Genomic DNA, 72089 nt, shown 5'->3' on the forward strand with positions numbered 1-72089 from the left:
AGACCAATGGACATAGAAGCACCACATGATTAATTGATTCCACCTCTGCCCTGCAAAACACACATAGAGAGCTAACATTGGCTGTTAGAGCTCCAATTATGCGCATAAAATCTGTAGTCTTTATTCTCCCTCTCCAAACTAACCAATTGAAAAACTTAGCCTTTGGAAAAGCAGAGTTTCTCCACAGAAACTTTGAAATGCTAAGCATGGGCTCATTAACTAACTCTAACCTTTTCCATACTAAAGCTATAGAGAACACACCAGAATTATTAGCCATCCATGTACAGGTATCTGTAGACACCCCATTTTTGACCGACCTTAAGACTCAGACGTCACCGATTGAGCGCTTGGTGATGTTGCATATTGTGCTCGTTCAGAAGTTTCAGAGTCTCGGCTGCGAGCCCTGTCTCCGGACTTCCGGACTCTTTCGTGCTTTGCCTCGGTTTGCGAACTAGGCTCTGTTTTCTCTATTTTCTCTTCCCGAAGGGAGGAAGAGGTCTCGTAGATCATCTCTCAGTGGCCGTAGGCTACGTTTCGTGGTCGTAGGCCATTTTGCCCGTTTGGAGTTTGGTTTTCGGTTTTTCAGAGCCGTTGGCCGTGTGCCTCGGTTCGGGACCGCTTAACCACCTCCGTTTGCTCCAGTTTTTGGCATGCATCTTATTTGCTCCATTTTGAGGGACACTGTGGCCTGAGAGACCAACTTCGTGGTCGAACACCACTTCCGGTGCCTAACAGTCAGTTTTTGGGGGCCCGGGCTGCGCGTTTCAGCCCTCGAACCTTCATTTTGCATCGGTTTGGGTTCATTTTTGGCAGGAACCTCTGTTTCATTGTTAGGAAGGTCATAGAAGGGTGGGAGGCCATTAATTGTTCTAGTAACCAATTTTATTCCTCCATCGCCCTCCGTCGCCCGTTTTTCCCACTTGAAAGCCAATGTTGACCACCCTAAGGCCACTTTTTCTTGCTCCAAACCACATATTTGTGTTGTACACACCTGAGAGGCCACCAATATCACATAGCCGGCCAATAATTGTGTTTGACCCTTTTGAACCCCTCTTAAAAGTGGCTTTTTCTCTCTCCTGGTTCACTTTCTCCAGTTTTTGACCACATGGTTGTGTTGTGCACACATGAGAGGCTCTCTTTTTGGCATGGCCGGCCATTAATCCTCATTGACCCTTTTGACCCTTGGCCGGCCAGCCATGGGGAGAGCCGGCCGGCCACCTAAACCCTAGATAACCAGCCGGCCTTGATCCTCTCTCCAGGCACTTTACAGATATGCATTCTGTTTCCCCCCAGATTTTGTATCCGGGGGGCTACACTTTTGGGGGGAAACTTGAATTCTTTCCCCCCCCATTTTTCCCTCATTTTCTCCCATTCTTTTTCCTATATAACAGCAGCTCCAGCTCCCATCTGAGGGTTACAAAAATTTGCCCTAAGCCTCTTGCATTGATCCTCCCTCTTCTCCTCTTCCAAGCACTAAAACCTCTCAAGTCCTACACCATTTACCCTACACCCCTTAGCACAAGGCCTCCACCCTCCATTCCAGCAGCTTCAAGGTGATTTTCAGAGCTTAGGAGCACCCAAACTTGGTCCAAAAGGCTGTCAAAGATTAGTCTTCAAGGGTAAGTCTCTTTCTTCTCTTCTTGGCTCTATTTTTGCATACAATCTAAGCTATACTTGCTTGCATATTTGGGCTCTGACCCTAACTGAAAATAGCATTATTTTAAGCTCCTTTTCATGTTTGTTTAAGGGCCTCTCCCTGCTTGAGGTCTCTAGCTACCACTTTCTTCTTTACCTCTCTTGTATGCCTCTTTCTTGCATAGTATTTTTGACCTATTTGTAAACTGTTTTGAGTTTGGTTATAAACTGTGAAGTGGCTTATTTTGAGCCCTTATTCAACATTGTTGAAGGGATCTTCACTGTTTGAGGCTTTCTTTTGGCACTTACCTCTTTATCCCTCTTTTGGCTTCATTTTTGCATGTTTTGTTAGCCCCTTGTGCTTATATTTTTGGGCTCTGGTTCGAACTGTAAATGGCCTCATTTTGACCCCCTATTCATGTTTTATCAAGGGACCTTTGCTGTTTGAGGGTTCTCTTTTTGCTCTTTGTGTTTAAGCCTCATTTTAGGCCTTATTTTGCATAGTACTTAAGCTTGCATGTGCACTATTTTGAGTTTGGTCACTAACTGTAAAATACCATGTTTTGGGTCCCTTTTCAACTTTGTTGAAGGGCCCTCCTTTGTTTGAGGCCAGAAACCATCACTTGCTTCTTTGTCTCCCTTTTGGCCCATTTCTTGCACAATAGTTTAGCCATACTTGTGTTTATTTTCGTGGCTTATTGTAAACTGTAAAGTGCTTCATTTTGAGCCCTTCTTAAAATTTTTTGAAGGGCTCTTGGCCATTTGGGGCCAGCATCTGCTACTTGCTTCATTATCCCTATTTTGGGGCCATTTTTGCATGCTAGCTTAGTCCTATTTGTGTCCATTGTTTGGCCTTGATTAAAACTGTAAACATGCTTGTTTTGGGACTGTATTGATTCTGTCTTCACACTTCATGTTCAAATAATTCATGCTTTGCATAGCCATAGGTCATTCCATGTACCTAAATTCATGTTTCGGGTCTCATTCCATGCATCGGGTGCCATATTGCCATGTTTCGGGGCTGTTTTGCATCATATTTTGCCACTGAAATTTGCATGCTAGTATGCCATATTCCATGCCTTGCCATGTCTTGTTAGAGTGGCATTTGGTGCCTTAGGGTCGGTCCTCGGTTTGCGTGCATGTGTGCACGCATTTCGAGTGTCTCATTTTCATCTCATGGCCTTTTATGTGAGTGTGGCTGAGGTCCACTCATGTTGGTGTAAGTCCATTGTGCATTGTGTATGCCATTTCATTTCATAGCATTGTGTATGCTAGGTTGTATGTTAGCGCATTGTGTATGCCATGTTACCTCGTGCATTGTGTATGCCATCTCATAGCATTGTGCATGCTAGGTTGTATATTAGTTGCATTCATGCATGTCATGCATATTGCATTGTGCTTGGGATAGGAGTTAGCCCGAGCATGGGAAACGAGGGACATTTCGTACTTCGAGTGACGGAACGTGTCTCAATTCCCAGTCACCGACACTCCGGATTATCCATGATGGAGTTTAGGTTTTGTTGTGTTTGTATGTGCATTCATTTCATATTGAGTCGTGCAATTCGACTCCTCGGCCATCATGCATCGATATGCGTGATTGGTGGCACGAGGATCAAGGACTACACTCCCTGAAAGGTAGTCATGCATACATTTGTGAAAATACATTGCCATGCCCTTTTCCTGCTCTCTGTTGCAGCAAATCAAGAATCAGTAGCCTTTCAAAGGCCTTGCACAGCATTCCGGCAGCAATCGCAAGCAGAGGCTAATTGGGGCATCGCAGTGGATTTCCGTGCCAAACAACCCAGACATGCATCATTCATCATCCGAAGCAGAGTCGAGGCAGTCCCTGGCTTGCATGCCAATTTAATGCTTTCCTAGTTAAATTTTTTATTTAATTTGGATCCTGTACATATTTGGACTGTATTATTTATTTGGACTGTACTATTTATTTGGGACTGTATATTATTTATCCAGACCCTCTGCGCGAGGGCAATATTGTAATAAGTGTGCGTGTGTGTGATGTATGTCTTCCAACCCCACGTCTTTCTCCCTTTTATTTACCAGCTTATGATGGTTAGATTAGGGCATGTTTCAATTAGCATACAGTATGATAACATGTTTGCATTCATTCATCTGTATTGCATGCACCGGGCTCGGCGCATCATACTAACTGCATTGTATTTTCAATTCCAAGTTGAATACATGTTAGCTGTAGCATTTCATATGCCATGTTTAGAATAGCCGAGCCTATCTTAATTGCATTTTTGCATGTGTTGCATTAGGCATTTCTGTATAATTAGGATCATGCATGGATTTCTAATTAGCTTCTGTTTTGGCTTGGAGTACTCGGTAAGTTTTATGCTTTAGCATCCTTGCATGTGTGTGAGTGACTGCCATGATAGCATGCTTACCATGAGGCTATATGCTTATGTGATATAATTGCCTGAATGCCTGTGGGTGAAGGTTGGGTTATTTGAGTTGGAGCAATTCGTTAAAATGTATGTTTTAAGCCCATTAGATAGTGGCAAAATCATGTTTTCTAAGCCCACCCAAGGGTGGCAAATCCACGTCTTAGCCTACTTGCGGGTAGCACCATCAAACCGTTTTCAAATAAACAAACATGAAATGTTTTGCTCCAATTCAGGCGACCCAGTCTATACTTGTATGCTGTGCGCATCACATAGTAAATCTAGGTTAATAACCGGAATAAGAACGCATAATGTTTTTAAAACTAGATATCATGGTTAGTAGAGGCCGATCTTTTATCGGGCGAGTGGGGGTGCTCACGAAGTGACCTTCCCCAATCGTACCCAAGTTCCCGAGCCGAGGCAACTTTGGTGATGACGGACACGTGGCCTTAGGCAAACGAGTTAGGGTTTCCTAAATTTCCCCAAAATAAAATATTTAGGTGGCGACTCTGTATCTGGCAAAGTAGTCCATGTTTGGCACTTCTTTCAAAATCTGTTTTCTCAAAACGATTTGCCAGATTTGGACTCTTTGGTTCAGATTTAGAACCGTGACAAATTGAGAGTCCGAACTGTAGTGAGCCCAATATCGAACGGAACGGGTTGGACTCGTTCCTCCCGGGGGCGTTCGGGGACGTCTACAGTATCCTCAGTCATTTGATTAAGATTATGTACTTCTGACAATAATACATTTAGCCTTTTAACCTCCTCCTCCTCCCAAGCTAAGAGTGATTTTCTAAATACCAGGTGCCAATCATTGTCCTGACCTTTATTTTGATAGAAAATCTGCAATAAGCCTTCTTTCTCAGTTGACAAACTGAACAATCTAGGGAATTCATTCCTAAGACTGATATTATTGAACCACCTATCCGTTCAAAATTGAATCCTCTCCCCATTCCCCATGATAATCTTGAAATTTTGAAAGAAGAACTCAACCATACTAATATTTCATGAGGTCAATGATACAATATCCTTCCACACCTTAGATACCCTGTCATCTTCCACTGGTGTTGGGATCCACCTTCCTCTAGAACTACTATATTTACTACAGATCACTTGTTTCCATAATGACTTATGCTCTCTTCTATATCTTCATCACCATTTTAACATCAGACAAACATTAACAGCACTAAGACTTCTCACTCCCAACCCCCCTTAATCTTTACTTTTACACTCCTTCTTTCATTTAACTAGATGAATTTTTCTTTTGATTTCAAACCCTCCTCACAAGAAGTTAGATTGAATCCTATCAATTACTCTAGCAACACCAGCAGGCATTTTTAGGATGGATAGAAAATACACTGGTAGACTTGACGAGACAGATTAAATTAGGATCAATCTACCTGCAAAGGACAAGAGCCTCATCTTCCAAGATATTAATTTCTTCTTAACCTTCTCCACCACTGGTTTCCATGTACTTCTTCTCCCTGGGTTTGCCCCTAAAGGTAAGCCAAGATATGTAAGAGGTAATTTTTGACTGAGACAATTGAGTTTTTTAGCAAACTCCTTGACTAACCCCCATTTCACACCAATTCCACAAACAATACTTTTATGAAAATTAATCTTTAGACCTGACATAACTTTGAAACATCTCAAAATTCTTTTAATCATAATGATTTCATCCTAATTGGCTTCACAAAAAATAATGGTGTCATCTGCAAATTGTAAATGAGACACTTTTAACTCTTTATGACCGACTAAAGCTCCTATGATCAGCCCCTTTTCTTTTTCTCTCTCCAATAGAATATTTAAACCTTTAGCCACTATATTAAACAGCAAAAGAGAGAGTGGATCACCTTTCCTGGGCCTCTTTTAAGGAGAAAATTCTGTTGTAGGTGATCCATTTACAAGTACTGATATCCTTGATATAGAAATGCACGACTTAATCCACCCCACCCATTTTGCACCAAACCCAAAGTTTTCCATCATTGACATCAAAAACTCCCAATTAATAAAGTCATATGCCTTCTCAAAATCCAATTTAAGGATGATTCCTTTTCTCTTTACCTTCTTCCATCAATCCACCACCTCATTTGCAATTAAAACCCCATCTAGAATACATCGACTACCAAGGAAAGCAGTTTGAACTTCTCCTATGAGTGTAAGTACGTAACGCCCTCAAAATAATACATCAACCAATCATTCATGATAACCATAGACATAGGAGAAATAAACATATATTCATTTATCAGAGTGTTCATTACAAAAAAGTATTACATGTTGACAACAAAAGTAAATGCCCCACTGGCTTACAACTTTCTAAGTCAACACTTGGTTACAACAAATGAGAGTTATAACTCTCAACATATTGAGCTCTTGGCTTGAATTACATGTAATACAAAAGATAACTACAAAAATAAGCCTTCAGATTCTAAACCACCCAAACTACATCCTTGGAGGTGGCATATCACCTGTACCTGAAAATAATGTCCCATATAGGGTGAGCCAAAGCCCAGTAGAGATATGCTAAACATAATATGAGAAATAACTAAAACATTAGCATCTGATAACTGTTCAACGCATGTGCATCGATACACACCATTTAGTTTATAATCCATCAACCTAGATATTCGTCCTTCAACATACTTTCATTTATATTTCCAATTCACTTTATTGGCATGGTTCATTTATCCAAGTAATTCAAATGAGACTACAACTCATGAAAACAATACTTCACTTCATCAACGATTTAAAATGAGACTACAACTCATATTATCAACACTTCAATTCATCAACATTATTCAAACGTACATAAGATTTCGGGTCTTTTACCCTGGACACTTCGGCCAACTTAATTATCAATGGAGTCTATCCCCTATCTCCTCCTAAACAGTGGAGTACATCCCCTATCTCCTCCCAAATAGTGGAGTACATCCCCTATCTCCTCCCACACATTGGAGTACATCCCTTATCTCTTCCCACACAAATATACATGTGCAATGTATTTAAACACTTCATCATATACAATGATCAATTCAAACACATATTCAATGTGTTAATCCAACCGTCATATTCAATGACATAACTCAGTTGATTAGTTTCAATTTACCTAATCATCATGCAGTTCTACAACAATCATGACTATCCTCCATCGATAACCCAAACAATTATTTCTAAACAGATAATTAAATTTATCAAACAGATAAATTAATACACTTTCCATAGGTAAGCGATTTTCAATCCAACTGTACCAATAATCACATTTGTTTCCCAATTTCATCATGTCCTCTCAATTATGCATTCCCCTAATTAATTTCATTATTTCGACAAGTAATTCATTTAATCCTAATTAGGACATTTTTCATTCTTTCTCAAATATTGCTCTCAAAGCCAAATCCACCAATTTATCATATACAATGAATACATTAACAAGGTCTCAAAGGCACATGGAGTCCCATAGATATAAAACCCCTTTTTTATAGTTTCAAACCAGACCCTAACTTTCCAAAATTTCCATAATTACACCATTTAATCAATATGACTAAAATTTATGTTAAAGCTCATAAAGATGAGTAGTTTATCCCTACCTCAAAAGAAAAGACTCATAGGAGAAAATGAAGAAAACTCAAGATGCTCCAAATCCAAGAATTTTCGGATCAAAATGTAGCCCACGCAAAACTCCAACTTTTATACAAAGGGACTAGGGTAGAAACCCTATAGATCAAGAGTATTTGTAGAGAGAAGGTGTATGTAGAGAGAGAATGTGCCAGATCTAGGGTTTGGAAGTAAAAAGAGATCAAAAAGTGAAGGAGAAAACTACTATATGCGAAGCTCGCTCGAGTGAAGAAGTGGTCGCTTGAGCGACCAGACACAACAAATACCTCGCTCGAGCGCAAGATACCTTGCTCGAGCGCACAATTCAAAGCTTCAGGTTTGCAACCCAGATGCACGCTCGAGCGCAAGAGTTCTCGCTTGAGCGAAGGAACACTCGCTCGAGCGACAAAAGCCTCGCTCGAGCGAAGAATACCAACCTTCAGGTTTTTCCAAGACGCAGACGCACGCTTGAGCACAAGAATGCTCGCTCAAGTGAAGAGACACACCACTCAAATCTCGCTCGAGCGAAGGAACTAAAACCTAAAGCTCGCTTGAGCTACAAAAGCCTCGCTCGAGCAAAGAAACCAAAATCTGGACAGCAACCATTTGTTTCAAATCACACCCAACCTGTGTCAAACCTGCCCAACATATCCTAAAACTCAAATGCAAGGAATTTAAGGATGGAAATAGAATATAAACAACAATAACCAACCATGGAACCCGAGTTCGGAATACAACACATGAAGGAGAAAAACTGGGATTGCTATAAGGTTGTACTTGTCTTAGCCTTCTAGATAGCACTTTAGCCAACACTTTGTAAATTGAGGTAACCAAGCTAATAGGTCTGAACTCATGCAAGTCTGTGGGGTACTCCTTTTTAGGAATCAAAATGATGAAAAAGCTATTTACCCCTTTAGCCAACTTTCCTTTTATGTGAAACTCTTCGAACAGCTTGATGAACTCACATTTCATTATAGGCTAGCACTTTTGTATGCAAGACAAATTGAAACTATCTGGCCCAGGGGCCTTGTTTCCATCATAATCTTTAATGGCTGCCCAAATTTCAACTTTACTAAAGTTTGACTCTAACACATCTTTGGAATCCGCAAGGCTGATATATGAAAAAGGACCTGATAATTTAGGCCTACTCTTCCAACTTTCAGCATACAGTCTTTTAAAGTGATTCTCCACTACTTGTCTGACCATACTAGGTTCTTCAACCATAGCACCATTTGTCTTCATAGAGTCCAATAAATTCTTCCTCTGCCTGTTACTTGTCATCAAATGAAACAGTATAGTATTCTTATCACCATTTTGTGCCTAAGACATTCTAGACTTCTGCAGCCACATCCTCTCCTTGCTTCCACTGACATTCCAAACTTCACTTCTGACCTCTCTTTGTCATTGCACTTCTAATTCCACCAAGGATCTAGATTCAACTTTTAAGTCCCACTCATGTAACTCAGCTTCAGCTTTGTTAAGTTGATCATCAATATTACCAAATACTTTCAGGTTCCACCTTCGCAGATATGCCCTCAAGCTTCTCAATTTATGCATGATTCTATAACTAGCCCATCCTAGAATCTGGGATTGGGGGTGAAATGTCCATGCATTAGTAAACGTAAAAGGTTTTGGTCCCCAATCCCTTACATCCTCCATCAACAGAACTGAGCAATGATTAGAAAGACCTCTGGACAATCCCCACTGTTTAAGCTTATACCTCTCTAACCAAGCAGGGTCCAGTAAAAACCTGTCAATCCTACTTCACCTCTCCCCATTCATTGCATTACACCATGTGAATAATCTTCCTTGCATAGGTAAATCAGTTAACTCCAAAATATCAATAAAATTATTAAAATCTCTTATCCCCCCTCCCTCTTTGAACAACCCTTCGTTTCACTCATAAATCTAATCCCATTAAAATCACCTCCCAAACACTAAGGATTAGGATATGACAATTTAATATTTATAAGACTCCCCCATAATTGGCTCCTCTTCAATACATCATTCGGAGCATATATATTGCAAATAACATAGTTAAAAGCTTTAGAAGAGATACCTAAAAACAGTATAAAATTCCTTGCACTGCAGCAATCAATCAACTCAAAAATTTGTGTATTCCAAATGCACAGAAGGCCACCATCACTTCCCCCTGCATTAACCTCCAGCGAACCCATTTCCTCCAATGGCCATAACGATTTCATGAACTTTACATCAACACTGTCTCTCTTCATCTCTTGAAGCAACAACACATCTATTTTTCTTTCCCTTACCAACACCTTAAATTTACTCTTTTTTTCAGGTCTTCTAAGACCCCTAACATTCCATGACATGATCTTCATCAAAAACCAATAGCACAACTCCTAACCTCTTTTTTCTTGCCGACAGTTTAAGCTAGCACACCCCTTCCTGCAACTCTATCCAAATCTTTCTCCTCCAACTCAACTATTCTTTTTCACCACTTCATCTTCCTTTCCTTCACAGTTTATCCCTAATACTTTCCCCACCTCAACTGTAGCTTGAGCTTCCTTAGCAGATTTCTTCTTCTATTTGAATTGGTACTTTGAGACCCTAATAAGGATATAGCTGCTGCTGCCGCTCTAAGAATCGCCCCATTTTTTAAATAATTACTGAATAACAACCCCTTCTGGTTTGACCATGCACCCTTCCTTCCTCTGTTCAGCTCCTTTCATCTTTAAATCATCATTTCTTTTTGTTCTAGAAGTAACCCTCTGCGATGGGCTAGCCCTCTGGTGTTGATTCTTATGGGCTAGGCTCCCCACTACAAATAAAACCTGGGATTGGGCTCTACAACCACTCAAATTTGAATTAAGTACCCATCTTGGCCCATTATTCATAGCCTCAATTTGGGCTCCATTTAACACAACTTCTAAATTAATATTTGGCCTATCGCACTCCAGCCCATTCAGATTATTCATAAATCCAGATGTGCAAACATGACCATCTACCCCTTGAACTTTCCCGTTCTTCACTATTCTTGAGCAGTCCATCTGCCCCACTCTTTTTGCATTATTACAGCCCCCACCGTTTGAATTCCGTAGAGCACACTCAGTTTCTTGGACAACTGAAGCAGTCAAACAATTATTGCCTTCCTCTACGTCATCTAACATACCTCTTACTATGTGAGTTCTATTAATTAACACGTTATCCCTTTTTGCCACTTCATCATCCTCTTCCTCTTCTGCATATTTACCACCTTCAGCTTCAACCCCACCGTCATCTCCAGTATCATCTGCCACCTTCTGTGCATCATCCTCTTGTTTCCTGATTTTGGACAATTGGTCAACCTCGTATTGCAAATTGGATTGCATGACTTCATTTTTCTAACAGCTGTAATCGTCATTACATTGATAGATGTTTACTACTGGCTCTTCATACACTCACACTTGATGATTCCTCACATTACCTACTAGATTAATCACCGTATTGATAGACTCCATAATTTTTGTGATAATCCTTACTTTGCCAAACATCAAGTGCTTACACGCAATTGTATCTTCATCATACTAGACTACTTTGCCCTATACATTACCAATATCTTTGAAGGTTTTAAGACTCCAAAGATTTGGAGGGACACCCACATAAGTAAGCCAGACACATCTCTCTTGGTCTATAAATTTCATTTCTTCTCATTTAGATACTTGATCACTCTATTCATAGATCTATTCCTCCATTCTATCTCTTTCTTCCTTCATTTGTTAGTTTGATTTGAATAATAAAATTGCTAGCTTTCCTCCTCTTTGCCTAACCACCACATCCTTTACATTCCTCTTTTGTATCTTCTTTCCAAATTCATGAAAAGAGAAAAATGCTTTGAGCTTCACCAACAAACTATCATATAACCAACCATTACTAGCCTCAAAAGCTCTTACAGATACTGTCTTTTTCATAATGCCCTCTATTTTTTCCTCCATTTTGAACTACTTCCACATGTGACTTGTTTTTGTTTCCTATCATAGGTTGTATGGGATCCCACTGCTTCTTCTGCACCATAGCTCTCACCTTTCTATTTGTTAGCAATTGCCTACTTTGATCAGATTTATCATACTCCGCCATTTTAACTTTTAAGGCCCTATTATCACACCATAAGCCATCATCTTTTTGCATTGCCACCTTTGCTGCCACCTTGCAGTCGTATCTCACAAATCCAAACATTGTTCTTGTTGTTTTCCTCATTTTCATTGGTATGAATACATCCTTAACAACACCAAACTTGCTGAATAGATTAAACAGATCTTTAGGGGTCATGGACTCTAGTACTTCATCCACAAAAAGAGTGACCAACTTCTTCTCCCTTTATCGACCAGCTTGATTACCCATCCTTCTTCTTCTCAGGATTGGATTCCATCATCCTCTCTTCATCCCTGTATAGTTGATGAGAAAGACAAATGATATGACACCAATTCGCCGCTTACCTTAAACAACCATGGATTTGGGGTCAAAATGATACTTATCAATAGTTTAAAGGGGAATGCATTTGTACATTTTTTATAATTTTAGAAATCAAAATGATGCTACTCAATAATTTAAAGCATTCATGTAAATAACCCTAAGATATATGCACAAAATCTATATATAAAAATATATTAAGAAAAATAAGGCACGGTTTAAATTCAACTTTAAAAGGTACATGTTAAATAAATTTTGATTGTGTAATTAATTATGTGTAGGTAATATTGTTCTAAAAGATTCATTTTTGGAGTAATTATTATGCATTTTGAGTATTTTATATTGGCAGTGTGTTCAACAAATAATAGATAAGAGTGGTGCTGCATCTCTTAATTTTACCCTCCAATTTCACTTCCAATCATTACAAGAATTAACACTTTTGGCAACAAAAAAATTGGTCGCTAAAAGTCAATTTTTGGTCGGCAAAAGTTATCCGCGACCAATTTTTTTTGTTGCTACTTTGGTTGCCAATTGAGGGTCGGCAAAAGTAATTCGCGACCAAAATTTTGGTTGGTCGGCAAAAGTTGGATTTGTCGACTAAATTTTTGGTCGCTAAATATTTAATTACCGCGACTAATTCATTTTGTCGCTAAAACACTTTGGTCGCGAAAAGTGATATTTTCCCGACCAAATATCTTAGTCGCCAATTGACACATTTCGCGACCAAAAAGTTTGGTCGCCAATTATCACATTCAACGACCAAAAAGTTTGGTCGCCAATTGTGACATTCCACGACCAAAAAATTTGGTTGCCATTTGTTACTTTTCGCGACCAAAACTTTTGGTCGGCAAAAGTGAGTTTTCACAACCAAGAGGTGTTTTGGTCGGCAATAGATGTATTTTTTGCGACCAAAACTCTTGGTCGGCAATTGTCATTTTTTGTGAAAAAAAAATTATTTATTTGTCGCAACTAATAAATTGGTTGCCAAAGCAGGAAAACAATACACCTGTAATTCCTAATAATTCATTCAATCCATAATAAACCTATAATTTTAAAGCATCATTCAAATTAACTGAATCATTAACATTCGACACAATACATAATTCATTAACATCCGACACAATACAACTATTTTAAGTTTTCATTCACAAGTCACATCCATCTAGCATAACAAATTGAAACAATACATAATTCAGATTTACAGCATCAGGAAAATTGCTTAATCCACTAAGTTGCCTTGATAGCCAATCAAAAAGATCCTTGCGCCCTTCCGTGCCAAGCTTTGCATCCATCAAAGCAGTAGTGATGTAAGGCACCTAATAACACTTTCAGAATTGGAAAATTTATCAGAGAAGCATGATAAATATATAAAATTAATTAATACATAAACGAAATAGAGAAATTGGAACCCAACCATTTTGTCGAGATGAACAGCAGCAAGCCAAGCATCTAAAGTAGTCAGAGTGCTTTCTCTCATATGTTTTTTATTGTCACCAAGGCATTTCAAAACATCTGACAGTATACACTTATTGGTTTTTCCTGTATCCCCTCCACCTGACAGGTTGATTTCCTATATCCCCTCCACCTGCTCTTTAAGTGAGACAATGGTTGCAACAACAATAGTCGGTGGACAATGCTCTTTACGTATGTGAATGTATTATAAATTTCTCACCTTTATTGGTTTTTCAAAACAATAGTCGAGGCAGGTTTTTTGGTACAGTACAGAACTCTCTGTGTCCATTTGGACTACCAGATAAGGTTCTACTGGTTCTGATCGATTCCCCTCTCCACCTTGATCAACAAAAGAGAGATAATACCGGGCGTTGTTTGGTCTCACACAACCTTTTTTAACTTCTCTGCAGCATAAAGACTTCCACGGGTGGACAATACCGCTGACCAAGAACCTGTTTAAAATGAATGTGAGGAAACTCCAATCAAATTACATAAACCAAAGCAGATAACCAAGCTTAAATTCAAAAATATTATGATTGACTCATGAACACTATTAAATGATCTCAGGTATCACACGTCAATTCAAGCTATCCCACTTGAAATTAATAAGAAAATGGCAAAAGCACAAAAGTTGTGCCACTTTCAGTATAATGCATTCTCCAAGTTAATTTTTACAATATAGAAAACCATCAATAAAGAGCTGAAAACCCAAGCCATGGTTAACTCTCAATAAAAAATTAGAAAATCTGGAGAATCAAGATTTTTTTTATAAGCATTACCAGTAGCATTTTAACATATATACATACATATATAAACAACAAACCCAAGGAACATGGTGAAGTCTTTATGTTGACCATCTTCATTGAGTTATTTTTGGGATTTCCAGACAACACGAATCAGACTTCATTGGCAACTTCAATTAAATTCCAAGTGCTAAAGACCTGTAGGGAAAAGCTGGTTAGAAGGATCACTGCCATTTGAGTACAAACAAGTCACCTAATTGCATGCACTAAGAAAATGGTAAATCAGTGATGATCATCCTTGTGCCAACTGTCTCTGCATGTGGGTCAGCAAGTTGGGACAGAAACATACAATTGTGTAAAATCTATTTTTCAACATGTCATTTGGGAATATTCACACCCCTCAACAAAATCATAAAAGCTCTCGAGTATGACTTGGTATGATATTTCATCTAGCCCCACCATTTCCCAGATCAACCCTACTCAAATCAATGGGAATTCAAGGCCAAAAATATGAGAAACATAAGAAAGCAAAAATAAATTGGATAAGAATAGTTCCTTTGTTAACTATTGCTTCTAATTTACAAAGGCAAAAGAAAAAAAATAATAACAAAAAGAAAAGAACTAATCCATGCTGCTATAACCAGCGTCCACAAAATAAAGTTCAAGCTAATGCGGAAGCCTAGAGTCATGGACATGTGTAGAAGCTACATTATGAACTGTGTTGATGCCACATTATGAAACATGGTTGGCACTACATTATGCAAATGTGCTGGCACAAGATCATGTAACATACTGTGAACGTATTCCTTACTATATGCATTGGATGAGTTTCAGTCTCGGCTCCAAGAACTGCAAAAGGAAAAGATAATTTATTTCATATTGTTCGATTAACATCAATTTGACTAACTTTCATACCCACTGAGTCAATGAATTTTGGTTGATTATTTGATCTGGTGGCAGAGTGAGAGGTTGCACAAGGTCCTTGAATTTGTATCAAATACCGGCTGTTTAAATATTGACTTGTTTTTTGTTGTCAAGGCTGAGGTGGAAGTTGAAAGGCTTGATCAACTAAAAGCTAGCAGGATGAAGGAAATTGCTTTAAAGAGGCAAACTGAGCTTGAGGAGATTTTTGCTCATGCTCATTGTGAGATTGATTTAGAGGCTGCTCAAGAAAAAATTATGGCTCTAATTGATTCTAGGAATGTCGATCCTTCCGAGTTACTTGCTGACATGGATAACCAGATAATAAAAGCAAAGGAAGAGACTCTCAGCAGGAAAGAAATATTGGATAAGGTTGAGAAATGGATGTTTTGAGGACATAAGATAGTCCATGGAAACCATATAAAAAAAGAAAGCAAAGCATAGTACTCGAATTGAAAACAATAACTACATGAATACATTGCAATTGAAACAAAAGCTTGTTGGCTGGTGAAGGGCAAAAAAGAAGCTAGCACAACACATGTTGAATGGAAGAGAAAAGACTTCCTAGGAGAATCTTCGTTTTAATATGCATTCACAATGGATAGTGGAAAAGTATTCAAATGGGCCATACATCTATATACACCAATTTGATAGTGTAAAGTAGTTCCATTTCTTTTATGAGATGCCATAGATATTGAGCCAACTTTGAATAGCATGTAAAATGTGTGACAGGATGACAACATGCACACTATCTAATACCTTTGATTCTCAATGGCATACATGTAAAATATGTGTGGTAGCAATGTAGGCCTAATTAACTGTTTGCAAAGGCAAGTAAATTAACTGTTTTTAATAAATCCTAGGGCATTCAAGAGCAGGCCTAATTTCCCATTGAAGTGCAATACATCCATAAGGATTATTTAAGCCACTGGAATAATGAAACATTTTCGGCTCATTTTTCAATGTTCATTACTAAAATGCAACATATTGCTAAATAGAATTTGAGTATCATCTAAACTTTCACAAACACTTTTAAATTAGATTCATAGACTCGACTCAACTCGACTCAATGAAGCATCAGACTTGACATAAGATTTAAGCAAATAAGAATGAAGAAGGCATACCAAGTTGTTTCAGAATGTCAGTGAACGTAGCCTGCAAAACATAGGAAGAAAAGAAGAAAACGCTGGTTATCCTTGGTACAATATGAAATGAAAAAAAAAAAATTCTAACTAACTAATTTTCTAACCACAACAAGAAACAGGAACAAGAAATAAACATGAAAATAGTTGCTATTCTTCATAAAGAAAATGCTCGTTTTGATTTGCTCTTTTATGCCTTCATGCTAAAAACAAGAAGTATAGCAAAAAGCTCAGCATGAGTTTAATTACAAGTAAATTCTAGTAGTGCAACTTGTCCCTCAGTAATTGCATAAGAACATTGGTATGGTATTGACAACATTTTTAGATTTCTTTAGAAAAGACTCCATGTCATAATTTTGCTATTATGCCATTTTTTATGGCAAAGAGGTTGCTGTATATGAGCTCACCATTAGGTGCAAGGGGGTATATCTAGAAGATATATTGTAGTTCAGCCATAAAAACAAACAACAAATGTGGAGGTAGCTTATTTGGTTGCTTTTAAGAAATTCTTTCACTACAATTAGAAAAAGATGAAATTCTTGCCGTGTTGAAGTCAACAATTATAAAGAGATCAAAGTATACTAATCCTTCCCTTCATTTTCTCTCTTTTTTATTCTGCACTCTCTTATTCAGCAATGGAATATTGTTAATATTATTTAAGGTTATCCCTTACTTCACTAGGAACACAGCTTCATATACAGCTTTGCCTTTTGCTAACAGTAATTGTAACAAAGACAAAGGTGGCTCATATCATGCAATAGCAGAATCAATGTTTGAATTGATTTTTCTAGACATAGTTCTTTGGAAAATAACTGAACACTTCAAGGAAATGTTTTTTTTGGGGGGGGGGGGCTTTTTAAATAGATTTCAAGTTAGTATGAATGTTTTCTTATTACTAATAAGAGAAACTGAAAGAAAGTACAACGAGATTGATGAAGTGGATGATTATTGGGCAAACCAAGAAAAAAGCCTAAACAATGACAATAGCAGGGGAATGGTCAGAGATACTAGAAGGCAGAAACATAGTAGTAGAGGCAGGGAAATGGTCAAGCTAAGATTCATTGACCAAGACTCTATCAATTTTTGTCGCTATGTAGTCACCACCATTCCTTTTGTTAGCCTAAGTAAACTGACAACCACCATAAGACAAGTCAACAAGATCAGAATCAAGGATATAAGAGTTAAATTCCTCTTTCTCACTATTCCAGTTCAAACACCCCCCAAATTTCTTGAAGCTATATCTGATGACAACCGCATAACATAGGCCAATCTCATTGAGGAGGCAATGTATTATCATAAAAACAATGACAATAAAAAGAGGCAACAATTTTCCAATCACATTATTAAGCCAACAAAACATTATAAACTGTGCATTAAATTCATTGACAACACTTTTCTCAAAAGAAAAAAAAAATAAAAAAATAAAAAACAAAACAGAACAAACAGAACAAAAATAAACAAAAAGGTAGGGACTATTACTTCATTGTGGCATTTTATCAAATATCTACCATACATAATGATTCCTTAAGCATGGGATTTTATTATGTAGTATCAACAACAATCCATTCACGTCACTAATTACATTGGTTAAAATATGAATATCGTAGATGATCAAATATGTGTGTGTGTGTGTGTGAATATCATAATCAGAATGCAAAACATGTTAAAATATCTATTTTAAAAATTATTTTCCCAAATCAAAATCATTCAAGATGTCCATGAAATCCTTCAAAGTAAAGAAGTTTTGGAGATCTTAACAATGAATTCCATGGACCCAAACTTGTCCAAAGATGCTTTATGTTTTTATGGGATTCTTCATCTTCATGATTGTTTCATGGTTATAGTGTTTGGGAAATGACAGTAGATAACTGACCTAAATCGAACAAAGCAAAGTGAAAGGGTTTTGCTAATTGGTATGGAAGGAGTAGAGAACATGAAGTGGGGTGTAATTTGAAACAGATGATGAGGGAGGAAGAAGACAGTGAGGGAGAAAGAAAAACAGAGACAGTAGAAAAAAGAGAAAGGGGTAGAGAGAGAAATTGAGAGACAAAAGAAAGATGGGGATAGAGAAAGAGAAATAGAGAGAGTAGACTAACCTTGAAATCACAGTAGTAGCTTGCCATCGTCAACACGCCGCGGTGGAGGATGAACGAAGGCTCTGGTACTTCGCAAAAGAAGTGTTAATAGACTAGGGCACATGTAATCAAGGAGAAGGAATAGAATGGTTTTGTTTTTTTTTTTTTTTTGGGACTGAAATTCTGATATGTTTAAAAGAAAAAAAAAGAAAAAAAATTGATTTCGCGTTTTCCTTGGCTTTTTGTAACGTTTGAGGTCAAACGTCACTATAAAAAAATATATGGCAGCGTTTTAGGGAAAAAATGCTGTTAAAAATTTTATTTTTAGTTGCAGTCAATAACCACTACAATAGCCCATCTATAGCAGCATTTTTCAGGCCGATACAATAAAAAACGCTGCTAAATCTTGATTTTCTTATAGTGTGTGGAATGCACTTACCTCTTGTAACTCTGAGACCACAAAGAAGACAGAGCCAGTGTTAACCGTGTCATAAAGTCGAATTCGAACCAATTCTCTGCTACATGGTTCAGGCGAGTTCACAGATGGAGGGCCATGATCAACTCCCCTAGGAATAGAAAGTGTATTCTTCCAGTACCCTACATTCAAGATATTGATCAAATACCACAATTTCACCTTCTACTTCTGACAATGGTGGAGAAAGGTAAGTAGCACTAAAGTGGAGAGGGGTAGGAAAACATTATAACTGAGAGTGGGAACTGGGGGTGCAGGGGGAGATATCTAGTAGCTCTGCCCCAGCTTCTGACCCCAACTAGAAATACTTAAAGCAGATCCAGCTCTTCTTGGTACTAGATTGACTTTAATAACTAACCTTTTCCAAAAAGATTGCATCAGAACCATTGCAAAATCTTTTAGAATTCCTTCACTAAATCTTGAACACATGAATAAACCTTTATTCCTTCACTAAATCCAATTTTATAATGTAACAAGGCTATAGACTTCAACTTTACGGCTTCTCAGTGAAACATATCATTAGGTAGTTTGTCTAATTTCTTTCTATAGACTTCAACTCATTTTATTCCAATCCTTTCTATGAAACAAACACAACCTAAGTGTTGTCTAATTTCTTAGGTTTGAATCGCATGATAAATCATGATGCATTAACTTATACAGAGATTGATAACCAAGATTGTGAGATACTCAAAAGTTTAGGTAGTTTTATAAGATTAAGCATTTAAAATTTTAAAAATAGGTTAGAGAGATGGGGTTTTGCATCCACACTAAGTCATTGATTATGCAAAGAAGGTAACCGTTATAAATTTAATCTCTCTCTCTCTCTCTCTCTCTCTCTCTCTCTCTTTCTCTCTTTTTTATTTTTCTTTTTTTTTTCTTTTGGTTTTGATCAGCAACAAATAGTAGTTAAAAGTAAACATGGTCACTTCTGTCTAAAAGTAGAAAGCATTTTTTTGTTTAAAAACCAATGCTTCACTCTCTGAACCTCATCAGACATTGTTTTATCTTCAAGATTCTTCATTGAAACTTCAACATCATAAGCCAACCTCAAGCATGCCAAAAGATTAAGTCAAAATAAAATCATAAAATCACATGTACCACAACTTACAAATAATTTTAAAATTCTGTATACTCCCAAGTCCTATATATTCTTCTTGATTATCTAAATCTAGGGTAACAAAATCCTTTCCATCTAATTCCATATGACTTTTCTAAGAGAATGATCCCATCAAATATTCTAATCCTAATGAGTGCGCCTTGTACACAAATGATTCATGGCACATGCTTTGATTTTAGCAGAAAAGAATATAAACTATCATGAAAGAATAAAACATATTTAGCACAAAAATCTTTAAAAACCAAATTATGAGAAAGCACCCCAAAAATCTTTGCAATTAAGCAAGTTTGTTAGAGCATGGGAACTGTAATGATATCCCTCTCCATGCAATTAATAAACTACACCCATTTGTCAGAATAGTAAGCCCATCTTCATGTAGGCCACATAACCAAATTGATCCATGGTCACCTATTTCAATTAATTACATGTTACCCATTATCCCATTAAGAATCATTGTTAAGTTCATCAACATATATCATAGAATAGAACTGATAGCCAAAGGTGAAAAGATAGTACCATCAACCTTCTATAAGGGCAAATCAAATTTAGTTGTCACATCTAGTTGCTAGGTCTCTATACACACAAAACTCTAGCTTCAATGATAGACAGAACAGAAGCATGTTAAAATATATTTATCAAAATAGACAAAAATGCAATGGATATGCTCAACAAATCAAAAGGAGTCCAACAAACATGAAGAATGAAACTTCGATGAGTAAATTACTAAATTCATTGATTCTTCAGAGTAAAACCGAAGAAATTTTAAAAATGTGAAACCCTAGGTTAATCAGAACAATAAACAAACAAGATTAAACGTATCACCGAAATTCAGAAAACATTCGATATTCTCACCAAAATGAAGCTAAGTCTGTTTGCTGAGACGCTTCCTGAGCTTCCACTACTTATGCTTGTTCATCTTCCTCTTTCTCTTCTTCTTCACGCTATCATCCCAGATCATCATCGGAGTGTCGCTAGCCACGAAAGGCACAAACCCAGTTGAAGAAATAGGGTTTAGAGAAAACCCAAATGGAAAGCTTGGAAAGATCGGGGTCGAAAGAGAAGAAACCGAAACCGAATCCGAATCGAGATTTACATTGTGGTTGTGGGGATGGAGTGGTTTGGGTTCGGTGAGATAGGGAAGAGTGAAGAGAGGAGGTATGAGATTTGGGGGATGTAGTTTATTAAAAGTAGGGATAATATATTTGACAGATTGCTTTGTGAGTAGTTTCTGGACAAGAGAAGCCATTGAAGACTCGGGAAGAACTGAACAACAAGTCCATATACAAATTTGTACAAGATTGAGAGAGAGAATACAGAGAGAGGGAGAGGGCGGATCAACATATAGAGAGACAGAGAGCGACCTGGAGACAGAGAGGAGAGACGGGCATTTTTTTATTTTATTTTTTCTGTTTTCCTGGTACAAAACGACGTCGTTTTATAAATGGCGACCAATTTTTTTTTTTGTCGCAAAAAATTTTCATTTCCCCCCTCCATGTTTCAAATTTCCCTCCCAAACTTTTGGCGACCAAAAGACAATATTAGTTGCAGAAAAGGTACCTTCGCCGACAAATTTTTTTGGTCGCCAAATCTCAATCAACGGTGACTAAAATATTAGTCGCTAAAAATATAATTTGGCGACTAATTTTTTTTGGTTGCTGAAAATAAGTTTTTGGTGACTAAATTTTTGGTCGCCAAAAAATATGTGACCTTCCGCGACCAAATTTGTAGTTGGTCGGCAAAAGCATACCACTTTCTGCAACCAACTCATTTTTTGGTCGCCAAAATATAACCTTCTGTGACCAATAATATTTGGTCGCCAAAATTAATGATCATTCGCGACTAATTAATATTTGGTCGCCAAATGTCATTTTTTTGCGACCAAAATTATTTTGGTCGGCAAAAGTGGTTGCAAAATGTGTAAATTCTTGTAGTTAATGACATGGCCCACCTCCACATGAAACGGTCTTACACTGCTCTCTCTCTCTCTCTCTCTCTCTCACACACACACATCTTTAGTTTTCTTGGGCTTGTTTTGGCAACTCGGTTAAAAGCAATTTTTGTTGACTTTTTGGTTTTTTGAGGTCACATCACATCTGTATTTTTTTACATATTTTTTTTAAAAGAATTCAAAAAATCAACTTTTAACCTGCTTCCCAAATCATTGGGAGTGGAATTGGAGAGCAAAATTAAGGGATGAATCATTGGCCATGATTGGTTTGGTTTGTAGAAACTTGTTTTAGAAAAAAAAAATTAAAAACTAAAAATTAATTTGTTCAAACTAATAAAATAAATAAATAACACTTATCATTTTTACATAATTTTATGAGTAAAGTACCATTAAATCCCAAATTTGAAAATGTTAAACTATTTAGTCCTATGTTGTTTTTTTTTTTTTTTTTTTTTTTTTAAGACTTATAGGTCCTATTTCAATGTTAAAGACTTTATAGCCCAAGATTTATGCATGCAAGTTTGAAATAATGAGGGCAAATATGGGTTTGTGTTGATGTTAAAATTACTAAAGTGTCCAACAACGAAAAGTAGTGTTCTGTTGTTGTCCCTCCTGCGTGATCGGAACTATGACGGTAAAGATGAAAGGTTTTGGATTTTGGTTCCGATGTTGCAACGATTCATTGACGTGATTTCTGGGACTTGTGTTTTGTTTGGTAATGTTGATGTTAATCCCTCAAATTAACATTATCGTACCTCCCAAAACCCCCTTTACAGTAATACTTTGCAGTGTTCGTGACGTTGGATATGATAACCATTTCGTCCATGCATTAGTGGTGAATACAACATCTACACAATATCGATGCCAGAGATTCTTGCGAGAACACATGATGATAAGTGTGTAGTGTATGGTTTTCTGATGTATGTATTGGTTTTTTAGGTATGGATCGGTGAAAATGTATGTGGTAGTGTTAATGTGTTGGTGTATTTTTTTTATTGGGGAGTTGATGTATGTATTGGTTTGAAGGTTGTGTTGTGGTGCATTGCATTCCATTTTGTGATGCCATCTATGGGCAACACACACGCATATGTTGCTGGTCGAAGAAACACGTAATGTAACAGGAGTTGGAGATTCTTTGTATAACTATGGGAGTTTTTTTTTTTGTCTTTGTGATAGTGTTCATAGGTGCAGTTAGCCAAATTGGATATGTTAGGTGTATGTTGATTGGTGTGTGAGTGTGCACATTCAATGTGATTTTTGTATTCTTTTGTGTGTGTGACGTTAATGGGTAGAACACAACATTCCAATTTTGACGATACGACCGCTGACGTAATTATGTTGGTAATATTGTGCTTTGCATTCCCATTCTGTATGTGTGTTTTGAATATGACCGTGGTATGAAAGCAAGGTGCATGGGGAGCGGGTGATAGTGGCGTATTTTGATGTTGCTGAAATTGCGTATGTATAATTACAATGTCGTATAAGTTATGTGACATGTAGGCAACAATCATTGGATGGGTGACGAAATTGTTTGCCTTAGGCTTGTAGAATATTAGTGTAGTTAGTTGAGTTGAGTTGAACATTTGAAAGTAGCGTATGTATGTTGTATAGTTGTTGGGTGTCGTGTTGTATAGTTGTTGTAATGTGATTACAACCGTATAAAGTTTGATTTATGAAAATGTTTTGTAATAACATTTGCACAATGTAGCTATTAGTAAACGTTGGTAGTAACATCATACCACATATGGAACACTCATGACCCACTAAACACATGACACCACAAAATGGAATTAGTGTTCATGTATTTAGTGGGTTTTGCAATAACATTTACACCGCATATGTTCATGTATGTAGTCGGTCATGTGTGGGTGGTAGTGTTAATGTGTTGGTGTGTTTTTTAATTGTTTACAAGTATCCCACATGTAGTGTGGCATGAAATAGAAACAACATCATGATTCCACATCAACCCTCCCATATCAAATGGCTAAACATCACTAACCCCACAAATCACTACACGCAATCCTCCACAAAAATTTGAAAAACTAACACCATACCATAACCAACCCACCCAAACATCACGAAAAAATCACAATCAAAATCACACTCATGGGTAAACAAGTAAACTCCGCAATATATCATAAATAAAAGGACTAATTGGTTTGAAAGAAAACTTCCAGAACTAAATGGAATAACATTTTCCCAAATGGGATTTTTGGGTAATTTTTCCAAATTTTATCTTTTGAGAGACTATATGTAATTTTTAAAAATTTAAAATTATTTTTTAACAGTTTAGGAGAATTGTGATGGAATTTTATAGAGAAATGTTAACATATCCCTGATCTTGTATAACTATTTTATATCACTTTTTACATCAATATTTATGATTAGTTCTTTTATTTGGAGATAATTATCAAGAAGTAATGAAAGCAAAATAATAAATTATCATATAATTTGGTGATATAAAAAGTTGAAAAAACTAATATATAGTGGTTCTCAATTTTATAATTAAGATCATCCCATGTGATTGTTATTTTTATAGATGATCTACACATGAAAATTTGATGTATCCAATTATCCGAACAAACCGTAGGTCTTCTTTCTAAACTAGTGAGAAGGTTAAACAAGATGTTAGAAATTGGTTTTTTTAGTAATTTTCTTGTCAACTTTTTTCATCTTTAGAGAATCCTTTCTTTAACTTTTAGATTTTTAGAATTTACTCAACTAGGCCAACTAGAAAAGTAAAAAATAAAAAATAGAAAAAATTAAAAAAAAATGTATTTGGTTTGAGTTTTCTGAATTCATTTTTTAAAAAATTAAAAACTTTTTGTTTTCCGTGTTTTTTTGTTTTCACTGAATTTTTTTAATGTTGTAAGCAATTTTTTAATTTTTAGATATACCTCACATAAATACACTTAAAAAATATAATATTTGTAAAAAAAATCTGTAAAAAATTTAATAAATACCAAAAATATAAAAAAAAATACAAAAATTCAGTGCATTTTTCATATTCTTGTGTATATATTAATTTTTTAAATATTTTTTTTACAAATATTTTACTTTTTAGATACATCCAAATAATGTATCTAAAAAAGTAAAAAAAAAATTGTTTAAAATTATAAAAATATTCACTAAATATATATATATATATATATATGAAAAATGAAAAACTTAATTTTCAAAAAATTAAAATGAGTGAATGATTTTTTTTATCCTATTTTACCATATATAATTTGACCCAAAGAGCTGCAACCCAACCCAAGCAAGTTTAGCTAACCCTAAGATCCCGTTTGTTTTGGGGTGTAATGGATGTAAGGGGATTAGGATAGAGGTGGGGTTTTAGTGTTGTGTTTGTTTGTAGAGTTGGAAAAGGAATTAGGACGAAGGAAGGGATTAAGATGGAAGTTGGAAGGGGGATTGGGATGGAGAAGGTGGAGATGGAGGTGGAATTAGAAAAATAGTGAGGGGATTAGAAATTTTTTAATTTTATTTTAATTTTTTACATATTGAGAATTTTTTTTTAAAAATTAATGTTTAATTTTTTATATTTTTTATTTGTTTTATTATTTTATATAAAAATAATTTAACAATTCCTACACTAATAACTATCATCAAAACAAACACAATTTTGCTGAATCCCCTCACTAACAATCCCCTCACTATTAATCCCCTCACTATGAATCCTCTCTATTTTGCCTCTGAAAACAAACGGGCCTAATAGTATTTGAGCTGATTTGGGCCTAGTTATTGAAGTTGAACTATTCTATTTTGTGTTGGAGGCAGACTACTCAAAAGAAACTTACCTGATAGTTCGCCCATGAGCCTTCATGTATTAAATGAGTAACAAATCCAAGCCCGTTGGGCAAGCCCAGGCTTATATTTTTGGCCCAACCTCGGTCCACCAAAATAAAAGTTCGTTAATGGGTTTCGATATGATTTTTGTGGGTCATTCTAGGCCGACGAATCCTTATATATGTAAATTTTATTTTTATTTTTGGTCTCTATTGCAATTTTTTTTTTTTTTTGGGTGAAACACTAATAAATTTCAAGTAGTGATCTTATGAACTGTTTGGTCCTCATTTTTTTTTCCTTATAGACCCAAAGGTCTCATTCTAGTGTGAATTACATAAACGGCAAAATATAAACGCGTGTATCTTATGTGTTGAGGAACAAATGTAGATTTTCTCATAATGCTGAAATTACTAAACGTAACATTTAAAAAAAAAACTTCTCAGTATGTTTTTCTCAAACGTAATACTTCAATGTAACACGCTAAAAAACTGTTTAGTGTACTTTTCTAAATGTAACACTCCAATTGATGTAACACACAAAAACTCCTTAGTATCATTTTTGTCCCCGTGTCAGCCTGCTAATAGTTATTGGTCAGTGTAGACCGCCTGAACTCTCTCCGTGCGCCCTCCTTTCGGAGAGGGCACGAATCGGGTCCTACTACTACAGTTCGGACTCCTGTTACGGTTCTGAATCTAATCTTACAAAGTGCAATGTAAGACTGATAAATCACCAAAGAGTCCAAATCTGGCAATTGGTTTTGAAAAATCAATTTTGAATCAAAAAGTGCCAAACATGGACTGCTTTGCCAGATTTCAAAGTTGTCACCAAAATATTTTATTTTTGAAAAATTTAGGAAACCCTAACTCATGCCAAAGGCCACGTGTTCGTCATCACCAAAGTTGCATCGGCTCGAGAACTTGGGTACGAGAGGGGAAGGTCCTGAAATCAGCACCCCTGCTCGCCCGATCAAAGATCGGCCTCTACTAACATGATATGTTGTTTTATAAATGCATGTATTCTTATTCCAGTTATTAGCTAACTTACTATGTGATGCGCACAACATACAAGTATAGACTAAATAGCGAGAATTGGAACAAAACAATTCATGTTTGTTTTTGAAAATGGTTTGAAATGCCACTCTCAAGTGGGCTAAAATGAGGATTTGCCACCCTCAAGTGGGCTTTAAAACATGATTTGCCACTTCGCAAAGTGGTCTTAAAACTCACATTCGATGAATTGTTCCAATTCAAGCAACCAAGCCTTCATCCACAGGCATTTATACAGTTTATCGATTAAACACATAGCCTCATGGCAAGCATGCTAAACATCGCAACACTCACACGCATGCAAGGATGCTAAAGCGTAAAAACTTACAGTGTACTTCGAGCCAAAACAGAAAATTAGTTAGAAACAATGCATGATCCTAACTATACAAGATGCCTAATGCAACGCATGCAAAATGCAACTAAATAGGCTCGGCTATCCAAGATGGCATATGAATGCAACACTTGATAACATGCTTTAGAACACGTATTCAAGTAAGTGTATTGAAATACGATGCAGTTTGTATGATGTGCCGAGCCCGGTGCATGCAAGACAAATGAATGATGCACGCATGCAGGCATAGGGTATGCTAATCAAAACGTGCCCTAATTTAACCATTGAAAGCGGATAAGTAAAAGGGAGAAAGGCGTGGGGTTGGAAGACATGCACACACACACGCACCCTTATTACAACATTGTGCCCTCGCGAAGCAGGGTCCGAATGAATAAGTCAAGCTAGCTACACTAAGCTAATCAACTAATCTAATTAAGCTAATTAGACTAATTATTACAAACCAATAAATAAATAGCTAAACTAAGCTACTTAATTATTACAACACTTTAACTAATTAACGAATTAATTAAATAAATTACAAAACCAAGCTAGCTAACAAGTAAAGCTTTAAACCAAGCTGCCTCAAAAAGTTGAAGAAGTTGAACATGCATGCACTCGGTTCCCGTCCCGAAAAACTCTCCGGTTTGCTCTTTAGAGGCTCTATTTGCAGGGTGTCTTCAAGAACTTTCTGCTGAACCTAGTGCACTAGTGGCTTGCCGGCCATGAATGGTGGCTGTCAGCCATCTGCCGGCCAAGAGTGGACCTCTGTTGGCCAACAATGAAAGGGTGTCGGCCATCAGTGTGGCACTGCCGGCCACTGGTGTGCTGTAACACCAAGCTGCAACAGAGCACAAAACAAAGGAAAATGGAGGGTCTCCCAAGAACATGTATGTACTGTGCCCCTCCTTATCATCTCAAAACATCAAGGGAGAGGCACCATTGGATCCAAGACCATCAATCAAGCATTCACAATGCATGATGGCCGAAGATCCAACTTGCACACATTCAATAAATACAAGACAAATAAGACTCTATGGAGCACTATCTTATCATGGAAGATCAAAGGCAATGGAGACAAAGGGAATTGTCTCATTTTCATCACTTTGAGTATGAAATGGACCAATTCACCTTGTGTTCAATATAACGTCCGATTGAACACAATGCAATGCATATACATAACATGCTTATCTTGGCATGTTTTACTTGATTCAATTCTTGTTTACACATTTTACATTACCAAGCCATTCTTTAGTTGGTTTGTCCAATGTGAAAGTCCTCTAATGCAAGAGAGAGGTCAATCAAAAGATGACTTAAAACATAGGAGAGACCATGCCTTTGACTAGGAGGAACCCTAAAAAGAGGGTTAAAGCCATTTAAGCACAAGCCTCAATCCCATGGCTTAAACACAACTATAAGACTAACCAATCCTCAAAACAAATCAAAAGATGAAAAAGTGAGGGAGGTGGCAGAATCTCAGTGTTGAAATGGCATGAAAAACAAGACTCTAACATGCAAACAACTCATGTACAACATGTTAAGAGACTTAAGCATTAAAACTAGTGAAGGACACAACACTAGGACTATGCAATACAATGCTCAAATGATCAAACCAGGCCTAGACGGAACTCAAACATGTCAAAATAGTGGCTAAAATGAGCTAAGATGGCAACATGAAAAGCAAGAAAATCATGTTCATGTATTGGCTCATTTTTAAGGCATGAGGCACAACTCTCAAACATAATGAAAGAGTGGTATGTGTGAGAGTGTGACAGATAAATATGCTCTGAAATCCCATGCTAAATGATGCCAAATCATGCAAACATCACAAGCTAAGCATGCTAGCGGCCTCAAAACACAAGGCTAGTAATGGCCTTTGCACTACAACCATGCATAACAAGTCTCATATGACCAAAACCACTCAACACAAAATAAAAGCATGCAAAATTAGTGGTAAAATCACAATAAAGTTAGACTAACACATGCTAGAATGATAGGTTAAATCACTAGGCATACAAGGCTAGTAAGCAAGATTACACTACAAGTACAAGATGCAAACAAGAGGTGCTCCGACCAGCCACAATCAGTGTTAAAACATGTTAAAAAAGTCACAAAAACATGCTGAGATCAAGCCATGAGATGGTAGAAACACATGCTCAACTACTAAGCCATCAATACATGCAAAGGAGAAACAAGGAGGGGAGGCCACCCCTTCCTATTTTGGTCCTCAAAACCAAGTTTTTGCCACTGAAAATCCCTTGAATTTCAGTGGTTAAAAGGCCAAAAAGAGATTGTTTTAAAGGCTTTTAAACATGGCATAAAGCTTAGCAAATAAGCCACCAAAGAGAGGGGAACACCCCTAACCTCAAAAGAACCTCAAACTACCATTTCAAACACTTAAAAATAAAGGTTTTGTAGTTGACAATTAGGCCAAAAACAACATGCAAGGGTGGCGAACCAATGAAGTAAAACAAAGCTTAAAAAGGGGTAATCTCTTACCCTTGAAGCACAGCAACAAACCAGCAACTTTCTTGAGCTAAAACCAACTTTGAGACCTCAAACCAAGCTTCAAGAGACCTCAGCTTCAATATGAGGGTGTTTGGCTAAGAGTTCTAGTGCAAATATGTAAAGAAAGATCACTTTCAAGCCTAAAATATAGAGAGAGAGGATTCTAGAGAGAGAGAGAGAGAGAGAGAATTTTAGCTTAGCTCAATTCTTGTAACCCCTTGCATGCATATAGATGAGACCTATATATAGAAAATACAAAAGCCCCTTGAAGAGATCCAACCATCCACGTGAGTGCAGATGGTCTATCCTGCAAACAGTTGGCTTAAAAATATCAGAAAAATATCTGTTGAAACATTAGTGGCCGGTTGGACATCAGTGATGGCCAGCAGGGCTTCATTGATGGCCGGCAGGGCCAATTGGTGGCCGGCAGGGAAAATCCCATGGCTGGTAGCCCTTGATCATGGCTGGAAGTGCATCAAAACAAGTACTATGGAGGGACCAAAGCATGGTCCAAAAATAAGGCAGAAAGGATACAGGGTTTGGAAAGCTCAAACCTGTGACGTTCCACCGCGAAATTCGAGCGCTCGGCGAGCAATCAAACTTGTCACCGGATGTACCTGCAAGCACATCTAAGTCTTGAGGGCGGTCAAAAATGGGGTGTCTACAGTCAGTGCCACAGAATAGAACTCCCCCACTGTATCATCACCCTTCAAAACAACACTTGGGTACTTCCAAGTAATCGCAGACCCAGTCCTCACCTGTGTCCACGATATCTTTAACCGAGCCCCAACACAAAGACCCCAGTTTGTAACAAATTTATAAATCCCTCCCTTCCCTTGCTCATCCCCAGCATACCAATTTTGCACCGTGGAGTACTTAATCTCCGCATCCTTAGCGTAGTACAATTCAACCACGGCAGCATGAAGTTGATTCCTATCATAAGACAGTGCAGTGCACCCCTCCAAATACTCCACAAAACTCCTATCATCAGCAACTATAAGGGTTCTCTCAAATTGCCCAGTTTCCAATGCATTTATGCCAAAATTAGTCGAGATTTGCATAGGGCATTTGGTATCCTTAGGTATGTAACAAAACGACCCGTCACTAACCACAGCTGAATTTAAAGCTACATAGTAATTATCATCAGGTGGAATAACCCTACCTAAGAACTTCCTTACTAAATCAGGGTATTCCCTAATGGCCTCGGTTATCAAACAAAAAATCACACCCGCCTTCTCTATAGTCTTCCTATGAGTCGTAACGATCGATACACTATCAAGAACAACATCAACAGCAACATTAGCCAATCGATTTTGTTCATTCAAAGGAACACCCAATTTATCAAAGTACTTAATAAGCTCAGGATCAGCCTCATCGAGGCTATTCAAAGTCGGTTTCTTTTTCGGTTCTGAATAATAACACATGTCCTGCAAATCAATTGGAGGGTATCGATTGTCTGACCATTTGGGTTCAGTCATCCTAAGAAATTTTTCAAAAGAATTCAATCTAAACTCAAGCATCCAATCGGGTTCGTTCTTTCGGGACGAAATCAATCGAATAGTCTCCTCCGAAAGCCCTTTCGGAATCGTGAAGGAGTTGATTTCTTCATTGAACCCCCATTTGTAATCGCGTTTGAGGAATTTGTGAATTGCGTCTTCATCGTTTGAAAGCGTACCTGGGATTGGAGGAAGCTCGGAATCAAGGGTTTTGGGTTCGTACCCAACATCTTCTCTAACCTTGAAGAGTTTGAAATTAGGGGTTTTAGGGTTTGAAGATTTCAAAAATTCGAGCTTTGGGTAAAAAAGTTTTGAGATTTTGGGGTTTTCAGTGTAGGGGGAAGGAGAGAAGCTTGAAATAACATTGGCAATAAGAGAAGCCATGGATGTGGTGGTGAAGATTCACAGAGAGATTGAGAGAGAGAAGAGTGTAGAAATTGAAAGCAAATTTTCAGTTTGTTTTTCGTGTTTTTTGTGGAGTTCGGATCCTCTGCCGTTGTTCCCTACAGTGGGACAAAACGGCGTCGTTTTGGACAATTTTTTTCTCCACCTTGTTTTCTTATTTCTTCTCTTTCTAAGTTCTTAAACGTTTTAGAGAAGCGCCTACAAACGACTGAACAAAGAGATGAAGAGGAGAGTGACGGCTGCGATGATGTGTCAACGGCGGCGAGGATCTGGACTTGCACAGCCCAGCCAAACGAAAGACTGAAACGATCCTGATATGTGGGATGGCAATTTCTAGATTTGAATGTGTTGATTTTGAAAGGTTTCACTATTGTTGCCTTCTAAATATTGTTTATTTGCTTGTTTCTTGTTTTGACACATGGTTTCTTGTTAATTTTACCATTTTATGTTCAATTGATTCATTCTTAGCACTGTTTGGTTGTATTGTGATGTTTGGGATATGAACTTTTAGATCTAAAAGGTACATTTGGTGTGTTTGGGAATGAGAAAAGTTTGGCCATCCATAATAAGCCGTGGAGTTCCATTGTTGCTCGCCGTTGCCGTCGGCACGGCGAGGCGAGGTGGCGATAAAGCTACATTTTTTGGACGTCGCAACAAACAATGGCAGAGATTCAGACTCCATTAGAAACCCTAATCCCCCCAAAACAAAAACATTTAGATTCACCACTATTTTACTTAATTGAAGTGAAAAGGAATAATAAGAATCATATTATAGAGCTGAACGCATATATATATGTGTGTGGTATATAAATTGGTAGAAATGTGAATGAAGGTTTGCATGCTCTCTCTAACTTTCTCTCTCTACATTCTCTGCAATTTGATGGAGCAATGAAGGAAGGGCGTCGTCTTGCCCCCGCTTCTGCCGCCATTGCCTTGCTTTGTCTCGCCATGCAGTCGTCACCGCACAGTCGTCTTCCCTCTGGTTTGAGAGTTGAGAGAATTTAAAAAAAAAAAAAATTGTCCAAACGACGCCGTTTTGTCCCACGGCAGGAACAGGGAACAACGGCAGAGGCTCCACAAAAAACGCGAAAAACAAACTAAAAATTTGCTTTCAATTTCTATACTCTTCTCTCTCTCTATCTCTCTGTGAATCTTCACCACCACATCTATGGCTTCTCTTATTGCCAATGGTATTTCAAGCTTCTCTCCTCACCCCCACACCGAAACCCCCAAAATTCCAAAACTTTTTTACCCAAAGCTCGAATTTTTGAAATCTTCAAACCCTAAAACCCCTAATTCCAAACTCTTCAAGGTCAGAGTAGGTGTTGGGTACGAACCCAAAACCCTTGATTCCAAGCTTCCTCCAATCCCAGGTACGCTTTCAAGCGATGAAGACGCAATTCACAAATTCCTCAAACGCGATTACAAATGGGGGTTCAATGAAGAAATCGACTCCTTCACGATTTCGAAAGGGCTTTCGGAGGAGACTATTCGATTGAGTTCGTCCCGAAAGAACGAACCCGATTGGATGCTTGAGTTTAGATTGAATTCTTTCGAGAAATTTCGTAGGATGACTGAACCCAAATGGTCAGATAATCGGTACCCTCCGATTGATTTGCAGGACATGTGTTATTATTCGGAACCGAAAAAGAAACTGACTTTGAATAGCCTCGATGAGGCTGATCCTGAGCTTATTAAGTACTTTGATAAATTGGGTGTTCCTTTGAGTGAACAAAATCGATTGGCTAATGTTGCTGTTGATGCTGTTCTTGATAGTGTATGGATCGCTACGGCTCATAGGAAGACTTTAGAGAAGGCGGGTGTGATTTTTTGTTCGATAACCAAGGCCATTAGGGAATACCCTGATTTAGTCAAGAAGTTCTTAGGTAAGGTTGTTCCACCTGATGATAATTACTATGCAGCTTTAAATTCAACTGTGGTTAATGACGGGTCGTTTTGTTACATACCTAAGGATACCAAGTGCCCTATGCAAATCTCGACTTATTTTCGCATGAATGCATTGGAAACTGGGCAATTTGAGAGGACCCTTATAGTTGCCAATGGTAGGAGTTTTGTGGAGTATTTGGAGGGTGCACTGCACCGTCTTATGATAGGAATCGACTTCATGCTGCCGTGGTTGAGTTGTACTGCGCTGAGGATGCAGAGATTAAGTACTCCACGGTGCAAAATTGGTATACTGGGGATGAGCAAGGGAAGGGAGGGATTTATAACCTTGTTACAAAGCGGGGTCTTTGTGCTGGGGCTCGGTCAAAGATATCGTGGACGCAAGTGGAGACTAGGTCTGCGATTACTTGGAAGTACCTATGTGACAACCACGCCATGTGTAATATTTTATATTTGGTTAATTAAGGAGATTTGGGATTTTAAGTAGTCGTTATCCTAATTTAATTTGAGATTTATGAAAATTTTTGGAGTCTGATTCGTATTTGATTTTAATAAGGATTTAATTTGGAATTAGAAATTGAATGTCCAAATGGCTTAAGGAGGTAAAATTAGTGAGTTGATTCAGTTTAATTTCAAATATCAGACCATATGAGGGTTTAATTAAATATTTGATTCAGTTTAGTAAAATTGAGATTTGATTAATTAGGTCCGAATTTGAGTTAATTAAGTTAGTTAAATTATGAGGATTGAGAATTGTTATTATTACAGACTAAATTTATTTATGGGATGTCCAATTTGAATGTGTAATTTAATGACAGAAATTTGGAGTCTGATTAGAAATTAAAGGCCTAAATGATTTGGGGAATCAAAATTGATGATGACAATAAGTCTAATTTAATATTTGGAGTTTTTTGGGAGTGTGTTTAAAAAACTGATTTAGATTTGTAAAATCACATATAATTAATAGGGTCTTAATTGAAGTCCATTAGACTATTTAAATTATGTGGGTTATGATTAGTATGATTAATTAAGCTATGTACTAATTAAGATTAATTACGATCAAATTGTGTTTAATAAAGTTAATGGATAATTACATAATAAGTTAATTCTAATCATAAATTAATTTGAAGAAATATCCAGATTGTGCACGTGTGTAGTGTGATGGGTTTATATGAGTGTATGTTTATACCTTGGTGTTGGGACTTAACTCAAGAGAAAGAAATGAAATCCAAACATGATTAATTGTTGATGGAAAAGCAGATTAATGTTTGGTAAGTTTTATCAATTCATGAATAAACCATATAAAGAAAAACAATAATGAAGAAAAATAAATCTGGTTCAAAAATAAATCTTAGCACACAACTATGCCACATAGGACATTTTTCAGAAATTAATTTGTTTTATTATATAGATATATGAAGCAAGACACTTGGGCATCCCATTATTAATAAGTTAAACATCAGCTCTAAGGAGTTAAACATGATCCGCAAATACAAAACACAACAAAGAAAAACAAACTTTTTAAAAGTAACTAAGTTGTTCACAAAATTAGCAGCTACATACAAGTTCTGAAAAGGACAATTCAAGGGAAACCAAACTCATTAATGCAAAAGAGTTATTGAGGCAAAATGTAATAAAATATGTGAAGTATGCAATTTACCTTGAATTCCAACTGATGCATTCAAATTGTAGATTCCCACATTAAATCAACATATCACAATAAGAAACAAATCACATATTAGTATCAACTTGAATTAATGTTGTCAAAATGCTTTTTCTATTGCTCATCAAAGCGGCATTATGGAAAAAAACTAACCTTGAAGGGAAAGATCCTTGAGGCTAATACGACAGAGATTATAAACATTTTCAGTAATATTTGCTTTCTGTAGTTTCATTCCAAGTGATGCAGCACAATTTACAGCTTGCAAGTTGGTTATGAAGCTCTGTTTTTGAAAGCGAGATACATAACTCTCCAATGCATTACAACAAGCTGTTTGGTTTGTTACTAATGTACCTTATTGTAATACTAGTGTACCTTATTGTAATACTAGTGAAGTATGCAATTTAGTACTTCTACCTTACTAATGTGCCTTACTGTAATACTAGTGAAATTGCAAGTGCCTGAAGGCACTTCGTTATTCGGGAAACAACACTAACTGATAAATTTATTCAATCTTAACCCTCAACCTGGTTCAAAAATAAATCTTAGCCCTCAACTATGCCACATAGGACATTTTTCAGAAACTGATTGTATAGATATATGAAGAAAACACACTTGGGCATCCCATTATTAATAAGTTAAACATCAGCTCTAAGGAGTTAAACATGATCCACAAATACAAAACACAACAAAGAAAAACAAACTTTTTAAAAGTAACTAAGTTGTTCACAAAATTAGCAGCCACATATAAGTTCTGAAAAGGACAAATCAAGAGAAACCAAACTCATTAATGCAAAAGAGTTATTGAGGCAAAATGTAATAAAATATGTGAAGTATGCAATTTACCTTGAATTCCAACTGATGCATTCAAATTGTAGATTCTCACATCAAATCAACATGTCACAGAAAGAAACAAATCACATATTAGTATCAACTTGAATTCATGTTGTCAAAATGCTTTTTCTATTGCTCATCAAAGTGGCATTATGGAGAAAAACTAAACTTGAAGGGAAAGATCCTTGAGGCTAATACGACAGAGATTATAAACATTTTCAGTAATATTTGCTTTCTGTAGTTTCATTCCAAGTGATGTAGCACAATTTACAGCTTGCAAGTTGGTTATGAAGCTCTGTTTTTGCAAGCGAGATACATAACTCTCCATTACATTACAACAAGCTGTCTGGTTCGTTACTAATGTACCTTATTGTAATACTAGTGAAGTATGCAATTTAGTACTTCTACCTTACTAATGTACCTTACTCTAATACTAGTGAAATTGCAAGTTCCTGAAGGCACTTCGTTATTCGGGAAACAACACTAACTGATAAATTTATTCAATCTTAACCCTCAACCTGGTTCAAAAATAAATCTTAGCCCTCAACTATGCCACATAGGACATTTTTTAGAAACTGATTGTATGGATATATGAAGAAAAGACACTTGGGCATCCCATTATTAATAAGTTAAACATCAGCTCTAAGGAGTTAAACATGATCCACAAATACAAAACATAACAAAGAAAAACAAACTTTTTAAAAGTAACTAAGTTGTTCACAAAATTAGCAGCTACATACAAGTTCTGAAAAGGACAATTCAAGAGAACCAAACTCATTAATGCAAAAGAGTTATTGAGGCAAAATGTAATAAAATATGTGAAGTATGCAATTTACCTTGAATTCCAACTGGTGCATTCAAATTGTAGATTCCCACATCAAATCAACATATCACAATAAGAAACAAATCACATATTAGTATCAACTTGAATTCATGTTATCAAAATGCTTTTTCTATTGCTCATCAAAGTGGCATTATGGAAAAAAACTAACCTTGAAGGGAAAGATCCTTGAGGCTAATACGACAGAGATTATAAACATTTTCAGTAATATTTGCTTTCTGTAGTTTCATTCCAAATGATGCAGCACAATTTACAGCTTGCAAGTTGGTTATGAAGCTCTGTTTTTGAAAGCGAGATACATAACTCTCCATTGCATTACAACAAGCTGTTTGGTTCGTTACTAATGTACCTTATTGTAATACTAGTGTACCTTATTGTAATACTAGTGATGTATGCAATTTAGTACTTCTACCTTTCTAATGTACCTTACTGTAATACTAGTGAAATTGCAAGTGCCTGAAGGCACTTCGTTATTCGGGAAACAACACTAACTGATAAATTTATTCAATCCTAACCCTCAACCTGGTTCAAAAATAAATCTTAGCCCTCAACTATGCCACATAGGACATTTTTTAGAAACTGATTGTATGGATATATGAAGAAAAAACACTTGGGCATCCCATTATTAATAAGTTAAACATCAGCTCTAAGGAGTTAAACATGATCCACAAATACAAAACACAACAAAGAAAAACAAACTTTTTAAAAGTAACTAAGTTGTTCACAAAATTAGCAGCTACATACAAATTCTGAAAAGGACAATTCAAGAGAACCAAACTCATTAATGCAAAAGAGTTATTGAGGCAAAATGTAATAAAATATGTGAAGTACGCAATTTACCTTGAATTCCAACTGGTGCATTCAAATTGTAGATTCCCACATTAAATCAACATATCACAATAAGAAACAAATCACATATTAGTATCAACTTGAATTCATGTTATCAAAATGCTTTTTCTATTGCTTATCAAAGTGGCATTATGGAAAAAAACTAACCTTGAAGGGAAAGATCCTTGAGGCTGACCTAATCAATTATAATTTCACAATGAAGGCGTCTTAAGAGCAGATGAAACACAGCAACAACAACAACAAAAACAAAGAAAAAGAAGAGGAAGAGAGAGAGAGACCTGATATTCTCCCTTTTATGCATAGATTATTTATAGGGAAATTTTTTTTAAGGTTCCCTGATATTAAAATTTTATAAGATAAATGATATATAGTATTTTCATAGTAGTTAAGGTCTCTCAACAAGAAAATTTGACTTAGAGAAATTTCACCCTGATTCAGTGAAATTTCAATTATTACATAGAAATTTTAAAATTTTCCTGAATTGGGGTCGAAATTTCTTTAAGTCAGACAAAATTTCTCTGAATTGAATTCTCTGTGAAAATGTTGATGGCCTTATCTAATAAAAAAAAATTTGGACCTCTCATATTGCACAAAGTTAGAGATGAATATTTTACTGATTTTCTCTTATTTATACAAAAAAATTAAATTGATCTCCAATAATTATAATAACATGATTTAATAACATTTGTTTTCAAAAACAGGGTGCTTTTAAAATCATATTTTATAGTTCATAATTTTTTGAAAATAAATTTGTTGAAATCAAAATAGTTATAGAATGGTGTAATTTTTTTTAATAGGGTTACTTTGGTCAAGATTTGTTCTACAAAACATTAAAGGACTGGAACTGACAATCTTTCTTGCTTGTCCTTATACTAATTTAAACTTATAATAAGGGAGCTATATCCGAATTCTCCGAATAATCTCAATTAAATGTTTTTTTCAATCTCCATGAATTAACCAATAATATTTTATTTTATAGGAATCAATAATATCTTTAATTATAGCTTTTGGGATGTAAAATATATTTTTCCTCAAACAAAATGTCTAATTAGTACCTAGTAATGGGTGATTGAAAGATGTTAGATTGGTGAGTATGTATCTAGCTTTTGATATAAATACAGGATTAATGGGACCATGGCAGTAGTTGGACAATCTAAATCATTAATTTTTTAACTTTCATGCATAAAAAAAAGATTCAAATTGATCTCTAATAATTATAACCACATGATTTAATTAATTGCATTTGTTTTTAAAAAGTAGGTTATTTTTAAAATTATATTTTATAGTTCATAATTTTTTAAAACAAATTTGTTGAAATCAAAATAGTTACAATTATCGAATCAATCTGTTTTTTTGTATGGATAATCCATACATGAAAACCCCAAAAATTAATAGTTTAGATCATCGCAACAGAACTAGTAGTGGGCCCACAGGCCTAAACTGGACCGGTCTAGTCCGTTGAGAATCAATACAAACTCTCTAGTGTTTTTCCACATCATTTTACAATGGTGGAGAATCTAGAAGATTATTAAAAGTTTTAGACAAATCTAGAAGATTTTAGAATATCCTAGTAGAATAAAAAATATTGGAGAAATTTAGAGAAATCTAACAAATCTATAAAGTTCTAGAACATTCGGGAGTATTCTAGAGAAGTATAAAACTTTCCATTATGTAGTAGAATAATTTAGAGAAATCTAAACTATAGTGGAAGGATGAGAGTAACCTAGAATATTCTAGAAGCTTAGTAATGTCTCCTAGGTCAAATTGATCATAATCGTTCATTGAAAAAGTGGATGACTATATAAAGTGAAGAGACCTCCTCATTTGAGAGACATAGCAAGTGGAGACAAAAATTGAGTAATTCCGAGTGAGGGGCCCCAAAAAGTATATTTTTTAGGGTAAAATCATGTTATATTTTTGTATACTATGTGGTCGTATCAATAAAAATTATTTCTTAGTTGTGAAAATTACAATTAAAAAATGTATCTAGTTTAAAACTATTTCCAATTGCATTGTAATATAAACATAAGAGCTGTCAATAACGAGAATAAAAGACCAAAATAAGGATGTCTATCTACAATATCCATGATAAGCAAAAATTTGCATTTGCTTCAACATCTACGTTTCTGCTTCTCCAAGGTTCCAAAGTGCATTTGGTGCAATGATTTGTGCCAATAGGAGCGGTCTGGCGGGTGTGAGGCGATTAGATACCCTAATATCTATTTAGCTAAACCCTTCGGTCCAAACCCAGTTGGACACCTCTTTTGGAGTGAGTTTAGGTGGCTGACACACATGTTGGTAGTGTTTGACTAGCATAATTCACTTATGATTTTTGAGAGATTTAATTGTTTTATCAGATAAATCTTTGTTCATGTCTCAGCTCTTTTACTACGATTCACGATATTTCATATTCTAGTATGTTGGTCATATAGCGATCTCGGTTTCTCTTCCTTTAATTGTTGTATTCCGGACTTAGGTTCCGTGGAGTTGGTGACTGTATATCTTGTTGTTATCCTTTAATTCCGTGTGTTTGAGTTTTAGGATGTATTGGGCGTGTTTCGAACAGGTTGGTTGAGCTTTAGTCCCATTCCTTGTTGCCCAGATATTTGGTGGTACGCTCGAGCGGGTCCCTTTGCGCTCGAGCAGAGTTTGATTTTTGGTTGTCCGCTTGAGCGAGTCTTCTTGCACTCGAGCGGGATTTACACACTCCCAGCATTTTGTGCCTCTGCAAAACTTCTGCAGGTGCATTTTTCACGCTCGAACGGTTTTCCTTACGCTCGAGCGGGTAGCACTCGAGCGGGTGTCTTGGCGCTCGAGCGGGTAGTTCATTGTCTGTAAAAGTTTTGGAAGGGGGAAATCTATGCTCGAGCGGCTTTCCCTTTGCGCTCGAGTGGGTGTGTTTTGCAGTTGTGTCTTGGCGCTCGAGCAGGAATCTTTACGCTCTAGCGGGTCCAGTTTTTGTGTCTGACGCTTGAGCGTCTTATCCTCCGCTCGAGCGGGTCATACGTATATCAGTAGACAGCAGTGGGATTACACTTCACTTTTTCATCTCTTTCTTTTTGAAAAACCCTAGATCTGAGCTCTCTCTCTCTCTAAACAACTTCTCTCTAGTGATTTATCTACTTCTAGTGAGTTTCTAACCTAGGCTCTTTGTAAGAAAGATAGAGGGTGTTGAGGGCTTCCTTTTAATCTGAAAAATCTTGGATTTGGAGCACTTTGGATTTCGATCATCTCCTCCATTTGAGCTCTTCATCTCGAGGTAGGGATAACTACTCATTTCTATGGTCTTTGACATAAACTATTGGTCATTTTGATGTAATGTTGAGTTGGGTAATTTTGGGTGTTAGGATTTTCAAAATGTATATAAGAGGGGTTTTGTATTTTGAGCCTATACATGTATATTTGGGCCTAGAGATGAGATTATTGGTGTTGTTGATAATATTTGGACCTTTGGGTCAATATTGAGCTTAAGGGAAGAATTGCCATGTTTGGGTATATTTGGGTCATTAGTGTAATTAATGACATTTGTTATGGAATTATGAAATTAAGTTGGAAATAATGAAATTTGCTCATTATGAGATAGAATGTGGAGTTGGATTTATAAATCGCTCACTTTTGAAAATATCAATTATATATCTGTTGAGGCATTTATTATCTGTTTAGAAATAACTGCTTTGAGCTATCGGTGGAGGATAGTCTTGATTGTTGTAGACATTGCATGATGATTAGGTGAATTGAAACTAATCAAGTTGTGTATTTGAATACATGGGTGCCGAATCTCGCGGATGAAATTTCCGTAAAATGGCCATTTGAATATAATTATACATGGGTGCCGAATCCCGCGGATGCAATTTTCATAAAACAGCAATCCGAATATATCTATACATGGGTGCCGAGTCCCGCGGATGAAATGTTCATAAAATGGCCATAAGGGAATGAAAATACATGGGTGCCGAATCCCGCAGACGCAATTTCCGTAAAATGGCAGTTTGGCCAGGTTTCGAGTCATGTTTATAAGTCGAGTTTTGTTAAGTTAAACATTTATCAAGTGCTAATGTTTTAGTTATTGCTCATATTATGTTTAGCATATCTCTACTACGCGTTGGCTCACCCTATATGGGACATCATTTTCAGGTACAGGTGTTATGCCACCTCCAAGGACGTAGCTTGGGAGGCTTGAGGCTGTAGACTCTATTTTTGTTGTTTTGTTGTTTTGTTGTATTACATGTATATCAAGCCAAGGGCTTATTTGTGTAGAGTTAGTACTCTCTTTTTGTAACCAAGTGTGGACTTGGAAAGTTGTAAGTCTATAGGGCGTTTACTTTTATTGTCAACATATAATACTTTTTGTAAGAATACTCTGGTGATTATAATATAAAAACTCTTTTATTTATCGTGAATGTATGCTATAATGGGTTTATTTTTGAGGGCGTTATAGGTCATACGATTCATGATATTTCATGAATAACCTCAACATTTATTGACTTCTCTCAACCCACTAATATTTTTGACTTTTCTCGTAATTACTGTAGCACCATTTTCAACTTCTCTCATACCAGTGATGGGATTATTAAATTATTTTTATAAAAAATCTTACAAAAATAATTTGTATGTTAAAAAGTATCTAAAACAAATATAAATATCTATATTTATCTATATCTATGTCTATCTATCTATCTATCTATATCTATCTATACTTATCTATACTATATATTAAGGAAAAGGGGGTTTTTAACCCCAAGCCTTGTGAGAGCTTTAATATGCCAATCCTAATTTCCTGATTTTTTGATTACAAAAAAAAAAAAACCATAGCATTTATTGATTTGGTCAAAATCTCCTGATCAGCATTTATTAACTTTTTCCAATCCACATGTCTTTCCACATGCCTACATTTATTGATTTGGTCAAAATCCTTTAATCAGCATTTAAAACCTCATCATACAAATAATTATATGTCACGACCCCAAACCGCCCCTAGTAGTTTGGTGCCGTGATGGCCAGTAATCCGTAATTACCGAAGGCCAACTTTTCAAAACTTAACACAATCAGAGTATGAATATAGGGGGCTCACAAATGCGGAAGCAATAAATCAATTACAAGTGGTCCATAAGAGCTGTGCGTAGGTCAAAAGCAATGCCAAACATTTCCAATTAACTTACAACTTGAATACAACAAGGTAAAATACATGTTACATCTTGATCAAAAGGCTTCTCGAGCCGACATATACAAAATACAGCTAATACAAATCAAGAAGCATGATTTTCAAGATTTGCCGACATGCAAAGTAGGGCATCGCCGACGTAAATACAAAAGTAAAGCCGACAAAAGCACGAATCCAAACAAGCGACCAAAACGATCTAGGCGTCGCCGCCGTCCTGCTCATCACCTACATATATATAGAGGGGTGAGTACAAAACTCAGTGAATGGTACTAAAAAATAAAGGTTTGCATGAATAAAGCCGAAGTCCTTCAAAACGAAACACATCAAAACTTAGCAAGGTAAGGGATGAACCGTATTCATCAATCAAACATTACAAGTATCCAAAGGTGTTTACTGACATAGGCAAAACAAGGGATGAACCGTATTCATCATTCAAGTATCATAACATCGGCGAAGCAAGGGATGAACCGTATTCATCATTCAAGTATCATAACATCGGCGAAGCAAGGGATGAACCGTATTCATCATTCAAGTATCATAACATCGGCGAAGCAAGGGATGAACCGTATTCCTCATTCAAGTATCAAGGGCTGTACGATCCGTAATCGTTTGGTCAAAAGTATTGCGAAAGTTTAGAGTCCTCCAGTACAAGGGACTTGTGTTACTTAGGCCCGTAGCCCGATTTAACAAGGACCGTATCCTTTTATACTTAGTACTGCGAAAGTTTAGAGTCCTCCAGCACAAGGGACTTGTGTTACTTAGGCCCGTAGCCCGATTTAACAAGGACCGTATCCTTTTATACTTAGTACTGCGAAAGTTTAGAGTCCTCCAGCACAAGGGACTTGTGTTACTTAGGCCCGTAGCCCGATTTAACAAGGACCGTATCCTTTTATACTTAGTACTGCGAAAATTTAGAGTCCTCCAGCACAAGGGACTTGTGTTACTTAGGCCCGTAGCCCGATTTAACAAGGACCGTATCCTTTCCAAAGATGGCATCAAAACAGGGAGTATACTTGGCACATCAAGACAAGAGCTATTTATTCATGCTAACAAAATACTTTTGTCAAAACAAGGCAAGCAAGGTTTATCAAAACAAGTATAACATAGCTTTATCAATAATACCACTCACCTAGTTCTTCAGGTGTAGATTCAAAGCAAATATCAAGGACCTACAATCACATGGCAAGTCACATTCTCAAAGCAAGCTCTATATACATGCAAATGATCTCGGCATTCTTGCCAGATCCAAGTCAAAGACAAAGCAAAACAAGTTGGAAGCTTAATCACTGCTCCCGTTTCATGAAAACACACTGGGTACCGTCAGGACTAAGCCGAGGTCCCGCTAAACAAGGTCAGGAAAAATCCGGGTTTTCCTTTGAAGAATATGAAGAACATGATCATTTGAAAGATGGATGCAAGTTCACAACTTGTTACAAAAATCTGAGTTTTCATGCCAAGAGTGCAAAATAGGGACCTGGGTATCCGTTCAAGAAAGGTCATGCAAGAACAAACACAAAACATGGTTTTCGTTCCAAACTTTTCGATCAAAATGAGACTTTGTTCAAGAACACATGAAAAACCATTTCCTCTTTCCAAACCAACTTCAAAACGATGCATGACATGCAAAACAAATCCGATCATGCAATGCAGCTAGGTACTCAGCAAGAACAATCAAAGGGGATCAAGATTCTAACCTCAAAACTCGGATCTAACGGTTCTGCCACAAAGATCGAGCTTGGAAGACAACTCTCACTCAAGAACTCTTCTCTAGAGCTTCTCTCTCTAAAACAAGGATTGAGACAAGAAAATGATTTGTTTCAAGGTCTGCCGGCTGCCTTAACAATCAGCTCGGACACGTGGCGTTATCGGATTGGTTCTGCTCCAAAAAGGTGATTGATGGACAAGACAAGTCTCTGGCAAAGCTTATGCAGCAAGCTCGGGTAAGACACATCGGCAAAGAGATGACATCGGCTCAAAACAAGGATCCAGCAACGGGATAGAAAAACATCGGCTAGGGAGGACGACACTTGACTAAGCTGTGCCACACCTTGGCCGGGGTGCGCCACATCTCGGCCTAGGCCATACCTGCCTGCGGACAAGGTTCAAGTGCGGAACATCTCGGCAAAGAATTCCCGAGGTGAAGATGGGGTTGAACAAGACCTCAAGATGGTTCTAAGTACAAGGGGTCAAAGGCGGACTAAGCTCAAGATGACCTCGGCTAAGCACACACACTAAGCAAGGAACAAAATCATGCAAGCAACTTAAGCGAACCAAGGCAAGATAAAACCTTCAAATTAACATAACAAGCTAGACCATGCAAGAATGCACACAAATATGGCAAGAGTAAGGTAAGGGTTGTTACATCCTACCCCCCTTAAACAAGTTTGGTCCCCAAACTTAGATTACCTTGTTCCCAGAACAACTCCGGATAACGGACCCTCATGTCCTCTTCCTTTTCCCACGTGGCTTCTGTGCCATAATGATCCTTCCATTCGACCTTTACCATCGGTATCGACCTGTTCCTCAATTGCCTCACTTGTCGATCAACAATCCTCATTGGTTTCTCCTCGTAGCCCAAATCTTCATTAACTGTGATCTCGGAATGATCAATTACATGTAGTGGATCTCGGATGTACTTCCTCAACATCGAAACATGAAACACATTGTGGACTTGGCTCAAATCTGGCGGCAAAGCAAGTCTGTAGGCAACGGGGTTAATTCTCTCAAGAATTTCAAATGGCCCAATATAACGAGGTGCCAACTTACCTTTCTTTCCAAATCTGGAAACTCCTTTCATTGGTGAAACCTTCAGGAATACATGATTCCCAACTTCGAACTCTAACTCATTTCTCCTCTGATCGGCGTAGCTCTTTTGTCGGCTCTGGGCAGTTCTAATCCTCTGTTGGACAAGTTTAATCTTTTCTGTTGTCACCTGAATCAATTCGGGACCAAGCAGAGCTCTGTCTCCGACTTCGGTCCAACATATCGGCGATCTACATTTCCTTCCGTACAAGGCTTCATACGGCGCCATGCCAATGCTAGCTTGATAACTGTTATTGTAAGCGAATTCCACTAAGGGTAGATGTGTTCCCCAACTTCCTTGGAAGTCCAACACACAAAGTCTAAGCATATCTTCAAGCGTCTGAATTGTCCTCTCAGTCTGCCCATCTGTCTGGGGATGAAAGGCTGTACTAAATCTCAGCTCGGCTCCAAAAGCCCTCTGTAGACTCTGCCAAAATCTAGAAACAAATTTAGGATCTCGGTCTGAAACAATTGACATCGGCACTCCATGAAGTCTGATAATCTCGTTCACATATAGCAAGGCAAGTTGATTGGCGTTGAAGGTAGTTTTAACGGGTAGAAAGTGTGCTGACTTAGTTAACCTATCCACAACAACCCAAATTGAATCCATACCCTTTGGTGTCTTCGGCAACCCAATCACAAAATCCGTGGAGATGTGCTCTCATTTCCACTCAGGAATCGGCAAAGGTTGAAGAAGTCCTGCTGGTCTTTGATGTTCTACTTTCACTTGCTGACAATGTAAACACTGGGACACGAATTCGGCTATTTCTCTCTTCATATTTGGCCACTAGAAGGTCTGCTTCACATCTTGATACATCTTGGTGTTCCCTGGATGGACAGCAAACTTAGTGCTATGAGCTTCCTGCAAAATCTTTTTCTTCAGCTCTGGGACGTCGGCCACACATAACCTTCCTTCAAACTTGAGTACTTGGTTTTCGATGGTATACCCTGGTCTCGGCCTTGTGCCAATTTCCTCGGCTATTTTCTTGAGGAAGTTATCCTCCATCTGACTTGTCTTTACTTCATTAACGATAGTCGGCTCCACTGACATCACGGTTAAACACGCCAAATTTCCATCTGACTTCCTGCTCAAAGCGTCGGCTACACTGTTGGCTTTCCCGGGGTGATATTGAATCTGCATATCGTAGTCTTTCAACAATTCAAGCCACCGTCTCTGTCTCAGATTCAATTCCTTCTGGGTGAATAGATACTTTAAGCTCTTATGATCTGTAAAAACTTGACAAATAGCTCCATACAAGTAGTGACGCCAAATCTTTAAAGCAAATACTACGGCCGCCAATTCTAAGTCATGGGTAGGATAGTTTTTCTCATGAGGTTTCAACTGACGAGACGCATAAGCTATCACCTTACCCTTTTGCATTAGTACACAACCCAAACCCTTATGCGATGCATCACTATAGACATGAAATTCTTCGTTACCTGATGGTAGTACAAGTACTGGTGCTGTAATTAACCTCGTCTTCAGTTCCTGGAAGGCTGACTCCCGATCTTTAGTCCATTCATACAGTGTTCCCTTCTTAGTCAGTTGCGTTAACGGAATTGCAATCCTTGAGAAATCTTTCACAAACTTTCTGTAGTAACCTGCCAAACCCAGAAAACTACGAATCTCGGACACATTAGTCGGCCTCGGCCAATTTACTACGGCTTCAACTTTGCTAGGATCTACTGAGATCCCCTCCTCATTAATCACATGACCCAAAAATGAGATGGTAGAAAGCCAAAACTCACACTTGTTAAACTTCGCATACAATTTCCGTTCTCTCAAAATCTGTAAGGCAAGTCTCAAATGGTTTTTATGTTCAACATTACTCTTGGAATAGATCAATATATCATCAATGAAAACAACTACAAATTCATCTAAGTATGGTTTGAAGATTCGGTTCATTAAATCCATGAATGCAGCAGGGGCATTGGTCACTCCAAAAGGCATTACTAAAAACTCGTAGTGGCCATATCTTGTTCGAAAAGCAGTCTTCTCAACATCTTCGGCTTTAACTTTAAGCTGATGGTAACCAGACCGAAGGTCGATCTTAGAAAAGACTCGTGCTCCTTGTAACTGATCAAGCAAATCATCAATTCTAGGTAACGGGTACTTGTTCTTAATGGTGATTTTATTGAGTTCTCTATAATCAATACAAAGACGGAGTGTGCCATCCTTCTTCTTAACAAATAAAACAGGTGCTCCCCACGGTGAAGTGCTCGGCCTAATAAATCCCTTAGCTAACAACTCTTGCAATTGCAGTTTCAATTCTCTAAGTTCAGCGGGGGCCATTCTATAAGGTGGTTTGGAGATCGGCTGCGTTCCCGATATAATATCGATCGTAAACTCTATTTCTCTATCGGTCAAGTGGCCAGGCAATTCATCTGGAAAGACGTCGGGAAAATCACTAACAATCGGGATGTCGGCTAAGTTAACATTTCCATTCTGATCACTCAGTATACTACATAAGTAACCTCGACACCCTTTCTGAATTAACTTACAGGCCTTAATGGACGAAATCAAGTATGGTGGGGGCACTATCCCTTTTCCCTGGAAAATAACCTCGGCTAGGTTTGGGGGTCTCAAGGTGACACTTTTCGAAACACAATTAATAGATGCATTGTTCGCGACTAACCAATCCATTCCCAGTATAATATCAAAATGAGCTATGTCTAGAGGCATCAGATCTACTAACAGTTCAACATTTTCGATCACAATAATACATGCTCTGTAAGTGGATGCAACAATCATAGATTTCCCAGATGGAGTAGATACAAACAACACATAATCAAGGGGCTCTAGTTCTCTATCAATTTTCTCGGCAAACTTAGTAGATATAAACGAATGAGTAGAACCCGAATCAATCAATACATAGGCATCTTGGGAGCAAATTAGTAAAATACCTGACACCACTGCCTCAGCATTCTGAGTGTCTCCTGGTACCAATGCAAACACTCTGCCCTGTCTCATCTGCCCTCTCCCAGCGTTTTCCTTCTGAACGGAACCCGAGGTATTCTCACCCTTCTTGTTGTTATCGGTTTTTGTCTTAGGGCAATCTCTCACATAATGGCCCATCTCACCACATTCATAACAGACTCCAGACGTTCGTCGGCAGATCCCGAAATGCTGTTTCCCACAATCCGAACACGTCGGTTTAACACTCCCTTCTTGCCTTAGGTTACCAGTACTGTCCATGTTCGTTCTCTTCTTGGTGTTCAGCTGTCCTCGGCGATTGTCATAGTTCTGCCTCTTTCGCTGGTTTTCTCCCGAGCTCTGGTATCGGTTCAAATTAGCTTCGGCGTGAATGGCTTTATCCAATACTTCGGCATAAGTCGGCATATCGAGTAAACTCACCCGGTCTTGACTCGGTCCACGAAGCCCACACTCGAACTTCCTGGCCTTCATATATTCATCGTTGGTCATGTGAGGTACAAATCTTACCAATTCAGTGAAAGCGCGGTCATATTCCGCCACTGTTCTGTTGCCTTGCGTTAGAGTATGAAATTCGGTAGCCTTGCGGTTTCGAACACTTAGGGGAAAATGTTTCTTGTAGAACAACTCTAAGAATCGGGTCCAGGTCAAATCCGGATTGCTCCCCCTAACCATCATCCACCACCTACGGGCGTCATCATCTGATGTGAATGCTGCCAACGTCACTTTCTGTGCGTCGGTGCTAGGGAAGATCTCGAATAACTTTTCCATTTCCAACACCCATGCTTCAGCCTTCATCGGCTCTATACCCCCAGAGAACCTTGGCGGTCTCATTTTCTTGAACTCCCTGATCAAAGCTATCGTGCCATCCCCATATAAGGCTGGTTGCGGGGGAACCTGCGGCACGGGAGGAGGTGGAGCTACACTTCGGCCGTTGGTCTGCTCGGCCTGAGTCGACGTAGCACTAGCGAACTGCTGCCTGGTTTGCCTCAGCTCGCGGGCCAAACCTTCAACTAATCTTTCCAATCTGTCCATTCTGTCTTCGGGCTGATCTCGGCCAAGCGGTGGTCTACCTCTCCTCATGATACTATGAGCGTGCAAAGTATGACTTTAAAACAATTAAACAAATAACCACATAGGCAAATAGCAAATAAGCATATCAAGACAATGCACACTTCACTCAAACAACAAATACCATGATGCAACCCTAACATTTTTCTAAGGGAAATCCTATGCTCTTCAGGACTCAAAGTGTGTGAATAGCGTATACCGGGGAACTTGTGCTCTGATACCATTCTGTCACGACCCCAAACCGCCCCTAGTAGTTTGGTGCCGTGATGGCCAGTAATCCGTAATTACCGAAGGCCAACTTTTCAAAACTTAACACAATCAGAGTATGAATATAGGGGGCTCACAAATGCGGAAGCAATAAATCAATTACAAGTGGTCCATAAGAGCTGTGCGTAGGTCAAAAGCAATGCCAAACATTTCCAATTAACTTACAACTTGAATACAACAAGGTAAAATACATGTTACATCTTGATCAAAAGGCTTCTCGAGCCGACATATACAAAATACAGCTAATACAAATCAAGAAGCATGATTTTCAAGATTTGCCGACATGCAAAGTAGGGCATCGCCGACGTAAATACAAAAGTAAAGCCGACAAAAGCACGAATCCAAACAAGCGACCAAAACGATCTAGGCGTCGCCGCCGTCCTGCTCATCACCTACATATATATAGAGGGGTGAGTACAAAACTCAGTGAATGGTACTAAAAAATAAAGGTTTGCATGAATAAAGCCGGAGTCCTTCAAAACGAAACACATCAAAACTTAGCAAGGTAAGGGATGAACCGTATTCATCAATCAAACATTACAAGTATCCAAAGGTGTTTACTGACATAGGCAAAACAAGGGATGAACCGTATTCATCATTCAAGTATCATAACATCGGCGAAGCAAGGGATGAACCGTATTCATCATTCAAGTATCATAACATCGGCGAAGCAAGGGATGAACCGTATTCATCATTCAAGTATCATAACATCGGCGAAGCAAGGGATGAACCGTATTCATCATTCAAGTATCATAACATCGGCGAAGCAAGGGATGAACCGTATTCCTCATTCAAGTATCAAGGGCTGTACGATCCGTAATCGTTTGGTCAAAAGTATTGCGAAAGTTTAGAGTCCTCCAGTACAAGGGACTTGTGTTACTTAGGCCCGTAGCCCGATTTAACAAGGACCGTATCCTTTTATACTTAGTACTGCGAAAGTTTAGAGTCCTCCAGCACAAGGGACTTGTGTTACTTAGGCCCGTAGCCCGATTTAACAAGGACCGTATCCTTTTATACTTAGTACTGCGAAAGTTTAGAGTCCTCCAGCACAAGGGACTTGTGTTACTTAGGCCCGTAGCCCGATTTAACAAGGACCGTATCCTTTTATACTTAGTACTGCGAAAGTTTAGAGTCCTCCAGCACAAGGGACTTGTGTTACTTAGGCCCGTAGCCCGATTTAACAAGGACCGTATCCTTTCCAAAGATGGCATCAAAACAGGGAGTATACTAGGCACATCAAGACAAGAGCTATTTATTCATGCTAACAAAATACTTTTGTCAAAACAAGGCAAGCAAGGTTTATCAAAACAAGTATAACATAGCTTTATCAATAATACCACTCACCTAGTTCTTCAGGTGTAGATTCAAAGCAAATATCAAGGACCTACAATCACATGGCAAGTCACATTCTCAAAGCAAGCTCTATATACATGCAAATGATCTCGGCATTCTTGCCAGATCCAAGTCAAAGACAAAGCAAAACAAGTTGGAAGCTTAATCACTGCTCCCGTTTCATGAAAACACACTGGGTACCGTCCAGGACTAAGCCGAGGTCCCGCTAAACAAGGTCAGGAAAAATCCGGGTTTTCCTTTGAAGAATATGAAGAACATGATCATTTGAAAGATGGATGCAAGTTCACAACTTGTTACAAAAATCTGAGTTTTCATGCCAAGAGTGCAAAATAGGGACCTGGGTATCCGTTCAAGAAAGGTCATGCAAGAACAAACACAAAACATGGTTTTCGTTCCAAACTTTTCGATCAAAATGAGACTTTGTTCAAGAACACATGAAAAACCATTTCCTCTTTCCAAACCAACTTCAAAACGATGCATGACATGCAAAACAAATCCGATCATGCAATGCAGCTAGGTACTCAGCAAGAACAATCAAAGGGGATCAAGATTCTAACCTCAAAACTCGGATCTAACGGTTCTGCCACAAAGATCGAGCTTGGAAGACAACTCTCACTCAAGAACTCTTCTCTAGAGCTTCTCTCTCTAAAACAAGGATTGAGACAAGAAAATGATTTGTTTCAAGGTCTGCCGGCTGCCTTAACAATCAGCTCGGACACGTGGCGTTATCGGATTGGTTCTGCTCCAAAAAGGTGATTGATGGACAAGACAAGTCTCTGGCAAAGCTTATGCAGCAAGCTCGGGTAAGACACATCGGCAAAGAGATGACATCGGCTCAAAACAAGGATCCAGCAACGGGATAGAAAAACATCGGCTAGGGAGGACGACACTTGACTAAGCTGTGCCACACCTTGGCCGGGGTGCGCCACATCTCGGCCTAGGCCATACCTGCCTGCGGACAAGGTTCAAGTGCGGAACATCTCGGCAAAGAATTCCCGAGGTGAAGATGGGGTTGAACAAGACCTCAAGATGGTTCTAAGTACAAGGGGTCAAAGGCGGACTAAGCTCAAGATGACCTCGGCTAAGCACACACACTAAGCAAGGAACAAAATCATGCAAGCAACTTAAGCGAACCAAGGCAAGATAAAACCTTCAAATTAACATAACAAGCTAGACCATGCAAGAATGCACACAAATATGGCAAGAGTAAGGTGAGGGTTGTTACATTATAGATACAATCCATATATAGTTATTGCAGTACCTATTTCAACTTCTCTCATACACTATGATTAGTGATAAGATTATTAAATTATTTTTATAAAAAATCTTAAAAAACATAATTTATATATTAAAAAATCTAAAACAAATATAAATATCTATAATTATTCCGTGCATAGCACGGGTGATAGGCTAGTTATATATTAAGCAAAAGTGGATTTTTAACCCCAAGCCTTGTGGGAGCTCCAATCTCCCAATCTAAATTTCCTGATTTTTTGGATTTAAAAAAAAAAAATCTTAACATTTATTAACTTCTCTCAACTCTCAAGTCTTACCATTATAATAACACTTTAATGCATTAAGAACAAGTATAAAAAAAATTCTTTGAAATCTAACACATATGAATTATTTGAAAAGTCTCAACATATATGATTATTATCCCTCATAATAACACTTGAATGCATTAAGAACAAGCATAAAAAAAATTTCTTGAAAAATCCAACACATATGATTATTATCAAAATATTAAAGTTTAATATAATATTATAAAAAAAAGACATTTAATTCCTTGAAAAGTCCAACACATATGATTATTATCAAAATATTAAACTTTAACATAATATAAAAAAGGAAAAAAAAAGACATTTAAAAAGGGGGTTTTTAACCCCCAAAGCTTGTGAGAGTTTCAATATCTCAATCTGAATTTTTTAAATTTTTTATTTAAAAAAAAACACAGCATTTATTAACTTTTTTTAATCCACATGCCTTTCCATATGTCTGTATTTATTGATTTGGTCAAAATTCTCTGATCAGCATTTAAAATCCCCTCAAACAAATAATTATAGATACAATCCGTGTATAGTTACTGTAGTATCATTTTCAACTTCTCCCATACATTATGATTAGTGATAAGATTATTAAATTATTTTTGTAAAAAATCTTAAAAAACATAATTTATATATTAAAGAAAATCTAAAATAAATATAAATATCAATAATTATCTCGTGCATAGCACGGGTGATAGGCTAGTACATTATATAAGGAAAATTGAGTTTCTAACCTACAAGCTTTGTGGGAGCTCCAATATCCCAATATTAATTTTCTAAATTTTTGATTTTCTTTTTAAAAAATCCTCAGCATTTATTAACTTTTTTCAATTCACATGCCTTTTGAGAGATTTGGTCAAAATTCTCCCATCAACATTTATCAACTTTTGCCAATCCACATGCCTTTTGATTTAAAAAACTAAATAACCTCAACATTTATTGGCTTCTCCCAACCCACTAACATATTTGACTTCTCTCATAATTACTGCAGCACCATTTTCAACTTTTTCCATACGCTATGGTTAGTCATGAGATTATTAAATTAATTTTATAAAAAATCTTAAAAAATAATTTGTATATTAAAAAAGTATCTAAAACAAATATAAATATCTATATTTATCTATATCTATATCTATCTATGCGTTATATAAGGAAAATGCGGTTTCCAACCCAGAAGCTTTGTGGGAGCTCCAATATCCCAATATTAATTTTTTTAATTTTTGATTTTTTTTTAAAAAAAGCCTCAATATTTATGTGTTATGATATGTATGATTTTTTGATTTGTTATACAACCAATAATGTCGACTCTAATTTTGTTATCATATCATTTTTGGTGAATTTATGAGTTTTAAATATTTCTTCCGAATTCATAAAAATAAAAAAAAAATACAATGTGTAGTTGTTTTCAACAAATAAATATAAAACAAATACTAAGATAATTTTCTCATCTAAAAAAAATACTAAGATAAGTCACTGAACTAATAAAGTAGCAGAAAAAAATACATACATATACAAATGACTAATTTTATTAATACATAAATCATACTCTCACAACAACTGATCAATTTTATTAATAAGTAAATCATTAAGTAAATTAATAATTTTTAATGATATGAAAAAAGATTTCAGTTAACCATTTTTATAATAAATAAATTATTAAGTCAATTAATACTTTTTTAATGATATGAGAAATATTTATCAATAAACAATTTTGATAATTTATTATTGCATAGGAGAATAGGTTTTTTTTTTCTTTCTTTCTTTTCCTTGAATATTGTATTAAATTAAAATTTATCACAAACAATAGTTATAATTTCTACTATTATATGACAAATTCATATTTTAAATAAATTTTATGGTATATTTGTAATTTGTTAAAAAATAAAAGATTTATGTTTCATAATTAACCAAGGATATCCCAATCTAAATTTATTGATTTTTTGATTTAACAAAAAAAAAAAAAAACCTAGCATTTATTAACTTCTTCCAACCCCCAAGTCTTACCCTCACAATAACACTTTAATGCATTAAGAACAAGCATAAACAAAATTCTTTGAAATCCAACACATATGAATTCCTTGAAAAGTCCCAACACATATGATTATTATCCCTCATAATAACACTTTAATGCATTAAGAACAAGCATAAAAAAAATTCTTGAAAAGTCCAACACATATGATTATTATCAAAATACTAAACTTTAATATAATATAATAATAAAAAAAAACATTTAATTCCTTGAAAAGTCTAACACATATGATTATTATCAAAATGTTAAACTTTAATATAATATAAAAAAGGAAAAAAAAAAAGACATTTAAAAAAAAAAAAAGACATTTAAGATTACCAATTCACATATATAGATAACTAGCCTATCACCCGTGCTATGCACCAGATAATTATAGATATTTATATTTGTTTTAAATTTTTTTAATATATAAGTTATGTTTTTTAAGATTTTTTATAAAAATAATTTAACAATCTTATCACTAACCATAGTGTATGAGAGAAGTTGAAAAGGGTACTACAGTAACTATACACAGATTGTATCTACAATTATTTGTATGAGGATATTTTAAATGCTGATCAGAGAATTTTGACCAAATCAATAAATGCAGGCAGGTGGAAACACATGTGGATTGAAAAAAGTTAATAAATGCTGATCAGGGGATTTTGACCAAATCAATAACTGCTGAGTTTTTTTTTTTTAAATAAAAAATTTAGAAAATTCAGATTGGGATATTGAAACTCCCACAGGCTTTGGGGGTTAAAAACCCCATTTTGCTTAATATATAGTATAGATTGTAAACATAATTCGTGCATAGCACAGGTGATATTGTAAACATAATCCGTGCATAGCACAGGTGATATGCTACTACTATATATTAAGCAAAAGGGAATTTTTAACTCACAGGCCTTGTGAGAGCTCCAATATCCCAATCCTCATTTTCTAATTTTTTGATTTAAAAATAAATAAATAACCTCAGCATTTATTGACTTCTTTCATAGTTATTGCAGAACCATTTTCAACTTCCTCCATACATTGATTAGTGATGTGATTGTTAAATTATTTTTATAAAAAATGTAAAAAAAAAAAATTTGTATATTAAAAAAATATCTAAAGCAAATATAAATATCTATCTCATTCTAAAATTATTGATTTTTCAATTTATAAAATAGATAACAAAAATAATATTGATTTTTCAATTGGTTGATTTATTTATTTAATTATTTTAGAAATAATAATGGAAAGATAACAAAAATATTTCATAATCTCTCTATCATAATCTCTCTCACCAATTTTCAAAAAAAAAATAAATTAAAACTTGCATTTCTTTTCTCTCATCCAAAAAATCAGATAATATTTTTTATGAAAGTTGTGGGTATTTGTCTATATCTTATATATTATATTATAACACAAAAAAAAAAAACATACAAACAGATAAAATTAATAAATTAGATTTTTATTTATTCAGTTAAAATATTTCTTTTGCCTCTCAATATCCAATTTTAAATTTTAAAAATCTATAAAGTCTATCTAAACAAATCTGATTTAAAAATATCTCCCACTATTATACTTTACATCAATAAAACTCACGTATCTATCACATATTTAACTCGCATTATAACTTATCTAAATAATAATAATAATTAAAACAAATAGAAACATAGATAAATTAAATTTAAAAAATAAAAACAAAAACTAACAACTCCATCTAAAACAAATTGAAAAAAAAAAAATAGAAACCGCACAAAAATAAAGAAGATAAGAATTTAGATATGAATCTCAAAAAGATATAACAATATCTAAATTTGAATTATGATTTAATAATATAATTATCTATTTTTTTGATGTATATCTATCAAAATTTTTAATCACTTAATAGAACAAATTAATCAATGTTCTAAAATTATTGATTTTTCAATTTATAAAATAGATTTTTTTAAAAAAACTATTGACTGATTTATTTATTTAATTATTTTAGAAGTAATAATCATCCTTTTAATTTATGAATTTCAAATGGAAAGATAACAAAAATATTTCATAATCTTTCCATCCTAATCTCTCTCACCGATTTTCAAAAAAAATATTAAAACTGGCCTGCCTTCTCTCTTCCCCGAAAAATCAGATAATATTTTTCATAAAAGTTGTGAATATCTATCTATATCTTATATATTATATTATAACATAACAAAAAAATAATAATAAAATTAGATATACAAACAGATAAAATTAATAAATTTGATTTTTATTTATTCAATTAAAAATTTTCTTTTGTATCTCAATATCCGATTTTAAATTTTAAAAATCTTTAAAGTTTATCTAAACAAATCTAATTTGAAAATATCTCCCACCATCGTACTTTAAATCAATAAAACCCACATGTCTATCGCATTTCTAACTCACATCATAACTTACCTAAATAATAATAATTAAAAATAAATAAAAACCATAGATAAATTAAATTGGGGAAAAAAATAAATAGAAACTCACAACTCCATCTTAAATGAATTTAAAAAAAAACACACACACACACACGCACACACACAAATAATATTTTAAAAAAAGAGATAAGAATTTAGATATGGATCTCAAAAAAATATGACAATATCTAAATTTGAATTATGATTTAGTAATATAATTATCTATTTTTCTTATGTATATCTACCAAAATTTTAAATCACTCAATGGGGCAAATTTATCAATTTTAAGTCTTTTTTAAAGAATAATTTGATTAGTCATCCCAACTCCTAGACTTTGTGAGCACTGGCGGATGAGCTAACGAATTGGGTTAGGTGAGCTCTAAATTGTTGGAGGTAACATTCACTCATTCCATAAATTTATTTGTTTTTTAATTTTTTTTTTCATGTGTGATTCTCTTTCTTTGTTGTTAGTTTGGTTTTGGTTTTGGTTTGGCTTCGGTTTTAGTGAGATTTATGTGTTTGTTTACAGGTTTGCATGGTGGAGAAGAATTATTAGTAATTATGGTTGCAATCAAAGTATCTATGTCCGTTTGGTGCTAAGGATTTTGATCGGATTTTGTTTTCTTCAATGAAGACCATAAAATTGAAGTAAAAAAAATGGATACCAAATTTTTTTTATTTTTTATTGTCATTTTATTTTATAAAAAATGTGAAAATTTATTGAGAATTGAAGATGTTACCATAACGTTAGGTAAATTTAAAACTTTTAAATATTATTGTGTTATTTATTTTTATCCTCTTTCTATCCCATTATACAATTACAACAATTTGTTAGTTTGTTAATTATAATTCAATTAATTGAAAATGAAAACTTGATATAACTTTTCATATATATTATAGTTAATTTGTTATAGCTATAGTTGTATATAATAGCATAATATATAGGGATAACCTCTAAATGTAATTTCTATTTTTTTATGTGATTAAATAGTCCATCTTAAATAATATATAGAAGAGTTAGATGATTTCGTTCATCTCTAAAAAACCCAATCTATTTTTTTTTTAATTTTTAAATTGAAACATCAATTGTTTATGTTCATAAAACAAAACCGATAAACACATATCCAAAAACTACACATTTTTTTTAAAAAATATGTAGGATATTTATAAATAGAAAATGTTTGACACCTCAATTTTTTTTTCATAATCTGACTTATAATGATGTAGTCATAAGTGTCAATTTTTATACAAATATGAGAAGATAATTAATTAAATTATACATTTCAACCAACCACATACTCAAATTTTGACTATTTCAAAATGTTATTGCACTACAATTCCAATTAAGAGAATCTTTAACATTTAATATTTTTTTAATCAAATTATAATTTGATAAAAATTTAAAAAAAATGAAAATTCAGTTGTTTTTTCCATCAAAATTGGTGAAAAGGGAAAAAAAATTGGGATGAGAATGAAATTCTTTTAAAAATTGATAAAATTTTAATGAAAAAGTTAAAGTAATTCGTGTAAAATCAAAAATTTTATTCAAATTTAAAATCAAATTAGATAAAAAAAAATGATGAAAGTTTGAAAATATTTTGAAACCTTTTTATTCTTAAAAACTAGAAATCCATATGTGTATTATATTCATATTATATTTTTAGTTATGAAATTGAAATCAAAAGAAATGTAATTTAAATTATTGAATTAATAATAGAAACATCGTATTAATTATTGTTAAATATCACTTCACTTCATATTTAATAATAAAATTGTATATTTGTCTTACATATAACTTTTAAATTTGTATATTTTCATAACAAGAAAAGGTATGTCATAACTCATTTAATCTTATTTAATCATATTTAATTTTTTTTCATACAAATTATCAAAATTGCACAAATTAGACTTATATATATATTTTTAATTTTTTTAAACTAATAATTTAAAATTTTATAAACATAAAAATTAACTTATAAATTTTATGTATACCACAAGATAAAATATTAAATTATTTCAAGATAATTATAATATATATTTTTTAAATTTATAAAATTCCGTGCATAGCACAGGTTACCACTAATCTATACTATATATTAAGCAAAAGGGGGTTTCTAATCCACAAACTTTGTGAGAACTCCAATATGCCAATCCTAATTTTCTAATTTTTTGTTTTTTTTTTAAAAAAATTAACCTCAACATTTATTAACTTCTCTCAACCCACAAGACTTTTTGACTTCTTTCATAATTGCTGCAGTACCTTTTCCAAAACAAATAATTTGTATATTAAAAAAAATTTAAAACAAATATAAATATAAATATCAATATCTATATCTATCTATTTATTTATATCTATCTCTAACCCACAAGTTTTGTGGGAGTTCTAATATCTGAACCTTAATTTCTTAATTTTGTTGATTTTTTTTGAAAAAAAAAACTTAGCACTTATTAAATTCTTCTAAGTCTTTTTAACTTCTCCAATACATACACTCTTTTTAACTTTTCACATACCTATTGCAAACAGTGAGTCTCATTTTTGTTTTCTCCTTCTTGACTTCTCACTTCTACACTTTCAACTTCAGTGATCACGTATGCAAACAGTAAGTCTTTTTTTTTGTTTTCTCCTTCTTAACTTTTCCTTCTGTTTACTGTTTTAATATTGTAGTTAGATAGCGCATAAAAATATTTGTGATTTTATAGCGATCCCGGGTTTTACCCTTGTTGTACAGTGATCCGGACATGTGTCCGTGGATGTTGGTAGTTGGTTATTATCGTGTTTACATTTCTTTTTCTCCATATTTGAGTTATAGGATGTGTTAGGCAGGTTTGTTGCAGGTTGGTTGTGTTTGGGAGCCTAGTGTTGCTGCCCAGAATTTTGGACCTTCGCTCAAGCGAGGAGTTGGTCGCTCGAGCGAGAGTGGGGTTCGTGTCTGGTGGGTCGAGCCAGAGTGGCTCGCTCGAGCGAGCGGTTGCACCTGGTTCTGGACTTGAGAGTTACCTTTCTTGGCTCGAGCGAGCTTCCTTCGCTCGAGCGGTCTGGATTTTTCTTCGCTCGATCGAGAACTTCTTGGCTCGAGCGAGAGTTTTCTGTGTCTGGTCGCTCGAGCGACCAAGCCTTCGCTCGAGCGAGCGTGTTTTATATCAGCGGACAGCAGCGTCTTAAACATCAGTTTTTCACTTCTTTTCTTTGAGCAAAACCTAAATCCGAGCCTCTCTCTCTCTAAACTTACATTCTCTCTAAGATTTGATCTCCCTAGGGTGTGAATCTAGCCTAGAGCCTTTGTTAAAAAGATAGAGGGTGTTGAGAGCTTCGATTTAATCTGAAAAAGTTTGGATTTGGAGCAAGTTGATCTTCGAGTCTTCATCTCCTTTTTGGCTAAAACTTCAAGGTAGGGATATCCTACTCCTCTCTATGGATTTTGTCTTTAAATTTTGGTATTTTGAGATGTTGGGCTTGGTTTGGTAATTTTGTGAAAGTTTGGGGCTTTTGTGTAATTTTACAAAAGTTGGGGTTTTATTCATAATAAACCTAGATGCATGTTTGGCATAGAGAAATGGAATGATTGTTGAATCATTGATGAAAATGGGACCTAAGGGTTGAAATGTTAATTATGGGAATTAACCTAATTACATTGTTTAATTAATTGGGATAATTAATTGAGAAGAATGAAGAAATGAAATGTTGATTGAATATCCATTGTGCATTTATTTTCTGTTTAGAAATAACTGCTTTGGGCTATCGGTGGAGGATAGTCGTGATTGTTGTAGACAATGCATGATGATTAGGCAAACTGAAACTAATCAATGAAATGTGTCATGGAACTTGACGGTTGATAGAATACATTATCTGTATGTATTGGATGATTGTATATAGAACCAATGTGTTTATATACGTTATGTGTAGAGGAGGAGATAGGGGATGTACTCCGCGGTTTAGGGGAAGATAGGGGATGTACCTCTAAACCGGTTAGTGTTGGGAGAAGATAGGGGATGAACTCCGTAGATACAGCTCATATGCTTGTCTAGAAGTGAAGATAGATCTTATATGCTTATCTTTGTGATGTGTGGATATAGCTCATATGCTTATCTGTGGATATTGTGGTTATACATATCTGTTGTAGAATGTGGATATAGCTTATTTGCTTATCTGAGAATGTGGATATTGTTGATATACATATCTGTTGAGAATGTGGTTAGCGCTTATATGCCTATCCGTTGAAAAAGGGAAAATGAAAGGAAACTTGGACTCATAGGTCGTATGACATAAATATGTGATTTATGTGATTGTATCAGTGTTGGCCATCTATCGATTGCTAATATTTTAGTCATTGTTCATGGTTGGTTTAGTGTATTTCTACTGGGCTGTGGCTCACCCTATATAGGAACATCATTTTCAGGTGCAGGTAACATGCCACCTCCAAGGACATAGCTTGGGAGGCTTGAGGCGGACAAATTTTGTCGTTTTACTTTTGATGTATTACATGTAACTTCAAGCCAAGGGCTTAATGTGTAAACGAGTTAGTACTCTTTTGTTGTAACCAAGTGTTAACTTGGAAAGCTGTAAGCCTGTAAGGCATTTTGTTTTGATGTTAACATGTAATACTTATGTAATGGAACTCTAAGGAATAAAGAAATGTGGTTAGTTTATATGTAAATGCATGTCTTATTTGATGGGTTTAATGTTATTATTTCAAGGGCGTTACAACTTGGTATCAGAGCGTACCGGGTTCGAATACTTTGGGTACGTGGGAAGTGATTAGTATCACAATGGGTTTGTCTCGCTTGATAGAGACTTAGATGTAGTATCATATGCTATGTGCTTAAATGCTAACATGCTTATGTGACTATGTGGGTATGGGATTTAATTTCTAGGATGTTGATTGGATCCTTGGGTTTCTGGGAGTCTTGTTGGAAAAGCACTTGATCAATGCTGTTTCTAACCGGAACTCTAGTAACGCCTCGGGACTATCATTATCCGGAAATGAAATTCGTAAGTGCTTATGTGTTTATGTGCTTATGTGGAGTGAATTACAGTTGTCCATGTATTAGGACGTGAGTGTTTAGTTTCGGCACATTTATGAATGTGCTAACGTTCTGTGTTGCCTTTATTAGGATGTCAGGACGAGGAAGAGGTGCTAGGCGTGGTAGACCTGCGAGGCAGGAAGCACCGTTACCGGGTGAGATTCCGGCAGTACAGGAGGGGGTTGGTCAGGCCAATGTGGTCGAGCCAGTAGGTCAGCAGGCTATGGGTGCCTTGGCCAGAGAGATAGCAGGAGCTTTGGGTATTCTTAGAGCTGGGAATCAGGCAGCTGAGACAGGGCCTTCTTTCTTGAAGAGGGAGTTCTTCCGGTCTAATCCGGACGAGTTTATCGGGGATCCGAAGGAGCCACTGAAGGCTGATGAGTGGTTAGAACAGATGAGTAAGACGTTCGAGATGCTTGGCATTGAGGACGGAGCACTGAAAGTGACCTTGGCATCCTTCCAGCTGAAGGGAGATGCAGGTCAATGGTGGAAGTACGAGAAGGCTCGTGTCGGCGGTACTTGGGAGGCGTTTCTGAATGCTTTTCAGGAGAGGTTTTTGTCTGCAGTAGCTAGGGAGAAGCTGAGGGATCAGTTTAGCCGGCTTAATCAGCAGGGCTTGTCAGTGGCCGAGTTTGAGGCTACTTTTACCAGTCTGTCCAGGTTTGCATCGGAACTGGTGGCGTCTGAGGAACGCCGTTGCTATGAGTTTGAGCGGAAATTGAGGCGGGGCCTCAAGTTGAGAGTTGGTGGGTCTTACATCCGAGAGTATAGACACCTGGTAGATGCTACAGCTCATATGGAGCTTATGATGCAAGAGGAGGATGAGGGACAGAGAGGCTCCAAGAGGAGCCAGGATAGTCAGAGTGATGGCAGGAGACAGAAGGGTTATAACCCTCAGCAGTCTCAGGGTGCAGTCTCTAGATCGACCTTTCCAGTGCCGAGTGGAGGCTCGGGGAGAGGCAGTCAGGGGGAATTCGCTTGTTACAAGTGTGGCCAGCTGGGTCACAAAGTTTCAGTTTGCCCGCAGAAGGGTGGGGGTCAGAAAGCTGCTTCTTCTTCAGCTAGACCGCAGAGTCAGAGTTTGGGCAGGGGGCAGCCCTTGACTTGTTATCAGTGTGGACAGCCTGGGCACCTGAAGAGGTTTTGCCCACAGTTGAGTGCCACTTCGGGAGCGTCTGGTTCTAGGCAGACGCATGGTTTTCAGCCAGCTCAGTCTGTGCAGGCCTCGAGGGCCAATCCGGGAGTTTCGTCATCCCAGTCTGTGCAGCAGTCTTTTGCTCCGAGAGGTGAGCAGGTAGACCAGGGGCCTACGGGGCGCGTGTATGCTGTTACCGCGCAGGATTTAGTACCGGCTCCATCAGTAGTGAGAGGTACTTTTCTGTTTTGCAACTCGGTTGCTAGTGTGTTGATAGACACGGGTGCATCTCATTCTTTTGTATCTGCTGCATTTGCATCTGTTTTGGAATTGGAGTTAGCACAGTTAGCATCTCCTATTTGTGTAGTATCGCCTTTGGGTGGTGAGTTGATCCTGAAACAGGGTGTTAGAGGATGTGATATAGAGGTCGCCGACTATAGGCTTCCTTTTCCGTTTGTTGTCATGCCCATGAAGGGTTTTGATGTTATTTTGGGTATGGACTGGTTATCGTCATACCGGGCTGTTATCGATTGCTACCGCCAGAGGGTCACGTTATGTACCTTGAGCGGGGAGTGGTTCCATTTCTTGGGAGACCGGGTTGGTAGTGTTTTGCCACCGGGGTATGATTCGCGAGGGCGAAGTGAGCTTAGTAGTCTACTTGCCAGCTTTGAGAGTGGTGAGAGTGGTGAGACCCAGCTTGTGTTGCCGAGGGTGGTTTGTGAGTATTTGGATGTCTTTCCCGAAGATCTTGTTAGTTTACCACCTCACCGAGAGATAGAGTTCTCTATTGATTTAGTGCCCGGCACGGCGCCGATTTCTATGGCACCTTACCGTTTTGCTCCAGCAGAGTTGGTTGAGTTGAAAGTTCAGCTCCAGGAATTGCTAGATAAGGGCTTTGTTCGCCCTAGTGTTTCACCGTGGGGAGCGCCGGCCCTCTTTGTTAAAAAGAAAGATGGTGCCTTGAGATTGTGTATTGACTATCGGAAGTTGAATCGGGCTACGGTTAAGAATAAGTATCCTATGCCCCGTATAGATGATTTGTTTGACTAGTTGAAGGGTTTCCGTTGTTTCTCTAAGATAGACTTGAGATCGGGTTACCACCAGTTGAGGGTCAGGGAAGAGGATATTCCGAAGACGGCATTCCGTACGCGGTATGGCCATTACGAGTTTCTGGTGATGCCATTTGGGCTTACCAATGCACCGGCAGTCTTTATGGACTTGATGAACCGGATTTTCCGGGAGTTCTTAGACCGATTTGTGGTCGTCTTTGTGGACGACATCCTTATCTATTCGTCTTCAGAGGAGGAGCATGAGGAACACTTGAGAGTGGTGCTTGAGTTGCTTAGAGCCCATAGGCTGTATGCCAAGTTTGGGAAGTGTGAGTTCTGGCTGAGGGAAGTCAAATTCTTAGGCCACGTGGTATCCGGGGAAGGGGTGTCTGTTGATACATCCAAGGTTGGGGCAGTGCAAGATTGGGCACAGCCTAAGAGTGTGTTTGAGATCCGCAGTTTTCTGGGATTAGCTGGGTATTACCGTCGGTTTGTGAAAGATTTCTCCAGGTTAGCGTCACCGTTGACTAGACTGACTCGGAAGGGAGTCAAGTTTGTGTGGAGTGAGACTTGCGAAAAGTCGTTCTAAGAGTTGAAAGTTAGATTGACCACCGCTCCGGTGTTGATTATTCCGGAGAGAGGGTTGGGTTATGCAGTTTATTGTGATGCCTCACGAGAGGGTTTGGGTTGTGTGTTAATGCAAGAAGGGAAAGTGGTAGCTTATGGCTCACGTCAGTTGAAAATACACGAGAAGAATTACCCCACACACGACCTAGAGTTAGCAGCTGTGATCTTTGCCTTGAAAATCTGGAGACACTACCTTTATGGTGAGAGGTTCGAGGTGTTCTCGGACCACCAGAGTTTGAAGTATCTGTTTACACAGAGAGACTTGAATCTGAGGCAGAGGAGATGGATGGAGTTCATCGAGGATTATGATTTTGAGTTGCACTATCATCCTGGAAAGGCCAATGTTGTGGCCGATGCCCTTAGTAGGAAATCCATTAGTGATGTAGCTTGTATAGCCATCCGGGAGTGGGAGATGTTGGGAGCACTTGGCGAGTTTGATTTGCTACTGGGCGAATCTGTTGAGGCTGCGGCCTTGTTTTCTGTTGTTGCGCAACCTACACTTGTGATTAGAGTGTTAGAGGCACAGAGAGGTGACCTTGAGGTAGAATCCCTCCGAGAGAAGATCTCCAGTGGGAAGGTTGAGAAAGGTTTGACGGTGTATCCCGACCTGAGTGTGAGATACCGAGACCGTTTGTTTGTACCGGAGTCTTGCCGAGAGGAAGTACTCCGAGAGTTTCATCATTCGCGCCTTGTGGTGCATCCGGGAGGTACTAAGATGTATCAGGATTTGGGTCGCCAGTTTTGGTGGCGGGGTATGAAGAGAGATGTGGCTATTTTCGTATCAAAGTGCCTTACTTGCCAGCAGGTGAAGGTCGAGCATCAGAGGCCAGCGGGTTTGTTGCAACCCTTGCCTATTGCTGAGTGGAAGTGGGAGCATGTCACTATGGACTTCGTTGTAGGTCTTCCGAGGACTCAGCGGGGTAGCGATGCTATTTGGGTGGTTGTAGACCGGTTGACTAAGTCGGCGCACTTTATTCCTATGCGCGTGAGAGATTCGGTAGATCATCTTGCCGACTTGTATGTTCGGGACGTAGTGAGATTGCACAGGGTCCCAGTGACGATCGTCTCAGATAGAGATCCTCGTTTTACTGCTAGGTTGTGGCAGAGTTTGCAGAGTGCCCTGGGCACTAAGTTGACTTTTAGTACGGCCTATCATCCTCAGACTGACGGGCAGTCCGAACGTACTATTCAGATCCTCGAGGATATGCTTCGGGGTTGTGTCCTGGACTTCAGTGGGACGTGGGAGAGGCACTTGCCATTGGTAGAATTTGCCTACAACAACAGTTTTCAGTCTAGCATCGGTATGGCACCGTTTGAGGCCTTGTATGGCCGACCGTGCAGGTCTCCAGTTTGTTGGGCTGAGGTGGGTGATGCACCTTTGTTGGGTCCGGAGTTGGTTAGGGAGACGACGGAGAAAGTTGAGCTTATTCGTAGGAGGCTTGTTACAGCCCAGAGTCGGCAGAAATCTTATGCTGACCGTAGGAGGAGGCCTTTGGCGTTTGAGGTAGGTGATCATGTCTTTCTGAAGATATCACCTAGGCGAGGTTTGATGAGGTTTGGAAAGAGTGGGAAGTTATCCCCTCGGTTTATTGGTCCTTTTGAGATCCTTGAGAGGATTGGTGAGGTTGCTTATCGGTTAGCCTTACCGCCGCAGTTGTCCGGAGTGCATGACGTGTTTCATGTGAGTATGCTTCGGAAGTATGAGCCAGATCCATCACATGTGTTGGATTGGACCGATTTAGAGGTAGATGAGGATGCCTCGTATGAGGAGAGACCGGTTCGGGTCTTGGATAGGCGGGATCAAGTCCTGCGTGGTAAGACCATTCCTTTGGTGAAAGTCTTGTGGAAACATCACGGAGTGGAGGAAGCCACTTGGGAACGTGAGTTGGAAGTCCGAGAGAAATATCCGGACTTGTTTGTTGATATGTAATCTTGTATTTAATTTTTTTTCATTTTGTTGAACTTAAGAGCTTTTATATATGTCTTAAGTTGTGAAACATTGGAAATGTTTTGGTTATTGGAAATATGTTTTGGAACTTGCCTCATATGGAAGTTGAATGTGACATTATGTGTGTTAAATATATTGTTGACATTGGAAAGTTAGTGCATAATGTTGGTGCATGTTAATAATACATATGTTGTTTACATATTGTGATATGTCTCTTGTTTAAGGGATGGGATGACCGGTAATGGGTCGAATTGTTGAATGTTAAAATGTAACATTGTCTAAAATGAAGGAAAGCTTGTTTTGAAAACTTGTGCTTAATTTCGGGGGCGAAATTCTTTAAGGGGGGGAGGTTATAGCGATCTCGGGTTTTACCCTTGTTGTACAGTGATCCGGACATGTGTCCGTGGATGTTGGTAGTTGGTTATTATCGTGTTTACATTTCTTTTTCTTCATATTTGAGTTATAGGATGTGTTAGGCAGGTTTGTTGCAGGTTGGTTGTGTTTGGGAGCCTAGTGTTGCTGCCCAGAATTTTGGACCTTCGCTCAAGCGAGGAGTTGGTCGCTCGAGCGAGAGTGGGGTTCGTGTCTGGTGGGTCGAGCCAGAGTGACTCGCTCGAGCGAGCGGTTGCACCTGGTTCTGGACTTGAGAGTTGCCTTTCTTGGCTCGAGCGAGCTTCCTTCGCTCGAGCGGTCTGGATTTTTCTTCGCTCGATCGAGAACTTCTTGGCTCGAGCGAGAGTTTTCTGTGTCTGGTCGCTCGAGCGACCAAGCCTTCGCTCGAGCGAGCGTGTTTTATATCAGCGGACAGCAGCGTCTTAAACATCAGTTTTTCACTTCTTTTCTTTGAGCAAAACCTAAATCCGAGCCTCTCTCTCTCTAAACTTACATTCTCTCTAAGATTTGATCTCCCTAGGGTGTGAATCTAGCCTAGAGCCTTTGTTAAAAAGATAGAGGGTGTTGAGAGCTTCGATTTAATCTGAAAAAGTTTGGATTTGGAGCAAGTTGATCTTCGAGTCTTCATCTCCTTTTTGGCTAAAACTTCAAGGTAGGGATATCCTACTCCTCTCTATGGATTGTCTTTAAATTTTGGTATTTTGAGATGTTGGGCTTGGTTTGGTAATTTTGTGAAAGTTTGGGGCTTTTGTGTAATTTTACAAAAGTTGGGGTTTTATTCATAATAAACCTAGATGCATGTTTGGCATAGAGAAATGGAATGATTGTTGAATCATTGATGAAAATGGGACCTAAGGGCTGAAATGTTAATTATGGGAATTAACCTAATTACATTGTTTAATTAATTGGGATAATTAATTGAGAAGAATGAAGAAATGAAATGTTGATTGAATATCCATTGTGCATTTATTTTCTGTTTAGAAATAACTGCTTTGGGCTATCGGTGGAGGATAGTCGTGATTGTTGTAGACAATGCATGATGATTAGGCAAACTGAAACTAATCAATGAAATGTGTCATGGAACTTGACGGTTGATAGAATACATTATCTGTATGTATTGGATGATTGTATATAGAACCAATGTGTTTATATACGTTATGTGTAGAGGAGGAGATAGGGGATGTACTCCGCGGTTTAGGGGAAGATAGGGGATGTACCTCTAAACCGGTTAGTGTTGGGAGAAGATAGGGGATGAACTCCGTAGATACAGCTCATATGCTTGTCTAGAAGTGAAGATAGATCTTATATGCTTATCTTTGTGATGTGTGGATATAGCTCATATGCTTATCTGTGGATATTGTGGTTATACATATCTGTTGTAGAATGTGGATATAGCTTATTTGCTTATCTGAGAATGTGGATATTGTTGATATACATATCTGTTGAGAATGTGGTTAGCGCTTATATGCCTATCCGTTGAAAAAGGGAAAATGAAAGGAAACTTGGACTCATAGGTCGTATGACATAAATATGTGATTTATGTGATTGTATCAGTGTTGGCCATCTATCGATTGCTAATATTTTAGTCATTGTTCATGGTTGGTTTAGTGTATTTCTACTGGGCTGTGGCTCACCCTATATGGGAACATCATTTTCAGGTGCAGGTAACATGCCACCTCCAAGGACATAGCTTGGGAGGCTTGAGGCGGACAAGTTTTGTCGTTTTACTTTTGATGTATTACATGTAACTTCAAGCCAAGGGCTTAATGTGTAAACGAGTTAGTACTCTTTTGTTGTAACCAAGTGTTAACTTGGAAAGCTGTAAGCCTGTAAGGCATTTTGTTTTGATGTTAACATGTAATACTTATGTAATGGAACTTTAAGGAATAAAGAAATGTGGTTAGTTTATATGTAAATGCATGTCTTATTTGATGGGTTTAATGTTATTATTTCGAAGGCGTTACAGATTTGTCCAGCGAATAAAAAATTATAATTTGATTTTTTAATATGATTGAAGCTAGATAAATATAAATCCTCACAAAGAGAAAAATGTGATTATAATTAGTTGAATGATTATTTTTTTTAATATGATTGTAGTTAGTTTAATAGTTCTTTTTTTTCATTTATTTATTTTATTATGGGAAAAATGTGATGTGATTGTAGTTTGTTTAATGGCTTTTTTTTTTTAAATATGATTGTTGTAGTTAGTTCAATGGTTTTTTTTTAAATGTTATTTAATCTTTTTATTTACTATTTTAATTTTATTTTTAATATGATTGAAGTTAGATAAATATAAACACTCACAAAGAAAAAAATGTGATTGTAATGTGATGTGATTATAGTTTATTCAATGGCTCTTTTTTTAATATGATTGTTATAGTTAGTTCAATGGTTTTTTTTTAATGTTATTTAATCTTTTTATTTACCATTTTAATTTTATTTTTAATATGATTGAAGTTAGATAAACATAAACACTCGCAAAGAAAAAAATGTGATTGTAATGTGATGTGATTGTAGTTTGTTCAATGGTTCTTTTTTTTAATATGATTGTTGTAGTTAGTTCAATGGTTTTTTTTAAATGTTATTTAATCTTTTTATTTACTATTTTAATTTTATTTTTAATATGATTGAAGTTATATAAATATAAACACTCATAAAGAAAAAAATGTGATTGTAGTTAGTTCAATGGTTCTTTTTTTTAATGTGATTGTAGTTAGTCAATAGTTCTTTTTTTCATTTATTTATTTTTTTTATTGTGGAAAAAATGTGATGTGATTGTAGTTTGTTCAATGATTTTTTTTTAATGTGATTTAATCTTTTATTTACTGTTTTAATGGTTTTTTGTTACAATTATTTATGAAAAAAATATTATTATAGTTAGATAGCATAAAAATATTTGTGACTTGATTAGATTTTTTTCTGATTTGATTTTTAAAGTATCAATTATTGATAATGATTAGATTGCATTTTGAAAAAAAAAATTGTAATTGTTTTTTTTAACTCATTGTGTTTTTTGAAAAAAAATTTATTGTGTTTTTTTAACTATCAATTCACTTAATTTGTGATTTGATTTTTAACTCACTGTGTTTTTTGAAAAACAAAATGGATTGTACTTATTAGGGTCACATAAGGTACCAATTATTGATGATAATTAGATTGTATTTTGACCCAAAAAAAATTGTAATTGAACTTTTTAACTCACTATGTTTTTTGAAAAATAAATTATTGTGGTTTTTAATTATCAATTGACTTAATTTGTGATCTATCTATCTATATCTATCTATATCTATACTATATATTAAGCAAAAAGAGGTTTTTAACCCCAAGGCCTGTGGGAGCTTCAATATCTGTAACGCCCTCAAAAAAATACATAAAACCCAACATTCTTGACATACATTGATATAAGAGAAATAAACACTTTCCCATTCATCAGAGTAGTCCTTACAAATGTATTATATGTTGACAACAAAAGTAAATGCCCAATGGCTTATAACTTTCCAAACCAACACTTAGTTATACAAAAGAGAGTACTAACTCATATCATATTAAGCCCTTGGCCTGAATTTACATGTAATACAACAAAAGATAACAAAAACAACAAAAAGAGTCTTCAACTCCCAAAACCTTCCAAGCTATGTCCTTGGAGGTGGCATATCACCTGGACGTGAAATTGATGTCTCATATAGGGTGAGCCACAGTCCAGTAGAGATATACTAAACCAAATATAAGCAATGACTAAAACAATAGCATTTGATAGATGGTTAACACTTATAAACAAGTTATATCACAATACAATTCCATGACATTTGTATCCATGTTACATTTCATTTTCCTTTACTTATCCGAATCAATTCATATACATGGCTCAGAACCTGGCCAATCAATTCAATGAGACTATAACTCATATACTAAAACTTCCATATTTCACAATAGATACACATATTTGCTGTATCAATACTTCAATTTAATACACATATTTGCTGTATTAACGGAGTCCATCCCCTATCTCCTCCCAAACAGGTTTGAGAGTCCATCCCCTATCTTCCCTCAAACCATGGAGTACATCCCCTATCTCTTCCCACACAATACTCATATTCCAAGTATATAAACAATTATCATATACAGGGATCACTCAGTACACATATTTGATGTATTATTCCAACTGTCATATTCGATGACATATTCAATATGATTAGTTTCGGTTTTCCCTAATCAACATGCAGGGTATACAACAATTAAGACTATCCTCCACTGATAGCCCAAAGCAGATATTTCTAAACAGAACATAAATGCATTAACAGGTATAATATCAACATTTTCATACGTGAGTGATAAATTAATCCAACTACACCACTTATTCCCATAATTTCCCAATTTCATTATTTTCAACTCAATTTCACGTTTCCCCAAAATTAATTATACAAATTAATTATTCAGTACAATTAGGGCATATAGCGATCCCGGTTATCCCTTTACTGTTCTGTTGTTTTCCGGACGCGGTTCCGTGGAGTTGGTAGTTGAACCTATCGTGTTGTCAACCTTTAAACTCTTTTGTTTGAGTTTTAGAATGTGTTGGGCTCGGTTGTATCAGGTTGGTAGAGCTTTAGCTTCCATTGTTGTTGCCCAGTTTTTTTTGGACCGTCCGCTCGAGCGGGTCTTATTGCGCTCGAGCGGGGTTTTCACAGTTTCAGTATTTCGTGCCTCTGCAAAACTTCTGCAGATGTGTTTTCTACGCTCGAGCTAGTTTCTTGTGCTCGAGCGGGTCACGCTCGAGCGGACTTGTTA

At 36.7% G+C, this 72089-nt stretch overlaps 2 pseudogenes; one reads left to right on the forward strand and one right to left on the reverse strand.

Annotated features, from left to right (window-relative positions):
- Window positions 1–26208: 26208 nt before the first annotated feature.
- On the reverse strand, window positions 26209–31465 carry LOC145799998 (iron-sulfur cluster assembly SufBD family protein ABCI8, chloroplastic pseudogene; annotated as a pseudogene).
- A 1189-nt stretch (window positions 31466–32654) lies between these two features.
- Window positions 32655–39991, forward strand: LOC145799999 (iron-sulfur cluster assembly SufBD family protein ABCI8, chloroplastic pseudogene; annotated as a pseudogene).
- The last annotated feature ends 32098 nt before the right edge of the window (window positions 39992–72089 follow it).

The sequence above is a fragment of the Camellia sinensis genome, chromosome 9 (assembly GCF_055761805.1).
Source record: "Camellia sinensis isolate YWXY chromosome 9, ASM5576180v1, whole genome shotgun sequence".
Classification (NCBI taxonomy): domain Eukaryota; kingdom Viridiplantae; phylum Streptophyta; class Magnoliopsida; order Ericales; family Theaceae; genus Camellia; species Camellia sinensis.